This window comes from Chlamydotis macqueenii, chromosome 2 (assembly GCF_036417535.1).
Source record: "Chlamydotis macqueenii isolate bChlMac1 chromosome 2, bChlMac1.mat, whole genome shotgun sequence".
NCBI lineage: Eukaryota > Metazoa > Chordata > Aves > Otidiformes > Otididae > Chlamydotis > Chlamydotis macqueenii.
The window spans coordinates 151,700,476-151,758,770 of record NC_141557.1 but is presented as its reverse complement, the minus strand read 5'-3'; the positions used below and the strand labels follow the sequence as shown (position 1 = coordinate 151,758,770).

The 58,295-nt window shown below is 44.0% G+C and overlaps 2 protein-coding genes and 1 long non-coding RNA gene across 5 annotated transcripts; 2 read left to right on the top strand and 1 right to left on the bottom strand.

The window, feature by feature from the left end:
• The first annotated feature begins 4,591 nt into the window (after positions 1–4,591).
• ANXA13 (annexin A13) lies at positions 4,592–31,665 on the top strand. 2 transcript variants are annotated; one of them, XM_086741231.1, is made up of 12 exons: positions 4,622–4,658; positions 6,426–6,500; positions 19,904–19,982; positions 22,237–22,331; positions 24,024–24,194; positions 24,838–24,871; positions 24,954–25,033; positions 26,785–26,853; positions 27,070–27,171; positions 29,095–29,170; positions 30,004–30,116; positions 31,313–31,665. In XM_086741231.1, the coding sequence occupies exons 1-12, from the start codon at positions 4,644–4,646 to the stop codon at positions 31,430–31,432; spliced, it is 1,029 nt and encodes a 342-aa protein (XP_086597357.1). In that variant the 5' UTR covers positions 4,622–4,643; the 3' UTR covers positions 31,433–31,665. The 2 variants fall into 2 exon arrangements, with proteins under 2 accessions (XP_086597358.1, XP_086597357.1); XM_086741232.1 differs by lacking the exon at positions 6,426–6,500 and having other exon boundaries at positions 4,592–4,658.
• A 7,736-nt stretch (positions 31,666–39,401) lies between these two features.
• On the top strand, positions 39,402–46,426 carry KLHL38 (kelch like family member 38). Its single transcript, XM_010124710.2, has 3 exons — positions 39,402–41,283; positions 42,704–42,809; positions 44,624–46,426. Exons 1-3 carry the CDS (start codon positions 39,934–39,936, stop codon positions 44,908–44,910), a joined length of 1,743 nt encoding a protein of 580 aa, XP_010123012.2. The 5' UTR covers positions 39,402–39,933; the 3' UTR covers positions 44,911–46,426.
• On the bottom strand, positions 40,886–52,861 carry LOC147601857 (uncharacterized). Of its 2 annotated transcripts, none has more exons than XR_015257743.1 (3): positions 52,737–52,861; positions 47,055–47,161; positions 40,886–40,954 (listed from the first exon to the last, which is right to left on the bottom strand). It is a non-coding gene; the product is annotated as an uncharacterized LOC147601857 (long non-coding RNA). The 2 variants fall into 2 exon arrangements; XR_015257742.1 differs by lacking the exon at positions 40,886–40,954 and adding an exon at positions 42,853–43,183.
• Between the last annotated feature and the right edge of the window lie 5,434 nt (positions 52,862–58,295).

Sequence of the window (58,295 nt, the reverse complement as noted above, 5' to 3'; positions counted from 1 at the left end):
TTTCTATTAGTCACCTCAGACTTTTCAGTGATAGCACTGGCCAAAAGGAAGAAAAAAACAAGACAATTAGAAAGAAACTATTGATGTGTGGTAGGTCTTCAGAGAGGCAAAATAATTCTCCTGAGCCAATAGTGAAAGTACTTGATTTTTAACAGGATTTTAATTTATTACCCAAAAGAGTACGATACAACAAAATTGTTCTATGTTTATTAATGAGTTTGAGAATTTGCAGACAACTGATTCAAATTCACTTTCTAAATGAAGGTCATAGAGGAAACACTCTGAACTCCTGCACCTTCAATTGAGGTCATTGAACCCCGAAGTTATAATCACGTTGGTTTAAATCATATGTGTAAAATACAGAGAGTACTGAGGATCAGCCCGCTGATCCTTTTTTCCAAACCTCAGGGTATCGTTAAAACCACATCCACTCCTTCCCGGCTGTGGTCCTCAGGATTGATATTTATGTGTAGGATGTTACACAGTTCACAGTTTCTCCAGCTGACCTTTCATGCAGTTGTGGCAATGAACAGAGTTATCCTGAAACATAGACAAGACATGTAGCCTTCTCCAGTCCTTTATGGCTTTCCCTGACCTACATTAGTGCTCAGAGGTAATCAGCCCTGGTTCAGAGATTGCTGCCCCTAGTTTGGCACTCAGGATGCCTGTGCTGCTGACTATATATAATGAATATTCATGATATATTTTTTTAACTATTCTGGTTGATACTTATGACTACTTACTTAAATGCATTCGTTTCTGGCAGGAACAACCATCCTGTGTGAGGACAAGCGAAATAAAGATTGAACAGTTTAGCCTGCTGTGCATCATCCATTAGCTGCCCTCCTTCCACATTCTGTAGTAAATCTCCACTTACCTTTGTTATCCCTTAATTCTGAGATACTTTTAGACCATCTTCTTTTTGCCTTTGATGTCTCTTGCAGTTCTTAACTCATTCTGTCCATTTATTTTTCTAAAATTATTCCCATGTTCTTGTTCTCTGTATCTACTTACAGCCTCAGTTATGGTTTATTGTCCTTTGGAGTTTCATTTTCTCAAGAGTGTTTGTTGCAGACTTAATGCTGCACATTTTTCTTACTGTGCTTCCTATCTTTCTTTCCTATAGAGAAAATTTGCCCATTGGGTTTTAACACATTCTCTTCCAGCTGTTCTCAGGAGCCTTCATTCTTGAGATCACCTTCTCAAAAGACATTACCTTTCGCTTCACTAACTTTTCAAAAGTCTGGTTTTTTTTTCCTTATTCCAAGTCTTTTGTGCTTTTCCCTTGCAATAACTTAACTCCATGTGTCATTACCACTTTGAAATAAACAACCTTCCCCTCCTGGATTTTCAACCAGTTCCTCCTTGTTTAAAATCAGAAGTAGCAGCTTGCCTTCCTCTAGTGACTTTCTCTGTTTCCGGAGACAGAAGTTGATTCCATTGTGCTCAACAAGTTTGAACTGGTGGGGCCCTGCCAAGTTTGCTTTTCCCACCAACAGGTAGCAGAGGCATACCTGCAGAGTAAAATACAGTGCTCTGGAAGAGCGAGTCGAGCTGAATCACTGCAGTTCTCCTCTGAACTGAGCACCTGCACTGAGAAGTTGCAACGAGATCTCTTGTTCTCATTCCCTCTATTGCTGGCTGGCCCGATAGCTCTGTGCCACCTTCACCATCGCGTGAAGAGTATCTGCTCACCAGGATGGCTCTTACCTTTTTTTTCAGACATCGTTTGTACGGTACCTTCAAACTGCTTATTCAAATTGATAACTGTTGATCAGATCTCAAGACCAAATAGTTCCCAGGGAATTCTTTCCTCAGAAAGAATGGTTTTTGCATATCCAGGAATAGGACAGTGACTTCTTTCAAGGGCACTGGCTTCCAACTGGATACAAATTTATTGTAAATGCCTGAAATGCCTGGTTTTAGCTGAGTTTGTTGGCAGACTGAATTGTTTTATTAGGACTTCCACTCCAGTTTTCAACCCCTTAAATTCCTTTCCAAAGTGAACATTTGAAAGCTTAAGTCCTTCCTGCAGCTTATCCCTGTTAGTGAATGTCTTGGCAAACCTGTCTAAAAACCTTTTGGTCCCTGATGGTGCCTGGTCAGTCTCTGGTCAACCTGCTGCCCCTTTGTTCTCGTCTGGATAAATCTCCAAATACTGTTCTGAATTCTTGTAGTTGTCTTTACTTTCTACAAATTCTCTGTCTCACACAGGTTCACCAGGGCACCCTTTTGAGCAGCCCTTAGTGCCTTCTTGTCCTCTGCATCCAGCCAACTTGATCTTACCGTGGCATAATACTTATCCCTCACTTTTCCATCCTGCTGGCAAAAGAAGAGAGAAATAGGAGGAGGTGGAAGACATTCGCTAGATACCAAGAGACACCCCTATCTCATTTCTTGAAATATGTCATCCACAGGAGTATGGTCCTCAGGTCTTCTGCAGGGAGTCAGCGCTGTTATTTACAAGGCTGAAAAGTACCATACAATCCTTATTTTTTGTTAATTTTGCTAACTTTTAAACTCCCAGTACATAAACTAAGTCAACCAAATTGATCAGAAGGCGTAGCATATAGTTTTCCTACTGATACCCTATTTGCATGTTTATATAGATCATTTGCATGCACAGCACAATGTAGTATGACTCAGTCTACTGTTTGTTTTAAATCCTTAATGAGTTGTGCCTGCTGGGCTGCTGTATTTCGCTGACAACCAGTAAAAGCAGTAGGATTACCAGTCTGTATTGGAGCTTATGAGTGCCCTCCAACCTGACAGATTCCAGAGAAACCCTACAGTTGCTTTCTCTCCAACTTTATTATTTCCTTTAATGTCAGTTGGACTGTCTTTATTCCCAAAAATATTATGAAAGGACTGGGTAGTTCCCAATTCAATAAAGGCTTTGAAGATGACTTTGAGACAGTATGTTACCACAAAGTATTAAATTCTGGATAAAATTCTTCATAATCACATTTGATTTTTACATTGCGTGTGTTCAAGCACCATAGTCAAAGCTAATTATTTTTAAATATATTTGAACAGCAGCGAGGTCTTTGCAGGAAAATGCTGTCTCTCAAACCATTTAAAACCTAGAATTATTACAGCACTTGCGGTAACACAGTGATTTGCTTTTGCTTAATGTTTACATAGTCACATAGATTTATTTTTTTCCCTGAACTGCTATAAATTCAAGTGTAGTTGGTTTTTTCTCTTATTTTTCTCTAGGTGTCCTACCTAAGGTCTCAAGCAGGACCTTGGCTGGCTGCCAGGTGCCTGCCGTGCTGCTCTCTCACTCCTCCTCCTCAAAAGTACAGGAGGAGAAAACAAGATGAAAGAGCTCATGGGTTGAGATAAAGACAGAGAGATTGTTCACAGGCAAAACAGGCTTGACTTAGGGAAATTAATTTACGCTCTTGCCAATTGAAAATAGAGTAGGATAGTGAGAAACAAAGAGAAAACTAAAACCACCTCCTACCTGCCTTCTTCCCAGGCTCAGCTTTATTCCTTCATTCCCAACGTTTCTACCTCCTCCCCTGAGTGTTGCAGGGGAATGGGAATGGGGGCTGCAGTCAGTCCATAATACTTTGTCTCTGCTGCTCCTTCCTCCTCATGTTCTTCCCCTGCTCAACCATGGGTCCCCCACAAGTCCTGCCAGAAATCTGCTCCTCTATGGGCTTTTTTCATGGGTCACACCATTCCTGCCAGGAGCCTACTCCAGCATGGGCTGCAGCTTCCTCCACAGGCTGCAGGTGGATCTCTGCTCCCTTGTGGACCTCCATGGGCTGCATGTCCCCCTCCAAGGGGACAACCTGCATCACCATGGTCTTCACCACAGGCTGCAGGAGAATCTCTGCTGTAGTGTCTGGAGCACCTCCTACCTCTCCTTCCTCACTGGCCTTGGTGTATGCAGAAGTGTTTCTCTCACATTTTTCTTATTCCTTTCTCACAGCTGCTGTACAATATTTTTTACCCTTTCTTAAATATGTTATCACAGAGGCACCACCAGCATCACTGATGGGGCTCAGCTTTGTCCAGCTGTGGGTCCATTTTAGTCAGCTGGCACTGGCTCCGGCATGGGGGCAACCTCTGGTCTCTTCTCACAGGTGCCGCCCCTGTAACCCCCTGCACTACCAAAACCTTGCTAACGTAAACCTAATAAAAGCAGTGAGATTCTGTTCAAAATATTTTATAGGAGCTGAGGGTTCTCAATGACGTATTAAATACCACTAAATCCCATAAGTTCTGATACAAGCCCTTCAGAGGACACATCCTTCTTTCTAAAATGTTTGGAAAGCTTGTATTGGGCACTACCATAGCTATATGTTTTAAATTATTGTAATAACAATTAGATACATAAATATGTATAATCTTAAGGCTTATATTGTGAAGTCCTGATTTTCCTTGGAGAAACCAGTCAGCTCCATGACCCAACAGGATGTGATATTAGATAGTAGGGATAATAAAGCCACCATGTAACGATGAATATGCCCCACCTTGAAATGGCTAGAATTTAAACAATGTCAGAGTTATTGATTAACCCAGGGTTGGGTAGGATTTAGCTACTCTAGTGAAAGTTGACTATTCCAAGTGAATGCTTGTTTTATTGCAGAGCAGAAGAGTTGCATTTTCCACACTCAGGCTAAGCAGAAATGGGCAGTTCACATGTAAGTAGTTATTTAATTTGGATTGTCAAGAATGCAACAATTTCCTGTTTTTATTTTTGTCTGTTTTCACTTTAAATGACATTAGTACAGCTGCAAATGAAGATTTAACCTCAAAATCTACTTTAAGTGTGGATGGGAAACTTGTAGATAGCTGGTAACATCGCTTAATTGCAGTACATTAATAATGAAACTATTGCTATGACACAGAGGTTCTGAGTGTTTTCACACTCATTGTGGCTTAGTTTAAAAGGACAGCACTTTAATTTTGAGAAAAAGAAATGACACGTAGGTTGTCATGGGAAAGCTAATATTAGTTAGTTTAGCAAGTTTGTGTTGGAACATTCTGAACACTAAAATAATTCCCTAAAGATGAATGAAAACTTCCTGTCCCAAAGGCCAACGCTTTCAAAATTTGGCTAAGTTTATCACTGAATAATAGGAACAGGAGTAATCTCAAAGTGTGGTGCTCAACCGAAGGGCCTGATTAAAGTCCAGGTGTGAGGATTTACTACATCAAATTACCGTATGAGTTTTGACTGAGGCAATTTTGGCTGACATTTGGGTGTTTAACAGTAAGTATCTAAACCTGCATAAAGATATTTAACCTCAAAACAGCCCGATTGTCAAACGTTTGTGTGGTGGTTTTGAAGGATCAGTGCTTCTGAAGATTAAGTAGCCTGTGCTGAAGAAGTTGGGAGTTTTTAGCTGCAGTTTTAAAACTAATGGATAAAAGGCAATATTTGTTCAGCAGCTCGTTTTCTTCTTGAATGCTAAAAATCTGCAGTTTTACAGTATGTGTCAACAGAAGACAGCCTGTTTGCTGATACAGGCTAATGTTACATCAGTTTCTCTAAGATTTTTTATTTGTGCACTGCACAAATTAAAATATCTGTCCACAGATATTTTATTTTATTACCTGACTATTTTTTTTAATTCAAATTCAGCAAGGTCTTGAGAGATGCCAAGCATGTGCTGTGATTGGACCAGCTCTCCGGGACATTTTCTTTGCCAGACTGAGCAAGACAGCCTGTACCATTAGCACAAAGCTCCAGCTACTAAGCCCAGGAGCTTTTTGTCTCCCTGTGAAAGCGTGGATGGTCCCACCCCCTCATTATTTTGTGGCCTGGCTGCTTGCATAAAGAGAGGGAAGCGTGTAGTCCAGCAGCCTAGCTTTGCGTAGGAAACAAGACCAGGGAAGTTCCTGCCGCGCAGCCCCGTGTGTCCACATAAGCACACATCGTAGGGTTGTTGGCATGCGTCTCCTGAGGGTCCTGACCCTGGAGAGCCTTTCACTGGACATTGCACTGAATGCGGTGTAGAGCAAGCATATTCAATTTAGGTTTAAACTAGCCAGTTGAAGTCTATCTGCAGAAAGAGAGCACAGCACTGCATCTCAGGCAGGTTTAGCAGTTGTATGAGCTTCATGCTGGATGAGGTAGCCTGGATGTAGGTGCAGTATACTGGAGTTGTGCTGTGGGCTTCAGAGGGAAGAGGTGTAAGCTTGTCTTGGAAGAGAATCCCATTATTCAGCCCATGACTTAGCTGGGATTTGCATAATTCTGTGTTTGTCCCTAGGAAATTACAGGTAATCTTGGAGAAATACTGGCATCTGTATCAGAGAACAGCTTCTGGAACAACCTGAAAATACTAAGAAGATACTAAAATACTGAACAGAGCTTTTCAGCTGCAGTTTGTTGTTTCTCCTAATCTTGTGTTTTGCAACCATAGGTTCATGAGTGTCTTATGTATTGTTTTTTAAACCTCCAGAGCAAGTCTTACAAACTCACAGAGGATATACGGAAACCAACCGTAGGGACTACCAGTTTGCCAGCAGATGAGCCTGTAAGCACTTTTTAAATGAAGGATGAAAGGGGCACTGTGGTGTGGCAGCACATGTTGCTGTAGTTTATGGTGGCTTTGGCAGGCACTGCAGTGCACAAAGGCAACTCCTCTTTCATGATCAAGACTGGCACTGGAAAGCTGGGTAAAACTGAGTTGTTTCATTCTGTTGAGTACTGAATCGTTCCAAAATTTTGTCTAATTTGAAATTTCAGAAGTGAAATTTTTTTTTAATATCCCAAATTCTACTTGGAGAAATATAAAATTCGTCATCTGTGTCATATAAAGTATCTTATTTGGTTAAATTGATTTAGTTTTTAAAAGTTTTTTTAGAAAATCATTATTAAATGAAGCTTTCACTAAAAACTAAGCATTGTTCAAAGAAAAGGTTCCATTACGTGGATGTTAAAATAGAACTTTTCAGCTATATCAGAATGTCTCATTGTAAATTGATGCTTTAATCAAAATTAATATCTTCCTGAACATGTTAATTTGAACAAAAGTAACAAATATTACTAAAAAAAAAACTTTCAACAAAAAATTTTAAACCAGCTCTTAAGTGTACCTTTCTCTTAGAAACTGAGCTCTTGATTAAGATCTGCACCTGATGAAACATTACAGCTCCAAATCTGCATATTTCCATATGCTTTTTGCTCTCTGAACTTGATCCGATACCTACAATCGAACAAAGTTCTTGACTGCACATCTTTAGAGATTTGAAGTCTCTATTTATTTTCTCTGTTTGCAGTCTTGCATCAAGCTTATCTGTACTTCTGCTGTCTTCAAAATTACCACACGTAGAATCAATCCACCTGAATATCTGGGTAGCTGCTCTGCTGTAAGCAAGGTGCTTTGGGGACATTTTTGGAATAGCAGCAATGGTTTTGATGATATGATGGTTTGAAGAGTTCAATGGATTTTTACTTTTGTGAAAGTGTGTAATTGTTTTTTAACCTTCTGTCTCTCAAAAATCCAAGAAGACTCTTTAAGCGTTATTCTGTTGTTCTCGGTGATGTTTGTGACTTGAATTAATCTAGAGATGGGCGAGTTTTTTGTTTTTAATTTAAACCACTTTCTGAGATTCTCTGGGACACCCTTGAGTTTCATTTCTTTGTAAAGCAGCCCAAACCTTCTGCCAGGGAGGACTCTATAATGTAAGAAGGTGGTGGCAGGTTGTCGCAGGCCAGATGGTTTGAGAGCTTGAAGGTAAAAAAGTAAGTATAGCGTGGAGAACATATCTGGCTGAGGAGTCCTCTTTGGGATAAGCTCACAAACATCCCAAGAGCCTCTGTGTTGCCTGTAGATATTTATATCCTTGTAGAAATGTTTGCTTAGTAAAAGTATTTGTTACCACAGCATGATTTTATTATCTCCTCACAAAGCTCAACAACTGCTATTTGTTGCTTCCCCTGGCAGACAATTCAGTGACAGTCAATTCTTGTTCAGTCCCTGGCCGTAAGCCCACAGTCAGCAGAAGACAGAAATACCTTCTTGTTCGGCCACCCAACACTGGGGAAGTGCTGTGGCAGATTCTTTTTGTTTCCATGATCCTCTTTTATCCAGGATATTTGCTGTTCCTTTTAGGTCTGAGGCTGTGAGTGCGGCTGTGGTAGGTGTTAACAAGCATCTACCCATGAACAATTTATGATGCATTTGTGGCAAAAAAAAGAACCCATCTGAAGTATCAAAGGTCATTACATTTGCGTTTTACATAATGTAAATAGGTCAAACAATTACATTTTACAAAAGCATTAAAAATTCCAAAATATCTGGACTCTAACACTCTTATTTGTATACAAAAATTTTAGTATGTTCTGTCAAATTCTCTTGTTACTATCTGGAAGAATCATAGAATCACAGAATCATAGAATAGTTTGGGTTGGAAGGGACCTTTAAAGGTCACCTAGTCCAACCCCCCTGCCATGAGCAGGGACACCTTCAACTCGATCAGGTTGCTCAGAGACCCGTCCAACCTGGCCTTGAATGTTTCCAGGGATGGGGCATCCACCACCTCTCTGGGCAACCTGTTCCCATGTTCCACCACCCTCATTGTAAAAAAATTTTTCCTGATGTCTAGTTACTCTAATTACTCAGAATTACTCTGCCTTTGTTGTTAACTATGACTACTGACTGAAGCAATGGACTGACTACTGCTGCTGTAGATGACTAAGCTGGCTTTAGAGTATCTTGAAACTTCCTCCATCTTGTGAGGGGGAAAGGAGTTAGACACAGAAACCTCCAAGTTCAGGAGAGACAGTTGGTTTGTCAGACACTGAACATGCAATGTCTGTATGGTAACAGCCCTTCCACGTGTCTGTGAATGTATAGATGATGTTTAGATAATGCATCTTGCAGAGGAATGCTTTAAAAACAATGAAGGGACCAAGGGAAGAAGCATGTAAACTTGGAGCTTCCCTGATGGGGTGCAACATTCTTCAAGTTCTTTTCCTTTTAAGTAATTGAGCTTTAACATACATGAGTCATCACGATGTTCCCAAAGATTGTGTCTATGTATTTCAGCCCTGTGTAAGTATACTTAAGTCGTGCTGACATACATAAGAATTTACTTCAGTTCCATCAATGTTGACTTACCAGAACTCATTACAAGTCGTAGTTGAGGTAGTTAAATTTTTAATAAGACATAAGAACACTTAAGCTATCTCTGTATCAGCATGCAAGTCAAAGACTTGGTATGTCAGCAGAAAAAGAGGCAGAATATGCCAGTTTCCAATAATTTGAGTTACCATTATCCCTAATGGCCCAGCGTACAATGTGTTTTCCAACTAGACATTGTGGTCAATAAAATAAAAGCAGACAAGTCCACCCTCAGAGTAACAGGGAATTATTCCAAACTTGGAATTCTAAATTTGTCTTAAGTGAATAAAGCCATTTGTTTGCCACTTTTTTGTGGCTTCCATTTGCAAGATAAATATTAAAAGAAAGTGATATGAGGCATGACTCATGACAACAGCACTCGTGACAGGCGTGGTGTCTCTGGAGATTTCTAGCATCCTTTCTTGCCTTGGCTTCAGCTGTCACACCAGGGGAGTCAGGTCCTTGTCAGCCCCATGCAGGTGCCGGGTGGTCTGGCACATCTCAAAGATCTCTGTAATTAAGCAAATGAATTGAGCCCTCTAGAAGTAAAAGCTGCAGTTCTGCAACTTTGGCATTCCCACGAAATGGTACCCTGGTAGCTAACTCTGATTTTAAACATAATCTGTGTTAAGGAGTTCCACCAGCCACAAGAAGGTGTGGACATGTTAAAACTGAATAGTGTGAAATCCAGCCAGGAGAGAACCCCTCTAAACATATTTTTTTCTCTTTATTGCGCACTTCTCTATCATGGTGATGAGCGTGAAAAAAAATTGAGTGGATAAAAAATTAGCTATAAGCTATCATGAGATGATATATTAACAGCTATATAGAAACAGGAGGGATGCTGTAGGAGATAGATGGTTTTACTTTTGCAATTTAAATAATTCTGAGAGCAATTACCTTCACTGTTGGCACTTGTTTGTAGTAGGAAAAAGTAAATGTGACTGATTCTATTAGGATCTTGTTGACACTGTAGTTTAGTCTCGGATGTAGAAAATGAGGTTATTTGCACCTCTCAATTTGAAAGGAGTCACTGAATCATTGCAAAGGCTGTTGAGTAATGAAGTCTAGTCAACGTGATTTACATTTATTGTATTATCTGTTGCATTATACTTCATATACTAGCCTGATAGTGCATGTTGCTGTCATACAGCTGTTAGACATAAAACATCTGTAAGGATTTGGGAGAGTGACAGCCTGCCTGGCAGATGGAGGATGGCACTCAGAGACACCGGTACCGTTCTCTGAGCAGTCAAGGAGGCAGATGGCAATTTTTCAGTTACATATTGTGGTTGACTGAGAAGATTGCTCAAACGAACAAAAATGACAGGTACATTTTACGAAACAGCAGAGGAAGAAACCTTGCATTCAAAACGACACGGATAGTCCGTAAGGTAGCGCTTGCCAATTGACATACGTTAAGAATGTGTTTATCAACCCCACCTTTTTATTACCATAGCACAAACTTGGTGCTTGCTGATACTGCCCCACTGCCAACATGCCGCAGCTGTTAGCTTGTGGTTGTTTTTTAAATATTAGCACCCATCTACTCTGACCTGTGTGCTAAAAGCTTTTACATTTCTCATAAATTCCTACCTGAATAATTGAGCCCAATTATTTTAATTTCACTGAAGAAGAGTTTGCAGAAGAACATCTTTCTTTGATGCAAGGGTGATGGGGAAGGGAGATGGAGAACACACCATCTGCTGATGATCAATATCCTCATCCCTGAGCAGCCTTTCCCAGTTCGATGAGACCTGGCCTTGCCTACCAGTAATTGATCTTTATTTGCTTTGCTTCTCCACTATATTAAAGAGTTCAAATATGAACTCCATGAGAACTTTTTCTCATGGAAGTACCTGTGCACTGAAATGAAATGAGCTTTATCTGCTATTCCGCCCTTTCTAATTGATGGTCTGGAGCTTTCTGAGCAAGTCACCCTTTTATCCCCCAGGAATATTTGCAGCCCTGTGCCAGGCTGGCTGGCATGGCCAGGAGCAGGGCTGTGCTTGTGTCCTGGAGCCTCGCTGCCACAGAAAGCAGCCACAGGTTGCCGGGCACCGTCACCATCTTGCCCCAGAGCCCTCATACATCCCACAGCAAAGCCAGAAGCTCCCGGTGGAGGGGCGATCCTCTGCCACCCACAGCTCTGAGAGGTCTGATATGTGTCTCCAGGCTCTTTGCCACGTGTGAGGGAGCTATGTCACTTGTCAGGCAGATTGGATGCTACTGCTGAAATGCTTTTGCTCCTCTCTCTGTTGATGTTCATTCCAATCTCAGCTGCATTGTTAACCAACACAAGCAGGAAGATATATTTTCTATTAGGAATGCATAGGTTTAAAATCAGGTGACATTATTATAAAATAATAATGCACTTTATAGAGGGGTAGGAGGGTGTGACTGTTCCTGTTATGCTCGTACCTTCTGCTATGATCCAAATATTGACCCAGTTCAAAGGGGCCTAAGGTAGCATTACAGCAGGGTGACAAAAATATTTAAGAATGGAAATGTCTATTCTAGTAAATCAGACTGTTTGTGAAGTACAAAGTTAGCATCGTGTTTTTGGAAGTAGATCATAACAAAAATACAGCAGCCTACTCCCGTTTTTTTTTCCTTGTACTTTATTCTTAACACACGGAAATGCTTGGAAATGAGTGATGAGATTTGGGCTGCGTGTCACTAATACTATCTCTTTGAGTAAATGCTCAGAGTTTGTTCTGCTAACAGGATGTTATCCTTACAATGTGTGATGTAGAAGACTAAAACCACAAGATCAAGACAACATGCCTTTTTTTTTTTTCTTGTACTGTTAGTCTAGTTAACCTTGGATTCCAGTTGCATTATAGCTTATTATCATCCATGATAAATAATTAATCTTGAGTATACGTGTGTTGATAAAAAATTAATCATGTAGGTGCTGATTTGCCAAAAGCTATCTTCCACGTTCGTAGTATATTAGATACAATTTAACTAATGGGATGAACACCTCAGTCCTGTGGTTTATTGTGCTAACAAAGTGACTAGATGGTTTGCGAAATTTCTTGGTAGACAGAGAAAATAAATTTTCCTCTTCACACAAAAAAAGAAACCTGGAAAATCATAGAGTTGGGAGGCACCTTGAGATATCAGCTCACTTATCCATTACCTACAGCAAGATCAGCTCTGCCCAAACCAGTCCTGACAGTTCTAGCACTGCTGAACTGGAGGAGAACCAGTTCATTAACTGGAGACAAGGCTCCTGAAAGGTCTTTGAACTGGTGACTCAGTGACTGTGCATGGTGAGAACTGAGAAATCTCAACAGGTTCCACAATTTCTGATCTGTGCTGGGTTTTCAATTGTTTTGGCTTGTCTGTTGGTTTTTCTGGTACTCCTGTGCTCACCTTTGGGACGTTATGGATTGTTTGAGGCTTGGCTTCCTAAAGAAAGAGAATATGTGACACTGCAGTATATACATATCTGTTGCCCTAGCTAAAAATATCTGAACCCATGGGACAATTTTTAGATTAATTTACCAGCAGGGTGTTAGTCTCAAAATTATTAGGTGCCTGTTATGTTTCGTGAAGATCTTGAGAAGAGAGAGACTGTATTACAAATCCCCTGAACAAATGACTGAGGTATGAGCTCAACCCTTATAAGGCACCAGAGAATCCACACAGTGATGGGCCGTTATGCCTGTGCCCATCAGAGGAATTGCTTCAGCTGCAGTAGGCAGCAGAGGCACCAAAATCAGCCAGATAGGAGATGTAAATCTGTGGGAAACCAGGCAGAGGGATTTCTAGTGCTCACCTGCTTGGTGGAAAGGAAAGTTGGGATTGTTGCACATGGAACTGGTTTATGTAATTCTTTTTAAAACCTTTATTTTCTCCAAAGCATTTTGTGAGCATAATTGAATAGATGTGAAGAATAAGAAAACTGGTAAAATAACTGTGGCATAATTCTGTTGCCCACCTCCAGTAACCATTGATGATGCCTTCAGCTATGTGAGACATCCACACCTGGTTGACAGATGCAAGTCCCACAGGAGACCACTCATTTCTGACAGGCAGCAGGCAGCTTCCCCTGGGGCATCACTTATGGCACCAGATACCTACGTTTAGACAACTGAATACTGCCCTAAATTTTATTCCAGACCCCACTCATGCACGAGTCAGTGCTGTAAAGAGCATGGCTGGGTCAGTCTGCCCTTTCTATGTGCTGCCATTTTGAGATTTATTTTTTACTGCTGTTAAGCCAAAGTAAAAAGAAAACAGCAACCAAAGAGAAGCTTGAAAACAGACATCCACTAAATAAAGCACATAAAATGGACTTGGCAAAAATGAAGACTGGAGTAGGCACTCAACATCCCTGGGTCAATCCAACCCTTTTTAGAGCTCTGCCCATAGCTATTAGACCTGCATCTCGACTGGTCTGGTCAGCAGCCACATTCCTCATGGCTCTTCCTAGCAATTTGTTTGTAAGGGTATGTGTCTGCATTTTTCCATGCACATTATCAGCACTGATCTGTTTTAGAGCTGCCGCAGGTGAGCACTCTCAGCAGCATCCTGAGCAGCTACCCTTTCTGTCATTTTGACATGACTCCTCCAAAAACCTCAGTTCCCAAGCATGGTTGTGGCATCTGCTTGAGATTATGGAAATAAAAAAATAGCTGTGATTGCTGAACTGTATTATCAGCTATTTTCAGGTAGGGTGCATTGTCTCTCTTTTGCAATACAGAAAGCTACCTGGCATTTGAGAACATGGTTTAGTGGGGGACTCGGCCGTGTTAGGTCTACGGTTGGACCCAGTGATCTTAAAGGTCTTTTCCAACCTACATGGTTGTATGATTCTATGATTCTGTGCTCATGGTAGTGTTTCTTCTATTCTTGTCTACTGACAGATGAGCACTTTGTATCTACTACAAGCTTAATTGTGTTTAGCTCCAAGAAGATATTAGATTTTTTCTTCAGAAGTGTCTGCAATGTATTGCAACATCCCACCAATTCTAACTACTGATGCCTGGAATTCACCAGAGCTCTTCTTTCCTCCCACTATGTCTTTCTTGGTTCTGCTGTCCTTTTTATTAAACTTTATTTGTGCACCATAAGGGCTCTACATGCTGAAATATCAAAGAACAGTCTCCAAATTCTTCTCTAAGCATTGCAGACCATCTTCAACTGTAAACTTATCTTACATCTCCTTAAAATCAAATGTAATTTACAGTAGGAAAAACTACTTGATGTGCTTCACAAGGTAGAAGTGTTAGTTTTAGATCAGTTATAATCTGTCCAGTTTAACAGAAATAAATCTGTGACAATTTTAGCCAAAGTTGCAAGGGAAAATTATTGTTGTCTAAAGATTGCGTGAGTGAGGGAAAAAATGTTCGAGCTAAGGAACACTGTTGGCAGAAAAAACAAGTGGACACAGGCCACAAATACAGCTAGGCTGGAAGTGAAAAGAGGATTTTTTAGCACCAAAACTCTGGTTACACTAATTAATGTAGAACTATTGGAGAGAAATGTAGAAAAAATGAAGTAACTGAGTAGATGGAGCTGGATCAATTTATGAGAGCAAGTTCCCTTACATTCTGTGTCCAGCTGCAAAATTTTTATGCAATCTGTCCACGTGGTATTTCAGACTCCACATCATGCTATCACCAAAATTGCTGTTACACTTGTAAGTCGTTAACTACTCAAATCTAATCTAAGATCTTAACTCTAAAACAAAAACTATATTAAAGTGACTCTGCCCATATTTTTAAAAGCATACTTACAAGTTACAAATGGTATTAAACATCAGTTTATTTTGCCATTTATCCCTTGCAGGAAAAGCTAGCTGTCAAAATCTGCAGGGTAGGAAGCAGTACAGTTCTGAAACAACACTCCCTCTCCTGCCTGGGAAGGCTGTGTCAGTGAGCAAGATCCTGGCTGGGACCCAGCAGGTAGTGAATTTTAACCAAGGCTTTCCAGGTGACTCGGGAGTTGGCCTTGACAGTCACTTACCCAGAGTATCACATTTCCCATCTGTAAATCTGATGCTAGTATTACACACAGGACTATAAGAATTATATCTCCCAGGCGCATTATTTAATGTTTTACAGTGGTTTATTTGAAGACGGAGGCTTTAGCAGAGCTGACTCAACAGATTCCTCTGGTGCTTTAAAACAAACATGTACTTAACATCATTAAGAAACAGGCCTGCCTTCCCTTCCGCATGATTTCCCCTTGAAAAGAAATCTATTTTTTTATTTATGTGGTTATGAATCTTCATAAATCCACAATGTTATTTCTGTTGCTGGTGCTACCATCTTCCTACGTGTTGCAACTGTGCTACACGCAAACACAACATCTACAGTAACAGGTTGCACCTAGGAGTTAGAGACTCACTAAAACCTGAGCATAACTGACCAGCCATCAAGGCATAAGACAGCAAACCACTCTCCCAAAGTCCTGTAATGACATTACCAGGACCAGGTGCATCTGTGATACGGGTGAGGCAGTGGGAACTGCGGAGGTGGCAGCGTTGGCAAGACAAGGGTGATACCTGCAGCCCAGCACTGCTGGTCGCTAAGGTGGGTAAGGCAAGGCAAAGAACAAACCATCTCCTTGCCTTTGGGATTTGTGTAGGTGTTTGTGTCCAGGCTGAATGACTGAAAACTGGGAGGGAATGCCAGACAAAGCCTTTTTCCTCTCATTTCTCACGAGTGTATCTTCTGGCCCAGGTTAGGAGGAAGTGAATGTGGAGCAACAGTTCTCAACTCATATTGCTGGTGTGAATTTGGGGGTTTATGAATTAGAATAGCACTTGGAGACTACAAAGCAGTCAAATCTATGCGTTTGATATGTCAGCACATTTCTCTGTATCTTGTGTTCCACAATCATCCTCTTTTTGCTGATTTTTTAGCTGCTTCCCTGGTCCTTCCCCTCACAAAGAAATGCTTTGCAAACAACCCTAGAATAACTTCAGTACTGGCTGCCGAACACCGACAGTGGGATCAACTGTATGAGTGGCCTGAACATCATCTGAAAAGCATGCTAACGCTACAGACCCTGTCGTAGTTCAGCCCCGATCGGGACCAGACTACGCAGTCTCTCTCTCTCACTCCCCCGACCCTCAGAGAAAATAGGGAGAGATAATATAAGGGAAAACGGCTCAAGGTTTGAGATAAGGACAGGGAGAAATCCTTAAAGTTACCGTTACGGGCAAAACAGACTCGACTTGGGGAAAACTATTCATTTATTATTACAAACAGCAGGATAATGAGACAGAGAACAAGATAACCTCCCTCCACCCTTCCCTCTTCCCAAGCTTAACATTATCTCTACTACCTTCCCCCCCCAAGAGAGGCACAGGGCGGGAAGAGGGAATGGGGGTTGCGGTCAGTTCATCACACGTTGCTTTATGCCATTGCTTCATGGTCGGGGGAAGAACTCCTCACATTCCTCCTCTGCTCCATCGTGGGGTCCCTCCCACGGGCCACAGTCCTTCGTGAAACTGCTCTGGTGTGGGTCATCTCTTCCACGGAGTTCAGTCTCTCCAGAACGGCTGTCCCAGCAGGCCCTCCACGGGCCACAGCCTCCTTCAGGCATCCACCTCCCCCAATGCGGGGTCCTTCATGGGCTCCAAGTGGATCTCTGCTCTTCCGTGGACCTCCATGGGCTGCAGGGGGACAACCTGCTCCACCATGGTCATCACCACAGGCTGCAGGGGAATTTTGGCCAGGAGCCGCAGTACTCCCTCCCCTTCCTTCTTCACTGACCTTGGCATCTGCAGCCGTTCCTCTCACAAGAAAAATTCTTCACAACAGGCAGGCAGACGCCTCTCAGAATCTCTTCACATCATCCAGCTCATCTCTCCACTTCTTGCAGCCGGGCCGGGCCCAGTCGGGCCCAGTTGGCTGCCTGGCAAGAGGCCAGAGGATGAGGCCTGCGCCTCCCCCTCTGCGCCTCTGCCCCCGCTCAGCTTCTTCACATCTTCTCTTCTCTTTTTTTTCTGTTTTCCCCTTCTTAAATACACTATCACAGAGGCGTTATCACGGAACATTCTGCTACCATTCATCTCGGCCTTGGCCAGCAGTGCGCCCGGACGAGTCCACTGAACAAAGGGGAGCGACTTCTAGCAGTTTCCTACAGAAGCTACCACCTTAGGCCCCGCCTCACTAAACAAAACCACAACAGACCCAAAATAATGATAGCTTAATGTCTCCATCCTTTAGTCCATTCAGATATTGTACCCTGTTCCTACAAACAGCTGCTTTCCACGTGGTGCAGTGGAAAGGCAGGGATGCTGTCTGTCCAGCTTGCAGTGGCCTTTGGGTGCATGATACAGGTGCAAGAAGTAATTGTGAATGCATTACACAGCGACACTAACAGTCATATGCTAAAGTATGGACTGAAGTGTTGAAAACACTTTTCATGTTAAACTTGATATTATGGAGAGGGGAAAACCGTGTGGTCCCCGCACAGTGCGGGGTGTGGGGCACACTCAATCAAATGGGCAGCAGAACATCCTCCTGAGTGCTACACCATGATGCTCATTGAATCCACCACATGTTGAGGAGCATCTGGACCACACTCCTTGCATCAACATCATGCCTGTATGATTCTCCAGCAAAGAGGCCCATTGTGTATGCAATATTTGTATCCTGGGGCTGTATATTCAGAGTAGCCTTTTGTTGTATTGTAGAATCCCATTATTATGTTCCCTTAAATTCATCACCCACTGAGTCTGGTTAGCTGTCGTTGTTTGTTTTGGTATTGCAGAGAACAAAGGTGAATGTTATTCTTACAAGAATGGAAATGAGGGTGTAGCAATCAGAAGAGAAGAAAGAAATTAGAGCTGCTTAATTTTCAAGCATGTTGTGCAAACAGATATCCTTTGTACATGATTTCATCAAAGGAGAAGCACAAACACTTGTGCACGTGAATGCGAATGCAATTCAGTTTGGATAAAGACAGTGATCAGTGTATCTGTTTTCTGACTTTGTGCTTTTCCCTTTCCTTTTTTGACAAAATTCCGGAGATATTTGAAGACTATTAAATAAAACCTGCCACTAGAAGATGTTAATTACTTATATGCATCTATTTCCACCTTATTTGAAAGGTATAGAGAAGCATGTGTGTGTGTCAGAGCATATAGTAGGATACACATTTACAAGCAACATTTGTGATAATGATGTGGCAATGAAAGTGTTTCCTTGTGCTGTAGAGACTGAGAGAAATTATTGGGCTGTTATTGTACCTTACTAATTGCTGTTGTAAAAATAACTTTCCATTTCAGTGAGATGGCTGCACTACAGCAGCTACCACTAGCAGCAAATTGTATCCTAGCTGCTAACTGCAATAGAAAAGCCAGGTACCTAAATGGTCTTTAGTCTATCGCAAAGGTACATTGGTAAAGCAGGGTAAGGAGTGGATTTGGGGTTTCTCCTTGAGATAAAACCCTTTGTCTTTTGTTAGAGGACTCCTTCATCCAGAGCTGCAGCTCTTCTACCAGAGCTAGTAGATCACAGCATGAAATTTTTGAAGAACACCAACACTCTTCCAGGCTATATCTATACTTGTAAATAGAATAGGCCGTTCTCTGGCCAGGTGGGTACGTGCCAGAGCATGGCCCACAGCCATATGGCTAAATTCTCTGTATCACACAAGCAGAATGATCTTGTGCCTAATGTCTTTCAGGAATCATCTGTGCCCTGTACTATCCCCAAAGACAAGGGTGCTAATCAGCCATTTAGCCTGTTCTGCTCTTCAGCAGGATGGTGGCATTTTCAGAAGGGCTTACAAGCAGACTGCTGTACCCTGGGGTATCATAACCCTTAATTACCAGTGATGGTGCCAGTGCCTGGCAGCCCTGCAAAGCAAGTAGCCTGATCTACATGTTGCTACTTGAATGGAAATGCCAAAGCACTTGCAGGGCCCACTTAGACCCCTCAGGTCCATGGTGTGCATATAGTTCTACTTGATTTAGGAGCCTGGAACCCATTTTCCAGTATTATTTTAGAATTTAGGCGTTTAAAACATCTGATTCATCATATTACAGGGGTTGAAAACGTTGCTGCCCTCCTGATCTCAGATACTTCTACCCTTGTCTGAGAAATGGCAGAATAGTGGGTGAACCAGCATTTCAGCCCTTGTGATTCACAGGTTGTTGGATTAGTAGGAGCAGGCATGGGTTTCTGTTTACATTGATACATCAGGCTGTAAACTGCTGCTGCCACTGTGGACTTTGAGTTATTATCCCCAATAGATTTAGCTCAAGGTAACCAAATGCACTATTTTGCCAAAAAAAAAAAAAAAAAAAAAACACCAACAAAAACCAACCACCAGCTTTATCACATTATATATCTCACATTGTCTTGTTTGCATGAATGCATCAATGCAAGAAAGGTTTGCAGGACCAGTTTTTATTCAGCTGATTGGGACTGTAAGCTCCGAGGACTTACAGACGTACTGCCGAGTCGTGGCCTGGTTCTGTACACATGTGATAAGGCATTTATATTGGTCGATTGTTAAAGTGGTACAAACAAATAATATTTGATCTGGCAGGAAGATGCCTAGTGTGAAGTTATTACCTTTAAATTATTTGAGTAAGCCTGAACTGGCAAAACACAGTTGTATAGGATCAGCACCACGTGTCATGTGGTGACATCTATTTGTGGATCCATTCTAGGAGCCCTAGTGTTAGACACAGTATTTCAGCAAAGACCGGCATGAACTTCACAGTTTAGATGATGTTAACAAAGACCAAGCAAGAACCTGGCCCAAACTGCTGTCGTTCGGAGAGACTAATGCAAAATTTCTTCCATGTATCTGTTGTGCCTCTGTTTTCCTAGTCAACCAATAAGCGCCATCATCATGGTTTTGATGCAGACCGAGATGCCAAGAAAATACATAGCGCCTGCAAAGGAGCGGGTAAGAAAGCTCTTGGTTTTTATACGATGGGCAATTGAATATAATAAAGAGCATATACTTAGGGTAAAAGAACTGTCCCAACCAGTTTCAAGGAATCTTTATGCTTTCTTTCACTTACTGACTCAAAGAGCATGCAAAACCATGAAGTTTTATATGACTAAGATAAATGGGAGGGGAAGCCAGCTTGTTCCTCAAAGACTGGTAAGATATAGTTTGATAATTATTTGGCTCCAGAGAATTGGGATAAACATGATATTTGCTCCCTGTGATAGGAACATCAAGCTGTCAAGACTGATATGACAGTCATGGGGTCCAGCTAGTCAGGTTAGATAAGGTCATCTTTATACGTCCTTTCCCAGGCTTTCAAGGACCAGTAAAAGCATCACCACCTGCATATGTTCATCAGAGCCCACTGCAGCTCCATGAGCTGCAAGGAATATATGATGCTTTCAATTTGCATCAGTGATTTTTAACCAAAAATACTGGCACCCACCATCTTCTAAGGCAGTTTGAAGTAAGCTGGCTGACTGTGCACTGATGTGAATGAGGAACGCACAGTGTTCATGGGATCTTCAGATTCGTGGAGGTGAGAGTGTCCAGCAGAGGAAGAACAGCCAAGCAGCACATGAGAGCAATAAGTTATTAATTCACTCCAGGCATTTTCACAGTAAACATGTATTTAAGCCTTTCTTCCTGGTATACTGCTGACATTCAGAATCAGCTAGCTAAGTGCTGAATTTTAGGAACTGTTCCTGTTCTATCAACTGAGCCCCCTCAAGACAGTTCCCCAGAGGACCCTCCTACTGAGAGTTTAACCCCACATTGTCAGAGAGGGGTGCTTTTCCTTCTAAAATCAGACCATGCTTTCGGCCTCAATTCTAAGCAGGAAGAAATGGACAGGATGCCCTAAACTTGTCCTGTAGGTACCTGGTGGTGATCTGCAGATGGAAATGTATCAGCTGCTGCTGAGTGCCAATATAATTTCTATTTTTATCCTTTGTACTGGTAGCTCCTCAGAAACCCTTGTGGTTCCTGCTCCCAGGAGCCTGAGATGAGGCACGGCACAAAGCCCCATAGGTGGATGGAAGAGCATAAGGAGAGCATGGGGCAGTGTCCACCGGCATGATGTGCATGCATCAGCAGACCTGGCATGCAGCTTGATGCCTTTGATCTGCTATCTAAACCCTTCATATGCTGTGGGCAGTTTGGCAGGGCCCATCACATGCAGGGTCATAGGTCTCTTCTGATACACATTCTCCATTTCAATGCTTGTCTTGAAGAAATAATGCCTGAGGCAAGCTGCTGGCCCTTACGTGGAAGTGCACCAGGACACATGTTAATGCAATAGCTATTCTGTTGTGTCTTTTGGGCATCCAAGTAACATCACTGTGGTCCTGTCCCTTTAGCCGCGAACAGAACGAATGCTTTCCAGCAGCTTTGTTTAGTGCAAACATCTGTTTATATGGCTGAAGGCAAGACAAGTACAAGAATAAGGTCACTGCCTTTAGTAAGCTGCTTCCATCCATTGCATAAGTTACAGCTCACAGCTGCCCAAGGGCTTTCTTCTGGAGGGGTGCTGCATGTTCTGTTCCCTTGTGGGTTCCTGGGAGATGCAGCTGCTCTGGTGCCCATCACCAGAGCACCTCATGCTCCTTCTTCACTCTCACTTATTTTTGCCAAGCAAAACAACATCAGCAGAGACTCAGACCATGGAGGCTGGTTCCTGCTCCTCTTCCTGACTCTAGTGCAAAGCACAACCCATTTTGTACAGTCTGTGCATTCAGGCTGTGGGTTAATGAAGCTGATTTAAACATATCCTCACTTACCCCAGCCTCTCACCCCACGCCGTTTGTTCTGTTGTGCCAGCACAAACGTTCATGTGCTTCATGAATTGGATTTCTTGGCTGATCCCTCAGGACTACTCAAACAAGCATTACCACCAAAAACGTGTATGTCAGCCTATGGGCACTAGCATAGCCTGGATTTTAGAAGCAATGTCTGACCTTCTCAAACAGAAGACTCAATTTCCCTGATAAAATATGGGTGGCATGAGATGGTCAACTTTTATAGTCTGAACATTGTAGCTGACTACAGTTAAATATATCCTCAAAAGAATCTTAGATGCTACAAATCCTAAAGTTGGCATCAGTGGGGATATCAGTATAGCAATTATTTTCTCTTTAGAGATCATGTTTTCTTTCCTTTGCATTAGATTCCTGATAAAATAATTCCTATGCACAACTTCTTTTTTCAGGAACTGATGAAAAGAAAATTATTGAAGTCTTGTCAAGTCGAACATCAGCGCAGAGACAACAAATAAAACAGAAGTACAAGGCTCTGTATAGCAAGGTATTTCGAAATAAATTATCTCTCTGTTTCAAACTGCATGCCTGCTGGAAACATAGCCTACAGGCCTCTGCTTTTGCAAATATCAAGGGACAGTGGATTTAAGGAGGACACCACTTAGTTTCTGATTCAGAAATTTATTTTATCTCCTGAAATACTGATTATATTTCTAATCTTAGACCTCAGAGTCTTCTTGAAATCAGCCTTAACCAGATCAGAGCATTTTAATCAAAGCTGGGAGAGCTAGAAAATAACTCATAACAGAAAAAATATTTCAGCTTTTGTTCATCTTCAGCACATTCAGAAAAAGGAATTAATGTAAAAGGGAAATTTTCAGTCAGAATACCTCTCAGACCAGATGCAAATTCAGAGGAACTGTTTGATCTTACATCATTGTATTTTTGTTGAGTTTAATAGCTGTAGTATTGATGTCTTCCAGTGATGAAGTAAAATACACACTATAAGACTGAGAAATCTTATTGGACACTTGATTTCTGGAGAGAAAATGTAGACTGCCTTGATGATTTTGTGTGCAAGAAAATAAAGCTTCCAATATATTATTTAGGTAAACAGCTGAATCTGGCAGGGGTTATTATTAAATTGGTATTTTCTTAAGGTCTACTTGCTCATTAGTCATTAATATTAACAAGACAGGCAGCACTGAACCTGAAAGTCTTCTATATGTAAAACTTACAGCAAGCATGATAAAGATTTTGATTACATAAATGCCATAGATTTACTTCTATAATCAATAGGATCAATAAAAATAGGCATTAGAAATGATCAAATGCCAAGAGTCATCCTGGTTACATCAGCAGGTAGCAACCCTTCTCGCTTGCCTGGGCAGCCTGAATCTCTTGGGAAGGAGCCCCAGGTTGTACCGTTTCGCTCTCCTGCTGCTCCGGGAAGCGAGGTTCATGGCGTGCCCATTGAAACTGCCCCAACACCGATGTCAGCCTCTGACTTGCGTAGATTGAATTTTCACTTGTGATTCTGTAAGAGGGTATTTAAGAACAACAGATTTAGACCTGGGCTTTTTGTTCATTGTTCTGAACTTGTCAAGTCCTTCATGTACTGTAGGAAACGTTAACTACGGATAGGGCTTCAAATAAATCATCAGTAGGCATCCTTCTCGGTGTACATATGCTAGCTAGGTCTTCTGTGAGGTCATATTAAATTTTGAATTAAGTATATTGTATCACAGAAGGTTTATTCTTTTGTTTCTTTTGTAGTGGAAAAAATGCTGATTGCTTGGCAACAAAGCACTTTGTAGAAATTTGTTGCCTTTTCCCACAAGTCAATTTTAATAAAAACTGGAAGAGAGGTTTAGTAAGTTTGATCCCTTCTGTTGCAGCTCTTTTGAAGCAGAAAGTTTCTGCATTGTGTTCCACGATAAATTCTCCTGTTAAGGTTTTAAAAAAACTAATTTGCATTTATTTAAACAAGTAAGAGTCAAAACTGGACTGATATAGACTGGAATTTAAATATGAAACAATCATTTCATCCAATCTGAAACAAAAATGTTTAGGGAATTTATTTTGCAAAAAAAAAGTTCACATATTCAAAGGCTTTTTTATGGTTTTGTTCCTTTTAATATAGAAGAAGCTTTGAAATAAGGAAATTGCCTGAAACCAATTAAGAAATCCTCTAATCTTGTCTCAGCTTTTGCGGTAACCCTTCTGACTGTCCCCACAGGATTTGGAAGAGGTCCTGAAGGCAGACTTGAGTGGGAATTTTGAAAAGGCTGTGCTGGCTCTGCTGGACCTGCCCTGTGAGTACGAGGCCCGAGAGCTTCAGAAGGCGATGAAGGGCGCTGGGACGGATGAGTCGCTGCTGATCGAGATTCTCTGCACACGAAACAATAAGGTTGGGACATCATATGTGACCTTCCTTAGGTGGCAGGGCAAAGAGCTCACCAAGAGCATCCCCTTGGAAGGATGAGGAGGGATCAGAACAGCTTCTGAGGCTGAAATGCCTGTTGTCAGTGGTTGCAGCGGTACAGTTGCCATACCAGGGCTGAAACTCTTGCAGTAGTTAAGAGCAATATAATTCAAATGCCTTCCTTGGTCCTACTCACGTCGTCCATGGACGGCACAGAGGCAACATTGATGACAGAGAAATCTCCAAGTGCCTGTTAAAGGCAGTTTTGGCACTGCTCTGACTGTTCAGAGGTAGCTCCTGCCAGGTATAGGAACGTGATCCTCTTCAAAAAGCCCTTTAGCTTATGCCTAAATGCAAGTGAAACCAGAGGGATGTCTCCACGAGTTAGGCATTCCTCAAAATGCTGTCCTGAACCCTGCTGGGTTTGAGCTGTGCCTCTGCACTGCAGTGAGTCCCAGCACAAGTCGGGGATGAGAATTCGACTTCTCCTACCCCCATTGCCTGCTATGCCTCACACAACATGAGTATGGTACTGACTTGCTGTGGTTTTGTTTATTTTTTTATTACTTACTTTAATTAATTAATTAATAATTTTTTCCTTATTTATTTATTTGCTTTATTTGCCTAGGAAATTGTAAACATAAAGGAGGCATACAAACGGCGTAAGTAGTATTGTCTTTCAAACCACTTTATTTAAAACCTTTATCACTGGGTGAACCCTCACAGGTTTTTTTTTCTCCACAGTCTTTGATAAGGATCTAGAGTCTGATGTTAAAAGTGACACAAGTGGCTCCCTACGGAAGATATTAGTCACTGTGCTAGAGGTAAGGCTGGGGGCTTTCCTCTTACGCAGCTACCTGACAGAGATATTTCCTTTTCTCTATCCTATCTATGCTAGGTAATCATAATAAGCATTAGCTGTATTTGTAATAATGTAATTATGATATATAATATAATAATGCAGTAATTATAGTGAGCTAAAGGCATTCTTCGATATAAAAGCGTTCTATATCTATAGCTTTTTAATCTATAAAATTTTAATTTATAAAATTAGAAGCAATTTTAATAAATTCCGATACTTTGAAGACAACAGCATTGGTTTTTTATTATTTATACCATGGTAGTGGCTAGGATACCCATTCATGACCATGGCTACATTAGGTTGAATTCTGCCCAAAATCAGCAAAATCTGATTTCTATATCAGGTGAGGATTTTACAGTTCAGAGAGCAAGTAAGAAAGAGATTGTTGCTGTACTAGCTTTTCATTCACAAAAGCCCTTGTTTTCCATTAAAACACACTTTATTTTAAACCACCTACATGAAATAAAGAAAAAAATTACTATCTCCATAAAGACACAGTCTAACCAAGAAAAGTAGGATCACACCTTAAAATGCAACATGGTGGCCAGTCTGATGAAAAAGCACTGAAAAATTAAAAGATTCAATAAACAGAACAAGCTTTAAAGACCTAACAGTCACATCACTAAATACATCACAGTTAGACTCCCATTCTGGAAAGCATTGATACAGCTCTCTTCAGCCTCTTGGGGTATATTTTCAGGAGTGACAAATACCTATTATTCATAGATTTTTTTTTCATAGATTACTCCTTCATAATTTCTACCAGGAATTACAGTGTTAGTGAATGCTCAGAGTATATAAGTTAATCAGGAAAATATTTTGCAGTTGTCAGGTCACACCCACCACCATGAAAACCATCAACACTTCCCTGCGGGTACTGGGAAGTACTGTCTGCAGTAGCTGGATGACGGATATACCAGCTGCTTTCCAAAACACTTTGCAGTTTGAGCTCAGAGTTCTGTATGACCCAACAGCTCAGCCCTCCAGGGGTGAAAGCCAAAGGCCATATTGGGGCCATCCTGCCCCAGCTCTGTCTGCATATCTCAGCTCTGTTCCCACTCCAACATCTGGCCACGCATGATACCACTTCCCACCAGTGGAAAAATAGCCACAAAAAATGGCACAAAGCAGAATCAGAGAACAAGCCAGGTGGGAAGGGACCTCTGGAGCTACTCTAATCTGGCCCTCCTCAAATCAAGGCTAACTCCAAACTCAGATCAGGTTTTCCTCTGATTTTGTTTTCTGCTCCAGACCCATGCTGGCTGGGGGAGGAAGCAGGAACACCCATGGGATGGCAAAGAGTCTGGGGACAAGGGGGACCAGAGAGCCACCCTGCCGCAGGGGAGCACCTGCAGGGTATGGTCTACACTGTCCAGCTGCCCACCCCAATAGTCCTTCCTGCTCCAGAAGCATCAGAGTTGCAGTCTCATTAGGGTCACTGCAGATAGCAAATAAAACTGGGAGATAAACCCTACCACACAGGCTTCACCTCTAAAGTCAGCAAAACCAAGGGCTATGGCAAATGCGAACAGACCGTTCTAAGCTGTACCAGCAGTCCCACCATGCTCCGTTACTGGGCAGTTGTCAGCAGATGGCAGCAAAACCATAATCAAAATATTTGTGAGGCCCACAGGCTTGACAATCTTCCCTTCTCCTACAAAAAAATAACCAGCACTTGGCCTGGATTTTTTACAGTCATGTCCTTTTCTATAGGCAACCCGAGATGAGACCCAACAGGTCAATGCAGAGCTCGCCGAGCAAGATGCCACAGATCTGTATAAAGTAAGTGCGACTGTGGAAATATTTCCATTTGCCCCGTGCTGCGCAGCCTGGGCTGCTTTGGGGGTGACTAAACACACCGAGCACGGGAGTGATGGCAGTGTAAGGAGATGGGCAAGGGGGCACAGGCTGGAGCTTGATGCATCAAGGGTTCTGGCTGACTTTTTGTCTTTACTGTGAATAAACAAGTGCTTCAAAAAATGACATATAATCTTCAAGGCAGGAGAAGGCCGCTGGGGAACAGAGGAACTGGCTTTCAATGTGGTCTTAGCAAAGAGAAGCTATAGTCAGCTGAGAGCTACTTTTCAAGCCTACGAGAAGGTGAGTTATTCTCTTCTGTGATGTGGGTTGCACAGGGCCTGACATGTACTTTGCAGACCCTATAATGACATGTAGTACAGATGATCCTTTCTTTGCCATTTTAAAACTTCTTGAGTGCTTTAAGAATCTTGGAAAATGTTTTTATACAACTGGAGTCTGATCTTATGGAAATAGGGCATAAAAGCTGTATCTTCTGTTGATGAAAAACCTGTTTCCTTTCATAACCTACAAAACATCCAGCCAAATAAATATCATGAAGTGATTTCCTTCCCATAGCTGCATGACAATGTGTGTCCTCACTCCTGCATGAGGACTAGAAAAGGGACAGGTTCACAAACTCCTGCCCTGCAGAAGGCTTATGCTTTTCCAAATTTTCCCCCTCCTTCTCCAAAGCAGATCCTGGCAAAGTCTCTCCCCCTGATCCCCCTGCTTCACACTATCATATTGGCTGGGGAGAGGCACATCTCCAGCCTCTTCCTCTCTGCCCACACTGGGCAGAGACAGCCTGTGCAGGTACTGTGCTCTCCTCTGTCTCCAAACATAAGACAAAGTAGGCAGCAGGATCCCAGCTGTCTGGTCCTTCTCCCTGTGTCACCCACTAGGGACATTTGACTCGTGCCTGGGCCTGGAGCTGGCTTCCACTGAGACCTCTCGCCTGGAAATGACCTGAGAGTCAAAGCAATGGGAGATCCATGGTCCCTCTTCCGGCAGCGAGGTGGAAGCTCAGCAAGTGACATTTATTCTCGGGAGGGGTCTCCCTTCCAGCCTCTGGCTTACAATCCTGAACTTCCCTAGGATGACTCTGAATTCACCAGAAAACTGTAACCGTAGGCAGTGAAAATTAAAAAAACTCCAGTCAAGGCCGTATTTCAGTGTCAGCATAATAAAAAGCCCATAGTTGAAAAAATGTTTGCAGCTTAATCCAAGTTTTGGTTTGTTGCTGGCAGGAGAACAAACCCAGTCACTAACTGATACTCTTTCCCTTGGAGTGGCCCAAACCCTGGAGGTTCAGTTAAATGCTCCAATAGCCAAGCTACCTTGGCTTTTTCATTCCTAAACCCAAGCAGATCAGGTTGCCCAGGCCGATCCACCACACCCTGCCTGGCTTTACTTGAAGTAGAAGTGGGCCAAGGTTAGAGCCATGCAAACATCAGTCCTCCTCTCAGTCCTCAGTTGGAAAGATAAATAGGACAAGATCTAAACCAAGTTGGGGCTTTGCAGAACTTAAGCCTAAATCCTCAGAAGGTTCCCCTTGCTGCCTTGTTCGCATGGTCTCCCAGCTCTAACCTTAAAGTCTACTAGAACTGTGCAGGCCCATAGGCAAAACAGAGCAAAGTAAAAACCTTTGAGGTTCATGAAATTCACAAAAGTTGGGATAAACTCTGTTTTGAAGTGCCAGTCTGGTTTTTCCCTTTCCTACAGAATAATACAAAAACTTGGGAACAACTGCAGTGCTTGTAAACTTTCCCTGGGAAGCCAAAGACAATATGTAACAAAACTTCACAGAGCTGGTAAAGCTCCAAAAATTATCTTATTTGTGTGGGAGCCATCTAGAGCCTTTGATAGAGGGGTTATAGGAAGCTTGAATAGTTTCTCCTCACTAGGGGTGACTCAAGAAGAAGCTGCAGCTTCTTTGTCCTAGAAGCCCTCAGATACGTGTGACTGCTTGATGTAGGTTATCTGTCTCTTAACCATTGTGCCTTACGTGGCTGCATAGACCTTCTTCTCTTGGTGCCAGTGGATCTGTGAGCACTTACACCAGAGAGAGAACTTAATTTGCCCTTGAATTATTCCCTTGGAAAGGCTCTAAAGGATCCGAATTGGCCTTTTGCCGTTGGATCCTAAGTCTGATGCTGGTTTTATGGCAGTGGGATGACGTGTACAGACAGCAGTTCTTATGGCTTCTTTTTATTGTCCTCCTAGGTGTGTGGGAAGGACATAGAAGAATCCATTAAAAGTGAAACATCTGGAGATCTGGAGAAGGCTTATCTCACTCTAGGTAAAAAAAAAAAAGAAAATGTCGAGAGCTTTCTATTCTCATTCTTGCCATCTTCTGACATTGGTTGTTGGGGGTCTGTGTATATCCTGATGACAGCCATTGAGATAGCCCTAAACTGAGCTGACGTATCTGCCAGGAAGAGAAAATAAAATCTTCAGTAGTCATTTGTACCCCTTGACTTTAGAAATAAAACTTACTAGACACAGCTCCTCTCCACACAGCTAAATTATTTGCCCTCTAACACAGGGCAGCCACCTCCAAGCTGCACCTAAGGCCGTTGCTGTTGATAACTTCCAGCGGATGCCTGGGCATTGTAGGAAGTGTGCTAGCCAGTGACCACAAAAATGTACAGGGTCCTCGACAGCAATTTAGCACTGAGGATGACTGTGACTGCTATTTAAGGCTGTCTCCTGGCTCTTGTTAGCTTACTGGTATTGCTGTTATCCATCTGGATCTAGGCCCTCCCAAATCTTGCTCCTGTGAGCTTCAGAGTGAGCTGCTACCCCAAGAATAGATGGGCGAGAGGAACTCCAGAAGGGCAAATGCTCATTCTCATTCATTTCATTTTCACTGTGGAATGGCAGAGTACTCAGTGCTGATCATCTCAGTGTGTAACACCTGCAAACGTGTATGTCCTTGTTCAGACTCCAAGACTTCTCCTTGCATACTGATAGGAGACCAGTCACAGAATGAAAGCCCTACCAGCTCATACCTCTGAGCATAAACCCTAAAGAGTTTCCTTTATTTCCTCCTTATCTATTTCCTTCTCCTTGAAGATGTATCACAAAGGGTAAACATACAAGTGTAATGAAGCCTCTTACTGTTTTCTCTAGTTAGCTGTGCCAAAGACTGCCCAGGTTACTTCGCTACACTTCTGCACAATTCGATGAAAGGAGCTGGGACTGATGAAAAGACCTTGATTCGCATCCTTGTGACCAGGGCTGAGGTAGGGTACCCTGCAACCTGTAACACCTCACATCAGCTCTGGGAGAAATAGAAATATAGAGGGTGTGGAGTGAGTCCTGGTAGGTCATGTGCTCAGTCAACCCATTTCAGCCCAGTTACATCAGTGGTCATACTCTGTTTTTGTACCCAGGCAAATCTAATTTTGATATTGCATCTATTTCTTTTTTCAAAGGGACTTAACCAGAAAGCATGCAGGCAATTTCAAGTGGAGTCAACGGTACCTGGTTAAAACTAACCCATGGAGAGCTCTGGCCCCAGTAGGATGTGTAAAAGTAAATTCCTAGTTAAGTAATGATAAAGCAGCAGTTCCCAAATTGAGAATTGCTTATAAACATATGTTGGTAATTTTCTCTGATTCCAGCTGGGAAAAACAGATGAGGAGGAGGGAAGAAAAATAAAAAGCCAAAGGGGATAATTGTCATTTTAAAAGGCACAAAACTGCACAAGACATTTGAGATCTTAAACACAGTCTTTAAATCTTCCTTCCTTGTAAGCTGTGTAGGTTGTAACCCCAGGGCTCTGTCAGTCTTGACACGGAGGAGGAGTCGTTCACAGGGACAAGGAGAGCATATTTCTCAATGATCAGCAGTGTGAGAAAGTAGACTCCAGGGTAGTCTCTCTGCTAAGACACAGTCCAATCATGATAACATTTAAAACTCGCAGGGATAAAGATCAGACCCCTGCTGTGGGTGACTTTTCACAGGAAAGCTCAAGACAAGACATTTCATTCTCTGCGCATATTAACTAGAAAATTACTTCTGTGGGTGGAACAAAACTCTCTTTTAGCCATACTCCTGGAAGTGCCTGCCGCCACGGAGTGGCCTCAGTAGCTCGCAGCAACCTATGCAAGTCTGTCTGATACCAGGGCTGTGCCTGCACAGCACCACTTAGCGCTGGGCAGAGGTGTCCCCGGCCACCCCAGCACAGCTCTCCACACAGGCCCATACCCTTCTTTGCAGCTAGCGTCCCCTCACCACACCATCTGACATGGGCTTACCTGAAATCTGAATGTTAAGCTGAAAGTCCTCCAAGATTTTTAGACCTCCTGCTTTCTCCTCTCCTCCTCCCACCGGGTGCAGTGGGCCTTGGATCAGACCCCAGAGGTCGTGGTAGGAGCAGAGCATGTTCCTTAAAGCACGTCCCACTCTCCTAAAGAGGCTCTTGGTGTCTCCTCAGAGCGACCTGCCAGCAATAAAGGAGAAGTTCCAGCAAATGTACAAGAAGTCGTTAGCTGAAGCTGTCCGATCTGATACCTCTGGGGACTTCAGAAAGTTGCTGCTGGCTCTTTTGCACTAAAAAGCCATCACGAATGAAGAGGCGTACTGAGCAGCCACCTCTTGATTAGTTTCCAAAATAGCATCCAAAAAATGTGGCATTAGCACAAAGAAAGAAATCCAATTTATTTTCTTTCCAGCTGGGAAATGTGTTGCCAAGTAATGCTGGACGTGAAGTTTATGTTATGACTATCTTGCCAAATGTCCTTAAGCAATAAAGACATGTTAAAAAAACTAAATCTAAATTGACCTCTTTGTGTTTGCATATGCGGAGGAATATTCTGTCGTTGTTTCTTCTGGGTAGATTTTCTGTCTTTCTGTCGTTCTGAAGATTATCCCTGTTCTTCCCCCTATTCGATGGGTACCATGTCATGCCATTATAGTCCTGCCAAGAGAAAATGGATAGTAATTTCTTCTCAGCCCGTTATCACAGCTCCTTAAACAACCTGAAGGCTGTGAATTAATGATTTAAGTCAGGCCCTGATTAAAATCCTGCTTTCAACAGGGAAGGTTGTAGTCATTTCCCTGTCTGTGAGTTGCCCTCTCAGCATAGTTACTTCCTAAGTTATCCCATGAAGGACGTAAGTCCCCATCAGCACCGCCTACGGGGTTATGGTGCAGGAGGATGACTGCAGGCTTTGTGAGGAGAGGAGATGGGGCTTTGTGAGGTGGATCTGTCAGGCAGGGAAATGCTGTTCCTTCAGAGGCAGACATGGGCCTCAGGACAGCTGCATGGTCTCCATCCTTGGAGGTTTCCAAGATCTGACTGGATAAAACCCCGAGCAACCTGGTCTGTTCTCATGGATCACCCTGATTTGAGCAGGAAGTTGAACTAGAGACAACTGGAGGTTCCTTCCTCCCTGAACTACCCTAAAATCCTATAATTGTATGAAAGAAGATGTAGATGAAATATAATATGACAAGGCCTGACAAATAAGAAGAGAGAGAAGAGTCTGGGTCAAGGAAATGGGCTTGTGAGCATTTCTCTGTGTTTGGCCCTTTCTCCCTTTTCAGCGTACAACTCTGCAAGGGGAAAGGTCTTTCAGACCTAGATCCTCTGAGGTATGATGGCTGATGGCATCTAGTTCCCATTGAAAATAGTGTTTCTGAAGTACTGGACCTCTTTCTTCCTGCTTCATCCATGTGACAGTAGTAGTACGGGGACAACTAGTTATAGGCTGTAAAGATGGGGCAAAATAAATTTGAGATGGGAAAGATGGAGGGCTTTTAAGAAAGATGATCTGTGTGTCACACAGGTGTAACAGGATGTTCTGACATTTTAGACACTTGATCCTCCTTTAGCAAAATTTCTAGCAACCTAAAAATATCAGAGGCAGGTCCTGAACCTGCAATGAACCATCTGATTCCAGATTTCCAGGCGATTTAATGTTCAGACCCAGAAAGAGCAGAGCAGTGCAGCATCTGCATATCTTCCTGTTGCTGTTGCCATGGGGCTCTTGTAACTGGAGACTATAGAAAGGATAGATGAATAATCTATTTAGGTGCCCAGTGTTCCTGGTGATATTTTATCCTCCAGAGGTCACGCTGTATGTTCAGTCCAATTAAGCTGGCAGGTACCCATTCTCAAATGAGGTAATTTGAAGAAAAAGCCAGAGGGTGTCTGAAATGCACATGAAGGAGCTGGTTTAGGCAAAGGATGTGTTTTAAAATATTCCAACAAGAGTGCCCAAAGCTATATGAGTGGTTTCTGTGGAACCTCTAGAAGCTCAGCACACTTTAAACCCGGCTGTGTCCTTATTTAATGTGAAGCGCATAACTTTGGCAGCCAAATTTATTTTTGCCTGAAGACTGTTTTAATTAACACTAGTAGGTCATTCTAACTAAAGAAGGAAGAGTACAATTGCTTTCATCTTAATCTTTCACTCTTTAATTAGAGATTGGCCTGAAACCAAGCCAGAAGCCTACACATCTTCATACCCACACATACTGGGCCAAAGTCATTATTGAATTACATGCTGGATCTCTTTATCTGTACACAACACATACAGTGATGGCATTGACACTTGTGAAGTTGCTCTGTGTCTCCAGTGCTCTGAGAGTAAAACTTGTCCCTATGCCTCTGTAACAAAAGTTTAGGTCAGGGGTTCAAAATTCAAGTTCAAATTTCAAGACCAGTGTCTACAGATGTAGTCTGTTACCTCGCCTACAAAACCAGAACCAGACCCAGATTCGATGAAGACTTAAATTAAGCCTTTGTTTAAAATGAAGCATAGTAGCAATGTGAATGACAGCTGTGGTGATAGAGCACTCAGGGAAATCGTGTTTGCTGAGCAGCTAAATAGAAAATGAGTAATGCAATAGTTAGAGAGGAATGAGAGAGAAGCATCATAAGGGTATCTGGACTTAAAGAATAGGAAGAAGACCACATAGTTGGCAACTAGTAGCAGCAGAAGGAAGTTAGCAGACTTCTCTGTGGGCAAGAGACAGCATTCACAAGTTGCAACAAACTGAATTCCTATCAGAAAAACATCTTCACCAGGAGAGTGGTTCAGGACTGGAGCAGGTTGTGAAACCTCCAGAGAGGTTGTGAAATCTCTATCTTTCAAGATTTCAAAAATTCAACTGGACAAGTCCCTGAGCAACCTGATCTGCCTCTGAGGCTAGCCCTGCTGTGAGCAGGAGGTTGCACTAGGTGAGCTCCCAGGGGTTCCCCAACCCAGTTTTCCCATATCTCAAGGAGAATTAGGTATTTTGTGAGCAGGAGACCACACCTGGCAGTGCCGTGTGGAATAGTCACTGTATTTCTGTTGCCTGAAGTAACATGAAGGACTTCATCTTTTTATCACATACGACTGTCCATCAGTTCCCCACATTCACACTGGATTCTATTTACTAAAGAGTTTCTCCCCATCTTTCCTATAAGCCCCCTTTAGGTATTGGAAGGCTGCTATAAGGTCTCCCCAGAGCCTTCTCTTCTCCAGGCTGAACAGCCCCAACTCTCTCAGCCTGTCCTCATAGGAGAGGTGCTCCAGCCCTCTGATCATCTTCGTGGCCCTCCTCTGGACTTGCTTCAACAGATCCACATCTTTCTCATGTTGGGGGATCCAGAGCTGGACGCAGTACTCCAGATGGGGTCTCATGAGAGTGGAGCAGAGGGACAGAATCACCTCCCTCGGCCTCCTGGCCACGCTTCTTTTGATGCAGCCCAGGATGCGGTTGGCCTTCTGGGCTGCAAGTGCACACTGCTGGCTCATGTTGAGCTTCTCATCCACCAGTACTCCCAAGTCCTCCTCCTCAGAGCTGCTCTCAATCCATTCTCCACCCAGCCTGTAGTTGTGCTTGGGATTGCCCTGACCCATGTGCAGGACCTTGCACCTGACCGTGTAGAACTTCATGAGGTTCTCACGGGCCCACCTGTCCAGCCTGTCAAGGTCCCTCTGGATGGCATCTCTTCCCTCCAGTGTGTCAACCACACCACACAGCTTGGTGTCGTCAGCAAGCTTGCTGAGGGTGCACTCTAGCCCACTGTCCATGTTGCTGACAAAGCTGTTAAACAGGGCTGGGACCAATATTCACCCCTGAGGAACACCACTCATCACCGGTCTCCACTTGGATATTGAGTCATCCACAACTCTCTGAGTGCGGCCATCCAGCCAATTCCTTATCCGCCGAGTGGTCCGTCCATCAAATCCATGTCTCTCCAGTTTAGAGACAAGGATGTTGTGTGGGATGGTGTCAAATGCGTTGCACAAGTCCAGGTAGATGACATCACTTGGTCATCCCTTGTCCACCGATGCTGTAACCCTGTCATAGAAGGCCACGAAATTGGTCAGGCATGATTTGCCCTTAGTGAAGCCGTATTGGCTGTCACCAATCACCTCCTTATTTTCCATGTGCCTTAGCATGGTTTCCAGGAGAATCTGCTCCATGACCTTGCCAGGCACTGGCCTGTAGTTACCCGGATCTTCCTTGTTTCTCTTTTTAAAAATGGGGGTTATGTTACCCCTTTTCCAGTTGGCGAAAATCTCACCAGACTGCCACAACTTCTGTCCCCCCAGCCAGCCACCACTGCTGCTTGGGACGTCTTCCCATCCTCTCCAACTCATGGCATCTGATTAATTATGATCCTTGTAATTGTCTCTTTTTACAATGAGGAATGTTAATCCTGGGTTTTGTTCCTTCTCCTAGTTTTATAAAGACTATAATAAGGAATATTTTTTCTTGTCCCTCTGTATATTTAGACAGCACATTTGGGGAAAGATGATCTCCTCTTGATAACTGTGGGGGCTAGTAGTTATCAAGGCAGCGCACGTAACACTGGATGAGCTCAGTGAAGCTTCTGCCTTGAACAGTCCTTTTTCCTTATCCATATTTGTTCATTTTCACCTGAATTGTAATAGGATCAGTATGTGAGTTTTAAAGTTGTCTGACATCACCAATCTTTGCTGTGCATCTGTCTGCTGCCTGATTAGATTACAGCTTTTTTCCGCTCCGTTGCTTAGAGCACGATAATAGAGATTTCATCATCCCATTACATTAAAACATAAAAAGGGCTGCTCTGGGTCAGATCAAAGGTTCAGCCGTCGTAATTCCAAAACTGGGAAATCCCAAACACTAAAGGAGAGAGAGCAGAAGGAGCAAGGTGAGTATGTACAGCATTGCAGCAAAGTCATCGTTCTTTGGTGGACATTTCAATTTTCTAGAAATTGGCCATTGATGGTGTCCATACAGCAGCGGTTGCAGAGGGTCGCTGTTTTTAACAGCCCCCAATGGCTCCAGCCTCCCTCAAGGGCTATGGGGGACTTGCAGCACCACGTCCCACAGTGCTGCTGAGTCACATAACTGACGAATGAGCCCACTTCCCCACCTGCACATGGTATTCAGACCAGCCCGTTATCCGTGCAACATCCCACTCCCGTGGTTAATGCGGTATCCTGTCCTCCCAGAAAAGACCACTCAGGTCTGGTTTGGTCAATAGCATGCCAACCTAGGAAACCTGCCTCCAGAACTCATTCAGAAACAGACTTTCTCAGACAAGTTACGCCATCCCACAGAAAAAGCAGCTCTTCCCTCTCACCGGGGGTCATGCAGCAGCAGTAGGGGCCATATAGGACATACCGTTCTAGGACATGCCACGAAAAATGATGTCTAGTTTATTTATAAAGGAAATCCTAACTAAGCAGTGCTGATGTGCCCACTTGGTTGGAGCTGTGTCTGAAACCATAATCTCTGGGAAAGAAAGAAGAGAGAGTTGTAAAGCAGGCAGCAGGAGCTTCATTGCTCAGGAGCCTTGGCCCCAAATTGGCAGGGACCTGTGCGGGGACTCAGCAGGGAGCAGCAACCCCCCCGAGAGCCATAAGCTATTTAAACAGCACACGCTGTACTCTGGGTTAGCAGAAGTTTGCATAACCATGCAAAGCCCTCGAGCCTGGGATCTTCGAAGGAAATGCCACATTTCTCAGTATCTAAAGCAGAAGAACTTCCCACCTGCCCTTCCCCAACCCCGTAAAACAGTGTCATTAAATGCTAAATCCCTGTAACACAGGGAAGTCAGATAGCATCATTTGTTTGTTTAAGGGTTAAAAAAAATAATCCACAGCCACTGCCAGGAAGAGGCAAAACTAAACAGGCAGCATAGAGTTAGAGCCAGAACGGAGATATAAAGCTAAATCAATCATCAAAACGGACCACAATGAGAGCATATACATACAGAGCAAGAAAGCAAGCGAGAGGGCGTTTTGTTTGGGTAGCTAATGTTCTCTGGACGAGGAGAGAGAAATTCTCCTTTGGGTTTTTAATGCCACTCTAAATATTTATAGCAAGATCATGGCCAACTGGTGAGGCAGCGGCGGCGGGGAGTAGAGAGGGGAGGGCGCATTTTCCCCAGCACCCCAATATCATCCTCCACATCCTCTCTTTACTCAAGGAGAGGGAAAAGGCTGCACATCGCCATGTTTACCCTCCAAGTGACTCATCTGTAGGAGTCAAGTCCAGTGGCTCCTGCCCTTCCCCTCCCTCACCTCGCCTGGCCCTTCACACACACGTGTGCACACACACGCGCAGATTGTGCAGGAAGGCAAGATGCCACAGCCTCTAAAAAGCTATGCCAGCCCAACTCCACCCTGTCTTTAACATGGGCCTGGGCCTTCAGGGTTTTGTCTAGCCTTTCAGGCATTTCACCGTGTTGTAACGCTGCGTTGAAAAGTCTCTGGGAAAGGCCATGTACAGCACAACCCGTGATGCAAAGCTGCTGTTTTTAGAGGAACAGGCTGCCTCCTGGGCCGCAGACACGGGGGCAGGAGCATACGGAGGACTGCAAACACCAGCACGGCACGGGAGTTGACATAAGGGCACTGTGGCTCCCAAAGATTTTTGCTCATCTGCCTCGCTGTGACTAGTTGCAGACACGACTCACCTGGGAGCTTTGGCTTTGAAAATACGAGGAGTTTTGCTTTAACCTTGTGTTTCCCTGTGGTAGCGATGCTTAGAAACAACATTTTGGATTCAGTCCCATCCCAGAGCAAAGGGAAGAATTTCAGCACAGATGAGGGGCCCGATCCAGTTACCCAGGCATGGGCAGCCAATGCCATTTTTCTTGAAACACCCAGGAAATTGGCACAGAGCTGGGTCACATCACAATAGGCCTGCTGGAGACCCCGGCCGGTGGCCAGTTGGGGTTGTGGAGCATCCTCCGCTGCTACATGGAGCTGGACTGATCCCAGCACCTGTGCAGACCTACCAGTGCCTGAAGGACTGTTCACCTGCCCAACTATAGGTAGTGTTTACTGGTGACTTGAATAACTCGGCAGACTCGGTTGTATTGACTAGACCTCACCAGCTGCAAAAGGAGGTCAGACTCCTTGTTCCTGTGCAGACACCCGCAGGTAGGGACCCCATTGAGGTGTCTGTCCTCGGGAGCTAAGTGCCGTCCTGGGGAGCTAAGGGCCACCCTGGGATCTGCCACCCTGGGGGACCCTGGTTTCCAGCTTGCTGCAGTCACTTCAGCAACCCGCTCCAGTCCTCTCACCCATAATGCTGAGCTTCCTCAATGCCTGTTTGAGAAGTTCTTTGCTAAGGGTTTCAGAGAGCTGAGGTCCTTCAAGAAAAGGCCACAGCCTGATATTTTCTGTATGAAATATCAAGCAGCATCATAAAGATAAGCTGCTCCAAGAGTGACCTTCACTCTCTGCTTGGCAGAGGTAGCTGGGCTCTCCCTGCCCGCCTTGGGGCAGCCCTGGGCACAGGGGTCCTGGTGCATCAGTATCTCCCACCAGACTGACATGGGATGACGGTCCCCAGATCTCTCCATCAGGTGGAGACACGGTCCATCCCAGCGGGGTCCCTGGAAGCCCTTCTCTGTCCCTCTTTCTCCATGAAACACCAGTGACAGTGCATTACCTAGCACAAGGCGTTACAGACTGTTTACAGGCTTCTAGAGTTCCCAGGCACTTTAGGACAGGGTCCTGCCACTGTTTCCAAATGGACGGCCAGGACTTTTATAAGTGAACTTTCCTCTCCGTGTCTATTTATTATATGTAAACATTTGCCAGAAAAACACCCCTTGGGCATGCTCAGTACCGGCCAGGTCATTGCAGAAGGCAACGGCGGCGTCACATGTGATAACAGCGAGCAGCCCGCGTGCGCCTATTCTTAGCGCTGGAATGTATACAATGCCCCACCGCCTCGCCGCTCCTGCGCACAGCTCCCGAAAGCGGCAAAAGTGACTTCAGAATAAACACGGCCAGAAATCACCCTCTATGAATCACTTACCTACTGAAAGAAACCTCCCGTGCGTTTATAGGTTTTTATCCAGGCTCTAGCTGTGGAAAATCTCAGCAGAGAATAAACGGCAGAGTAAGTGCATGCAGGGAAGGACAACAGAAGGTAAATGTTTCTACCCTACGGTTTCACTGCAGGTTGAGCAGTTAGCCATGACAATAGATACTCATCCTATTGTTCTGCCTGGCACTTAATTTAGTCATTGTGTGTCTGATTAACATAAAAAATACCACAGCTAAGCAGAGTTAATAAATAACCGTTTTAATGCAGATTCCCAGTCTCTAGGGTTTCGTTTGCCCTGCTGCAGAGTTCAGCTCTGCCAGATTTACATTCTTTGGGAGTGACTAACTCTAGGGGAAAGAGGCGCAAGCTACTAAACTGCTAATACTTTAAAACAGTGAATAAATGTCTAAGCACATTTATTCAGCATGATTAAAATGAACAAACCAATTGCTTTAGCCGTCCAGCTTTCATCTCAAATCAGTGAGATAACTTCAGTGCTTTTGCTTCTTGCCAGGGACACAGGCAGTGCTGACCTCAGAGCTGCAACCTATCTGATAACTTTATGAAAATTTTAAAGGGTCTTAGCGACCTTTTAGCTTCTTTATTATTTTCCCACTGTGCTTAACCCATGTTCCATTTTTATTCGTAACAGCAAACGGATATTTAGAGCAACATCAAAGTCCCGATTTGTTCCCTTGGAGCTGGATATTTCAATAAAAGCTGCTAAGAATTTGGGTTTTTTACTGCCAAGTCCAGAATTCATCTCTCTCCCATTTTGCTATGGAAAAGGGATCCACTGAGGAGTTTCTCTTCAAAGACCAGGACTTCTCCTCCGAACTGCTGAGGCAGCTGAATGCTCTGCGGCAAAGCGGGATGCTGACTGATGTTACTCTCTGCTCTGGGGGCTTTGAGATCCCCTGCCACCGAAACGTGCTGGCTTCCAGCAGTCCATACTTCAAGGCGATGTTCTGTAATGACTTCAGAGAGAGTCGCCAGCCTAAAGTCGTACTGGAGGGGATCGATGCTGAGATTTTGGATCAGATTATCCTTTATGTTTACACAGGGGAGATTCTTATATCCGCTGAGAATGTCCTATGCCTGTTGGAGACGGCCTCCATGCTGCAGTACGCTAAGCTGTTTGAGGCCTGCTCTGCCTACCTCCAAGACAAGCTGACTCCTGACAACTGTCTGAGCATGATCAGATTGGCAAAAGTCTTGAACTGCCAAAGCCTGAATAAGAAAGCCAAGGCTATGGCTTTGAAATGCTTTCCTGAGGTGGCCTCTTCTGAGGACCTGAAGGACCTTTGTCCCTTGGAGCTCATTGATTACCTTGGGGACGATGAGCTCTGTGGGGAGGAGGAGCAGGTCTTTGAGACACTGATGGTCTGGATCCGGCATGACCTCCAGGCAAGACAAGGCTACATCCAAGAGTTGTTCAAGAAGGTCAGGCTTCAGTATGTGCATCCAACTTTCCTCTTCCACTTCATTGCCAATGACTCCCTTGTTCAGTCCTCACCCACTTGCAGGAGCATCCTTGAGTCAACCCGGAGACATATGTTTTCCTTGTATAGCACCAACACGCCTGACATCAAGCCCATGCTGCATGTTCCTCGCAGGTACTCCAACCAAGAGTTCCTCATCATCATTGGTGGCAGAAAGGACAACCAGCAGACGACGAGGGATGTCCTGCTCTATGATGACAAGACGAACCAATGGCTAAGCCTGGCCAAACTTCCCTTGCGCCTGTATAAAGCCTCTGCAGTGAGCTCACACAGCAATATTTATGTGCTCGGAGGGATGCCTGTTAGCAATAAGAAAAGCCCGGTCAGTGATAATATTTACATTTACTCCCTCAAGCTCAATCAGTGGAGGTTGGTTGAGCACATGGTAGTTCCACGTTACTCTCACAGAAGCTTGGCATATAAAAACTATATTTTATCATTCGGTGGAATTGGTGAAAACCAGGAAATTCTGAATTCTGTGGAAAGATACGACAGCATCTACAACATCTGTGAGAGCATGGCAAACATGCCTGTTGCCGTCCTTCACCCTGCTGTTGCTGCCAAAGATCAGAGGGTCTACCTCTTTGGGGGAGAAGACATTATGCAAAACCCTGTCCGGCTGATCCAGGTAATGGTCAGTCCTGCTTGTCTTAGCCAGTTTCGTCGAAGTTATTCAGCAGTTCATTATCTTCCTGAGGAAAGCAAATCCCCAAAAACACTTTATTTTGAGTTGCAGCAAGAGGCAGGATGAGTTAACACATGGCTTTAAGAAATTCTTGTCTGCAAGGATCATTGCAGCTCTTGAGTGTTTTTCAGGCACAATCCCTGAGGTACTTCTTTGAGTGTTGGTCAGCCCTGCTGCTGGTGGGCACTGGGGCCAGGGCTGCTGCAGGTGATGCTATGGCAGGCAGCGGCCGACCCCCCCTGCCTGGCTTCATGCCTGTCAGCCATCTCATTGAAATCACTGCTTTCCACTTGGCAGCCGAGCTGGGGTCTCAGCCACGCACCTGCTCACCCCAGCAAAAGCAAAGATTCGCAGTCATTAGAGCGATTAGATTCTTACTCATCAAAGGGCCAGGACTAAAACTGACAGTTATTTTGTATAAACAGTTGTGTTAAAAATGTGGCTTCTGCCACATGTTGCTGGCTCTCTGCCTCCTTTCAGCAGTTAAACTCTATTAGGAGAAAAAAATACATGAAATCCTTTCTTATCTGATTTGATGCTTCAGCGGTGTTGTAGTGTTACTTTCCCCAGGAGTGTTTTTCACTGGTTTGGATGTTTTAACTAAGAAAGATCATTAAAGGCCAAGATGGCAGCCAGGACATGAGCAATGCTTCTTTATGGTGATAACGTTCTCGATTATCAGGGGAAGGAAATGCATTTATCAGTTAGTGGGGAGATGTTCTGGAGATATCTGATATATTAAGAAGTGGATGATGTGACATAAAAGTTTGCATCGCTCAGATATAGACGACTGAATGATCATCATCTGGCACAGCTCTTTTTCTCACATAAATTGATGACTTAAATAACACTCTAAGTCCCATCAGAAAAATCTCCTTGCCAATCTGAGTGCATACCAGCCACCAGCACATATATAGCAGCTGGGCAAATGCAGTGGCTGCCAGCAGAGCTGGGTGAAGTTGAGGTTTGTTTGCCCAGGAAATTGCTAAGACTGAGGCAGGAAAACACAGAATAACTGGAAAATGAAATGAAATGGCTTGCACTTTGGGAGAGCATTATCCAGCAGTTGCAGTGATTTAATGGCCATACAAAGATTTACAGCCAAGCAGCTCGCATATGGCAGATACACTCTGCCTTAGTGCGTGTGCTAGCATCTCCTGAGCAGGCAAGCCTGGAGAACTAGAACACTTTCCAAACGGACATATTAGGGAAAAAAGTGGGTAAATTGTCGGGTTTCCAGCAGTTCAAGCCAGTGGATTGTGTTCATTTGGAGAAAATAAGAACCATAAGTTCCTCTGTAATCACAATTGCCAGATAAAATGAAACATAAACAGCTGTGTGTATATCTTTATTTATTTGTCAGGTTTACCATGTCTCCAGGAATACATGGTTTCGGATGGAGACCAGAGTGGTGAAGAATGTCTGTGCACCAGCTGTTGTGGTTGGAGACCAGATTATCATCGTAGGAGGTAAGGGCTCTCTTTTGCCCTCCCTCCCACATGCCCCTGCCCACCTCCTGTGGGATTCTGCACTCTTCCTTCAAGGTGCTCCCCTGCCAGCCAGGGATGGTCAGAGCCACAGCCAGCACGCCCAGCAGTGAGAAGCACCAATGCCCAGCATGGCTATCACACTGCAGGGGCAAATGGCACATGCAGGATATGTTCATCCAAAATCATGTGGAGCTTGAGAAGGACAGGAGAAGTGTGTCTACCCTCTATATACATCTCCCATGAGGTCTCATGGCCGTGGAAGTAGGGACAAGTTCTCCACAGGGCACCATCTTACCCTGGGTAGCAGGACATGGAGGGGGAAGACTGGGGAAAAGCCAATGCAAGTTACTTCTCTGCAAAAGAGAGGAGAAAGACAAGGGCATGGGAGTCCTGCTCCTCCCCTGCTGACTCACAGCCTGGCCCTTCCTGACTGCTCTTCTTGGAAGGGTGGAGAACCACAAGGCCATGGATGGCTTGTAGGGATGGGTGGGCTACAGAGCTATGTTGATTCTGTAGCTACCGCCTGGGGGTAATTGTGAAATGTCTTGAGAGCGATGTGAAACACTCAGAGAGGGGAAACTTCTCAGTGTCTTTTCCAACCCGAGGATTAGCCTCTGCCCATGGCACGATGGATGACATCTTGTTGGTAACTTGGCACTCTACAGTCTTTAATGCAGCCCCCCTGACCACAAGCCGGCAGGAGGAAGCATGTGCTAGATTATTTAAGGGAAAATGAGACATAGGGAAGCTTTAGCAGAGCAGAGGACTGAATCCAAATTATGCAAGGCTCAAATGTGGTGTCATCTCTCAGCAAGAGGGCACTCTTTGCAGTGAGAGGAGAGGAGAGCTGAATCAAAAGGTCCAACTCTATCAGGCTTCTGTGTGGCAGATTACTTTGACCTCAGACCACAGTGTCCAAAATACAGTATTTTCAACTCTGTTATCTTCAAATTCATTAATCTGAAGGGCCTGTATTGACCCAAGTTTTCTGCTGATGCGCTTAAGTTCTTGCTTTATTTTTTATCTAACAAGAGTCACAGAAATCCATGTTATCTTTAAACATCTTTCATTTTGCTTGAAAGTAGAGAGATTCACCATAGTCAGGTGAATCTCTTTACTAGCTTCCATGCCAAAACATTGGCCAGACACTCTTGGTTTATCAACAACAGTAAAACCCAGAAAAAAAAATATCTTAAAATAAGATAAAATTTATCTTAAAAATAGTTTTCATCACATTTCAGATCCTCTTTCCATGACTGGTCACATCATAACAAAGGGGAGTGTGTTGGCCTAAACAAGATAGGCCTTGATTTTTGCTAAGAAAAGTGGCTTCAAGGCATGTAAAATATGACCCAAAGCAGTTTGCTTGCCATGGGTGCTCTTGATTATCTACAGGGATCCAAGTGCCATTGGTTTCTGTGCTTCTGAGTGAAGCTCTAGGAGTCTGTCAGGTGAAAATAAATACTTAAGAGCTTTTGAAGGCGCAGATGGAAAACTGCAAGCTCAAACTGTATCTGACAGGTTGTTTGCCTGATATGATGGGGTTTATGGTGCTTGTCAAGCCTTGGCTGCCAAGGTGCTATGAGACAGAGTGAAGACAAATAGGAACGGAAGATAGACAGATAGGCATTCTTGTGACACCTCATCACTTCCCAGCTTAGATATCCTAATTCTGCCAAATTATGTACTTTATAACAGGTTTTATTGAAGACTAGCAGGAAATACATTATTCCTTCTGCTGGCCATAAACTCTAATTCTCATCTGTCTCTTCCATCTCTGGCTTTACGTTTAGGGTACACTCGGAGAATAATCGCTTATGATACAAAAGGCAACAAGTTTGTTAAATGTGCAGACATGAAAGACAGACGAATGCATCATGGGGCCACTGTCATCAAGAACAAGCTGTATGTCACAGGGGGACGATGTCTCACCGTGGACAACGTCATTGAGGACTTGGATTCCTTGGACTGCTATGACCCAGAGACTGACACATGGACACCAAAGGGAAAACTGCCACACAAACTCTTTGACCATGGGTGCCTTACACTCCAGTGTGTCCCCTGTTCTAATCTTCTCTAAATGAAATTTTGTGCTTTCCTTCCCAGAAAGGACCCACTTTTCTCTGCAAAGAGCAGACAAGTGTTCCTCATGGGGTCTCACATACCCCTGACCTTGAAGGCACCAGCAGCATTAGTTGTTCCCCAAGTGCTGTGCCAGAGAGGTCATGAGCTTTGTGCTGACGCCGTTTTCATCTGACCAATATCGCACGTGGTGCTGAAGGCCCAGAGGTCTTACCCAGAGTCTCTGGAGAAACCAGGAAAAAAATACTGGGTAAGAACTCAGTGCAGGATTTGGCCTTGTACAAACTTTAAAGTGAAAGGTGAATAGGAATGCTGGCGTCTCCAGGGAAAGTAAGATCTGGGTAAATTGCATTTGTGTTAGCATGAGTGCCATGGCCCTTTGCTGCTCAGTGCTGAACAAAGACCATTTCCATTTCGAGTGGTGGGAGCATTTGGAAGAGGAAGGCCCAAGCTCTAGCCTTGTAACCAGCCCAGCAGCGACTGCCTGCATTAGCTATGGTAGTCATCTCATATTTATATATGAAATATTTATATATGAAATATTAATGTTCCTAAAATCAAATTGGAAACTAGCAAAAGGCTGATGCGTCGACCTGAACTCTCACATTGCAACGAGGTGCAGATTTGACTTTTCTGAGCTACACCGCTTTCGTGGTGCAGGGAAGATTTTTGTTCCATCTGTCTGCTCTCCAAAGGAGCAGGAGAAGGAGGAATGGAAATGAAGACTGTTTGTGTCTTCTTTTTCAAAAGACCTTGTTTTGTGAGGAGTTTGCTTCTCCTTTTGCATTGGGGATAGCAGTGGGGTTGGTTAGGAAGCCCTTTGGCTGATGGAATTCCTGAAATCTAGAATAGGAGAGAGGACACATGGAGGAAAGAGGATGTAAAAGAGAAGAGGTATTCGGGAGGAACGCTTTCTTTTTTTTCCCTTTCTCCTTTCTCCAAGCCACTGGAAAACAGCGATGAGAGAAAGCCAGTGACAGGAAACCAGCTTTCCAGGAAGAGCAAGTCTAAGTCTGCCACTTGGCAAAGCAGCTCTGGCTCCACCAGTATTTTTGTGGGGTTCTGCCACTAAGTGCATATTTTTAAAGGGAGGAGATTAAACATTAGATACTGAACAGGCTGTGAACTGCTGTCAGGTCACCAGGCTTGGTAAGATTGCTGAGGTTGCAAGAAGCTTTTAAGATAGCACTGGTGGCCACCATTCAGAGAAAGGATGTCAGAAACAACACTCTCTTTTCCTCATACCTGAAAGAAAATGGGACTTCTCCAAAGGTACAGGGTGGCATGAGGAAACCATCCTCAACCCTCCTCTTCATAGAAGGATGCATGGCCATGTGGTCACCACCATGTTGCAGGAGACCAACTCTAACCGCTAAGATCCCCTCCCATAAATATGTATCTGGGAGCAGAAGGGCGACAGAAATACTTAACGAAGTGGGGGGCTGGAAGGACGAATTGCATATCAACTGCTGTTTTAACAATGTGAAATAAAATTGTTATTATTGTTTGTATGAGCTTTGTGTTCGGGAGTCCCCATTGTTCCCTCTGCATTGTTGATAAAGGGAATTGTTTTTGTACGAGCATTTTTTGCCAGGGTTTCCTTCTAAGGATCTGAGTAAACCTGCAAAAAATGAGTGGGAACCCAAACTCATCTCCCAGCTTGGAAGCCTTTGGCTACATTTCTCTTCTGTCTTTCAGTCTATATCATCATCTCCTCCCTATGCAAAGCGGGGCTAAATCACGGCACTTGCCAAATTGGACTGGAGCAGTGATTCATTCTGCTTCCACACAGGCCAGCTCCAGCTCTCTGGAGAAAGAAGCCTTGTCATGGCCAATTATGGAAAGATTGCCCCAGGGAGATGTTTATTCCTAACCCTGCAGTGCCGCCTTCCCAAACTCCTTCCTGTTGTGACCCCACTCAGCTCCAAAACTCCAGGAGACACCAGTTGCTGCCATGGATTCTTGCCAGGCTTGTGACTGTACCCAGAACCGAGGAAAAAAGCTGACTTGGGGCCATAACCCTATGTTTGCAAACCATTGCCATAGTCATTGGTTTACACTTGGAAGCAAACAGATTTTTTTTAATTCCCGTATCATATAACTAGCGATTTTCTCAGCATTCATAAGGGGACCAAATAGTACCTTGCACGGCTGTAGCTGAGTGCAAAGAAGAGGCATGGTCGCAGCAGCGTTGAGCACAGCATCCTTATCGCGGCCCTCGGGGAGTCCTCACGTCACCTCCAAGTCCACTGTAATAAATAATTCAAGAAATTTGGTTTTACTGGGCAGTAAACACAAAGCCTGGTGTCTGGTAGAATTCTGTCTTGTCAATTGGCTTTGATGCAAGCTCTGACCACAGCTTTTGCAGCCCTTCGTAAAAAGGGCTGAAAGCAGAGAACAGTGTTGCGCATCACTGAGGCAGACGAAGGCTGGGAATGTTGCTCGGTCACAGAGAGGCTGCACAGGCAGCTTCAGGGGAGAAGCTACATGGAGAAGGGATGCTGCCTTTCTAATCAGGTGCTGGCCACCACCTGTCCTACCTAGAGCAACACCTGGAACCTTCCTAAGTGCTTTGCAGTTGTCATACCCAGTAGTGCTCTGGGTGAAAGCACTTTTAGCAAGGGTCTACCAAGGCACTCCTTTCTCCAGTGTCAGGAGGGGACTTTTCCATGTAGGATCTGCAAGGCCACCACTACCCAGAGCACTTTCTGAGTCACCACATGCCTTTCCAGAGGTCTCATCGTCCTAGTATTCGAGCATTTGAGTGCTCACTTAGATGCAATACCCCATTGGACAGCAGCAATGTACTTCACAAATACAATCATGGCTCCATGCAGACGTGGGAATTCGTTGCTCTTTATTTAATAAGCATGGAAGCCAAGGAAAAGAGGGGGTTTAGAAATGGTTGTTGGTTTGGGGGTCAACTTTTGGGAGAGCTGAGCACCTACTGCTTTTTTTTCAAATCAGAGAGAGCTGTGAAGACTCGTCACCTCCAACGTCTCATTTCTGGGTGTTCCGAGACAGCCATGGATCATGGAAACCATAGGACCACATGGCTGAAAGCAGCCTGCTCTGTGGGACAGTGAGATACCCACTCCCTCAGGGCAGATCCTTGTCCAATGCATTGAAAATCTCCCATGAGCGACACTTTGCTTCCTCCCTAAGTAACATACTTGAGTGCGTTATTAACCTCACAGCTTTTAATACTATCTATCCTAAATCTTCTTTGCTGTATCTTCTGCTGTCCCCACAGAGATAAAGGACAATTGATTACCTTTTTTGATATCATTTTGTTTTTTACATCTTTAAACTTTATTAGGATCCTTCAAATTCTGTAGACTAAACAAACCCAGCCCTTTCAATCTGTCCTCATAAGTCATGTTTTCTAGACCTCTGATCATTTTTGTTGCTCTCCTCTGGACAATTTCCAGTTTGTCTGTATATTTTTTTTTATTTAAGTGCAGGGCCGTGGCTCAGCCTCGCAGTGCCGAAAAGGGCAATAAACCCCTTCTGTGTCTTACCTACAGCACTCCTGGTCTTGCAGCCAAGGAGGACATTTGCTTTTCCCAGCAGCAGCAGGTTACTGACTCAGGTTCAGCTGTGCTCAGGATTAAGGAATGCTTGCAAGTTTGGGCAAGGTCACATAGAAAGACTGTGGGAGATCCAGGGTCTCCCAGGGTTATGCCATAACTCCATCTTTGCTTTGGCTCCAGGGTCCTGAGCCAGATCCTGTTGAGAACAATAAGTCTCTCCATGGGCTTCAGCAAGGGGCTTTGGACTGGGCCCTAGTTATTGTGTTCTCAGCTGGGTTCATCGTTAATTCTATTAATTTTAACAGCAAATATTTAATGTTTGAATCATTTTTAAAAATGACTAGGGGCAAAGTTTCAGGCAAAAAAAAAAAAAAAAAAGGAAAGAAAGAGATTGCATTTTCTTTTTAATTTTCTTCCACTTCCCTGGATGCACACTCAGCGCTGAATCCTGCCACACAGGCAGCCTGTGGTGGCAGGCAGCTTTGCTTTGATCTTAGCAGAGCTTCACAGGTTAAGCCTGTGTTTTTCCTCTGTAACCGTTTATCAAACAATGCAATCCTTTCCAGGGGTAGCCTTTTTCTTGCACAGTAATATGTTTATAATTATAATGCATTTCCTGCTTCTTTTGGATTAAACACACCTGACAAAGTAGGAAAGATGTCAATGCATAAATAAACGGGCACTCTGAGTTCATTGCTCTTTTTCCAAACGCCAAGGAGTTCACTGTGAGGTGAATCCTCTAGTTGAGAAGGAAACAATTGGGGAGGGCATATATGAATAGCCTTCAGGGTAATTTATCCCTGGCATTGTTCCTTAGCCTGACCTGAGAGCCATTAATAATTGACAGCGGCAAAAACAATCCCTTCTTAAAAATATAAACATCCATACTTTTTTTCCAGCTGCTTGAAAGCTCCTACACAGAAGTTAAACAGTCCTGTTCTCCATGGCAGAAATGAGCACGAATTCCTAGGTGCAAGCTTGCACCAGATAAGAAGCTGAGACCTGCTAATTAGTGGGCTGCTAATAATGTTTTCAGTGGCTATTTCTGATTAGTTTACTCAGGGTACAAACAAAGCACAGTGCATATGGAGAAACTGGTGTCTCAGGCTGCCGTTACCACCAGAGTCAAGGGGGCTCCTCAGGGTTTGGGCTGGAGCTCTGAGAGATTGATCTGGCCTCTTCTGTTTATTGAAGTTTCCAAAATAGCAGCAGAGTCGCGAGGAGCCCAACTGCTCTGTCACTCGGCGAGTCACCCACTGGCTCCAGCTGCCACTTGTCACTTCTCTCGCTGGGGCTCTTTGTTTTCCTGCTTTTCTTTCATGTTGCAAGAACCCTTTCTGAGAAGAGCAAGGCGCAGCACGTCTCAAGCAGCCGCAGGTTGTTAGGTGGATACCTCGTGGTTGTTTTAAACGCAAGGCATCCTCACAGCTGTTGGAGACATTTGGCTTTAGGCTGGGGTAAAATACTGCAGGAGATGGGAAAAGGTGGCAAATTCTGGTCCACTTCTTCATCTTGTTGGGAAGATATCTCTAAACCATTCTCCTATATCTCATGGTCCCATGCCTAGTGCTCCTAAGTTTGTTTCTCAGTCAGGCAGTGGCTTTTGACGAATAAGCCATGTCCCACCACCCCTCCCTGAGGCATGCATGGTGAGGGCAGAAGCACGTCCCCTTCCTCAGGTTCACCAGTGCCACAGCTGTAGCAACAACCCCTGAGTTTTGCCCTGGTCTTGGTACATAGCTGAGATTTCCCCCTGCTCTTAGACACCTTATTGGGCCAAACAACTGGGCAGATGAGCTCTGCAGGTGCCCTGCACCCACGTTTGGAGGTGGCAGTGACTGCCCAGAGCACCGGGAAGTGACACCAAGGACTCTCAAGTCCAAATTTTCAAGCTGATCAGATACTCCTGATCTGGTAAATCATCCATAATCAATCTAAGAGCCCTGACACCTCTTGGTGGGAGCTGGGGCACTGCACAGGAACGTGTCCAGCCCCAAGGAGCCAAGAGTAAACTGCATGGAGGCTGCTGCAATGTGAAACTTGGCTACAAAGCTTCAATGCTGGGAAAGTGCAGTGTTTTATCCAGATCAGCAGCAAGCCCTGGAATTAATAGGGCTGATTAAACTATTTTGATGTGCATGGTATGTGGAGATAAGGGCCCAATTCCCCAGGGCTTCCAGTGAAAATTAGATGTTAACCATAACAGTACGTGACATCCCCTGACAGGGGTGAGGAAGGCTGCTGGAAGACAAGAGGCAAGTACAAACCAAAGGGACAAAGGAGGGCTCTTGGGAGAGCAAAGTTACCACGAACTTGCTGGATCTGTTTTGATGCTGAAATGATGTGGACCCTGGCACGAGGCAGATCGAAAGCAAAGGAATTATGCCTGCTTTATGTTGTTATGACACATATATTTCCCTGAAAATGACATTAAAGAGTACCAGAGGCTCAAACATTGTTCTGTTTATCTGTTCCCTGGGTAGGGCTCTTACTCTTAGAGACAGCCTGAGCACTGCAGAACATGGCCCCTGTCAAGAAAACTTTTGCTCTGGCATGAGGACTGTTAGCAAGCGTGACATGGGAAGCCAGCCCAGGGGGTCAGAGTGTGTACCGCTGTTGCCCGCTGCCACCTGGCAGGACGGCGTCCCTTTGAGACACGCAAAGGGATGAGCTGCCAGAGAAGATTCCCCTGCCATGCACTGAGGGTCACAGATAGGAAGCCGATGGCAGAGGACGATTCCTCCCCCACGGTGTTGACCCAGGGTTCATCCTGTGCAAAAGCATGGAAAGGCTCCTTGTCACCCAGGCTGTGTTGATGGTGCCTTCGTATGCTTCAGGCCATGCTCCAGCCCCAGGTCTCCCTTGCAGTGGAGGTTACACCTTAATTAGCCATTAATGGGATCCCAAATTCCCCCTACCCACAGCATGAACTAACCTATGCTTGTGCAAGCAATGCACACATAGCTGTGGCAGCCTAAGGAGCAGACTCCCAGCAGCCTAATTTGGCATCAGCTCAAGCCTTGAACAGAGAGGAAAACAGAGAGGTCCTATGGACGTTCTTCAAGATGCTGTGATATTTAATAACTCAGTCCTTTTTAAAATAAGGCAGTCTTTGGGCTTAGGAGGTGCTGGCTGAAGCCCTGAAGGCTTCTAGCTGAGAGATCCTATGAGAGTTGTCTTTCTGCTCATTGTAACTTGGAACAAATGTCAGTAAATAGAGTCTGTTTCTTCTCCAGGCATAGGGGCCTCTGGACATTTTCTCAAGAGAAAAACAGCAACACCCAGAGAAAGAAGTGGTGCCTGCAGGCTGAAATACAAATGGCAGAGAAGCCAAAAGCATGTTTGCCCTTCCAAGCTGGAGCTTATGTTTTTAATGGCATGTAATATGACATGCACAGTCAATCACGGATTTCAAGCCAAGAGTCTGTTACTTGTGATGGCAGTGTAAAATACATGGGTCCTTACTTGAAAGACCTTACATGAGATTCAGAGCAGAGGACACAGATGACTCTCAGCGCATCATCACCTGGAGTTTCAAAGCATGAAGCTCATTCATTAGGCAAGAGTAATACCTTATGACACAACCTGATAACTGAAGTACACCTTAAAAAAAAAGGAAAATCACCTCTTCCCTGTGGCTCCCTTGTCCACCACCAGTCCCACAGATCAGCACACAAAGGCGATCAAACAAGTGCCAAGGCCAGGGCTGCCTGGAAACTCAGGCAACATGTGGTGGATGGGCATTAGCTGTCCAACACCAACCTCTTCTGTCCCCAGGTGTCCCATAGCTAGAAGAGCATCATTACCCTAAAACATAACCTCAGAAAAGAGTTTTTTACCTGGTTTTCAACATCTAGATTTTCCGCTTCCCCAGGAAAGGTAGCAGAAGGCCTGGGACATCTCTAGGAATGAGCACACAACTGGGAAAGTGAATCCCTTCTGCTTTTAAAAACAAACACTTTATAGAGTGAGGAGAGAACATTCAGACAGCTCAAGGCTCTCTGATTTCCAGGAACAAACTATAAAAGCCATTTAGATTGACTGAAAATACGTTGGCATTTCCCTTTCATATTTCCAAAACAATTTCAAAGATAAAGTGATAGGTAGTGCAGACCGACCTTCCTCAGACTGTCACCAGGGAAGAGAAACACAGCTGGGGAAATGATTACATGGATCATTTGGGTTTTTTTTGCCTTTATCATATTTCTTTGATTCTAGAACACATTTATGCTCTGCTGATCTGTGGCTGGACTAACGCAAATACATAGATTTTCCTGTAAATACAACATACCACTTTGTGGCTGCAGGATGTTGGTGAGCTCAGCTCAATCAGGAGAAAATACCTCACCCAAGTTTTAGAAGAAATCTGCAGACACACTGCTAGCAGAATGGAGGTACTGCTAGGCTCAGTGGGATATGGCACTCGCTAACAGTGTGAGTCATTTGCCCTGGAGCTGTAGGAGCAGAGAACATCTGAAGACCTAGATCAGATTGGTGAATCAGCATCATCTGACATGGTTTAAGAGGTTAAGCCTATTTATAGACAAATGAGGGTAATTTTCATAGCTGAAGGGATTGGATTTTTTTTTAATAAATTCATAATAAACTCTAGGGAGGAGAATACTGAGATTTGTACTTAGCTAAATCCTCGGAGATGAGAGGAAGTTTGTCCAAGACAGGGATGGAGTCAAAGCAGCCAGAAACTGTGCATTATCCTCACTGCTTTGCTTTTTATCCACTCGCATGATATACTTTCAGGACAGTAAAAAGCATCCCTGCGGAGCCAGACCTTAATCTCCCTGTCCGGCTCGCGAGTGGGACTCCCCTGGGAGCCGCGCGAGTGCATTTGATGGGGAGAGCTGGGAGGGACAAATCTGATGCACACCTGTGGGGAAACAAGTCCCTTCACTCCAGGGGACTTTCTGTCCATCCGTTTGGATAGCTGGCAGTGAGAATATTTTTCCACAGAATCATAGAATATCTCAACCATATATATATGACCCATAAGGTCATGAGTCCATTTCTTGCCTTACTTCATACTTTACTTTTAGTTATCAGTAGTGGTGGGCATGAGGGATAGTTTGCCAGTGTATATCAGCAGAGGATTTAGGTCACATCATCGGTCATGTGAGAAAGGATGCGACTTGCTGAGTGATTGTGGACAAAATACGTTATTTCTTTTGTGTATCCATTGCCACATCATTAAAATAAGGATGATACCAACCCCACAAGGGCATTGCAAACAAATCCACTAAAGCCTGAAAAATACTGGTTTTTCATGAATTGCCAAAGGCTGCTGCTGTACAATCCCACCGTTGCTATTTGCTACTTAGGAAGTAACCACACCTACAGAAAGAGTGTTGCATTCTTAAATTAATATAACAGTGATCTTAAATCAACTGATAATCAGTGGATAAGTGCTCAGAAAATGAATATAGGTCTGATTTTGACTAAGGCTACCCTTCAAAGAAAAAGAAAAACAACTAAATGCTCCTTAAAAGACTACAAGTGTTAAGAAAAGCCTTTTATAAATAAAAGGGCTGAAGTTAGCCCCCACCTCCTTTTCCGACAACATGTTTTTGTACACTGTTTTCCATAGAAATCAAGGATGGATTGAATATGGAGCTATAGACTCTCTGGGAGAAGAACGGGCCTAATGAAGAGGACACAAACACATGCGTGGTTTGCAGGTGGATCGTGCCCATGGAGTAGTAATGCTTTTACTTAAACAAGGGCTCTTCTGCTTGGAGGCAATCCCTCATGTAAACTTGAAGTCTCCTACTGGGTACCTGGATATGAAAATCATCCCTTCGAGGTCATTCGATTTTTTTTTTTTTTTTTAATTCAGAGTAATGGTGTATGGAGCACTCCATGCACTCATTTCATTCCCAAGGCTGCAATTTCAGGTCATACTGAAACATGACATTTCCATAACATGCGTTTCTACATCCAAGGCCTGTAGGATCAGGTCCTTGCTTGTTCTCTTGGAAAAAGCAAGTTTTTCAGTTCTTTTAATGTTTCACATCAGCCTTTCTGAGAAGCCTTCTTATAACCTCCCCTCAGCATCTGTTTTATTTTAAAAGGATAAGAATGCATCAAAGTCTCACACATTCCTGCTACTTTAAAGGTTCTCCAATTACATTATTTATATTAATCCATTCCCTTTTTTTCTTAGGTGGTTTTTTTTGGTAGTTTAAACTTCATATAGCCAGTGGCAAGGACAGAGACCTGCAGGACACGTTTTTTTAAAAAAAAAAAAAAAAATTATTTTGTCTATTCTGTGATGAAAACTGCTTGCAAATGTAAGATTGCAAGGGTATTTGGGCACCTGCCATCTTTCTGTTAACTTTAAGCTGATGCTAGGAACTGGCAGTACTTGACTATCCAGTTCCCAAGTAGCATTTGTGAACTGCAGGAGTCCTTCAACCTTGTTTGCCAAGCATAGTTCCTTAGGTCCCTGCACTCACCATCTGCTTTGATAAACTCAAGTCCTCCTGAAATCTTAAAGCCAACATAAGGCATCTCAATTTTTTGGCCTCTGCATGTCTGTCTCAGCACTAAAGGGGACACAGTGTGGAGATGCCCAAGCTGGCAATCCAGGTGACTCAACAACGTACCCTTCATCTGTGCTTGTCCAAGTCAAAAGTCCCTAATTTATCCCCTGGAATTTTGTCTGACAGTAGATGGGACAAATGTTTCCAAGCAGCCTCGGGGCATTGGTTAAGTCTCCCAGGAGTAGCATGGGGCTCCTTGGTGCTCCACCATTTCTCACACCTTGCCAAAAGCAGCTCCACTCAGCCTGCTTCAAGCAAGGCAAGCAAACCCATTAACTGCTTTTGAAAATCCTGGCCTCGATCTGTTATGACGAGATCCTCTTGATAACATCACTGCCTGGAGTGAGCAAAAAGCTTCCCTTGTTTTCCTCAATCCAAATTCAAGCAAACTTCTGCTGACCTCTTCATTTTGGCCATTTGATTTCAATGGGAAATGGACTGTACAGGGACCTTCCACCTCAAGCCTTGTATATTTTCTCTAATATTCTTTCATCCTCACTAAAAAACATTTACTAATATTTTAAGCTAATGTTTCTCTTCATAGGGTCACATAGAGTTCAGCGTGCATCTTGCATTTAAAGACTTCTCCAGGTCTCCAGTGTTACAGTTTTCTAAACTGGTCGGGTATTTACTTGCTGTTGCTGAAGGGAGCAAGCAGAGCTCTTCTAGCTGACATCTAAAATAACGAAAGGAAAACCATATGTAAACCATACTTTCTGGAAATAAACTGACCCTTCTACATTTACAGGGTCAGAGGAGTACAAGTGACCCCGCATGCCCCCATGTGACTGCCCAAGTTTCTACATAGCAAGGGAGAACAGGTCACACGGACGTAGTTACAGAAGTTGAAATGGGGATGCAGGGGAGACGAGGAAACGCCGCCAGATTTAGAGCAACAGGTGGCTCCTCCGCAGCACCCGTGAGGGACGCGTGAAGCTGGGTGCTGAGAGCAACCTCTGCCGAGGTGCCTGCACAGCATGGGGTGGAAAAGTGTCTGCAGGGACGGGGCACGGTGGAAATAAACAGAAGAACTGGCACCCGCAGCATCAGCCCTTTCCTAAGATTGGTCCTGTAAGGAGCTTTGGAGAAACCTAACCTTGCGATAAGGGCTGTACATTAGGATTTTGGGAACACGGGGTTTAGTCACCTGCTGTCCCAGACTGCATGTGACTATCAACAAGCCTCTTGGCCACGATGTGCAGATCCTAGCAAGTGCCTAAATACCTTCATAAATGTGGGTGTCGGTGTCTCAGTTCTCCTGTTTCCCTTCCATGCCGAGGAGAAAATAGCTCTTCCCTACCTCACACATTGGAGAAGATAAATGTGTTCTGCTGTGCCAAATGCAGTTTGAAATGAGGTCCTTATTTTAGGGGCCCACTCAACTCAGAAGAAATAACCCATTCCCATGTTTCCAGCTCCACATGGACACCTCCTGTGACCCTTGCAGGTTTCTGCCTGGCAGAGGACAGGTCACACAGAGGCCATGACAGAAATCCAAGCAGAGTGCTGCGATCTGGAGAAGATTATCAAGCCCTGGGCATCCATGCGAGAAAACTCATAGCGGGTCAAGAAGAAAACAAATAGCACAAGGTTGGAAGTGCAGTCTCCGGGAGCACTCAGAAAGGCTTCCCATAGACATTTCAGTGTCTCACGCAGACACTGCACTTGGTTCTCCACCATCCTACCCCTCATGTGGGCACTGGCACATAAAGCACACGTGAAATACCATCCAGCTTTAAGTCATAGTTTACCTCCAATTCATGCCCTTGAGCTTGTCCAAGAGAAGGAAGAGCTGGATTTTTACATACCAAGCTTACAAGATTACACTGCTGCTACATGGCTTTCAGAAGTTAAAGCCAGATGCAGCCAGACCCTTCCTAGTCCCACTGACCTTTTCCCATCGATGGCTAACATCAGGCCTGCCCGTACGAGCAGACAGCAAACAAGTCCAGAGTGGCAGTTCCTTGGCAGGGATTTAGTTTACCTTTCAGTGCCACATTTAATAACACCGGATGGCACTTAATGAAATACATTTTCCAGCAAGTGGCATGCCGAAGCCTTGATGAAATCAGGCCTTCTGTCTGATGTCAATCACCCACCTTTGCCAGTTTAAAAGTGCTATCCATGTTGGAAAAGCAAGACCCAAGGAGCACTTCAGCCCAGAAGCGCACAGCTAAACCTGGCCTAGTAATATGCTGTAGTAAAAAGAGGTCACCAGTGCATAGCCTTCAACCTGATCTTCTACACTTTCTGTTAAACAACAGACTCACCAAACTACTGGATGTGCTTCCATGTGTCTTCCTATTTGTTTTATCGGGAATCTTTAATGGGTTCTGAAGCTGGAATATGTGCATAGGCATGGGTATGTGCTGAGGTGCAATAAAGTGGAAGTGCATCCGCCACCTTGTTTTGCAGACATTCCACAGTCTTTACAATAGATTGACCCAAACAGCTGATTACAAACTTTTGAAGATTTTAGGGTGTGGGCAAAGCTAATTCTCAGCTCACGGCCCAAACCTGTCCTTTCTAAATACATAAAAATGGACATTGTTCTCACCCTAGATTAGGTTATCGTTTCAGTTCTTCTTCCCTGGTGTCAATAGGAAGTATGTTCTCTGGCATCTGCATTAGGCCCATTTGCACCAGTCCCCGACGGCTGCGGAGCTACAAGTTCTGCTTGTGGGTGGTGACTTTGCCTCCTGGTCTTTTGTTTTCAAAATGCAGCTGCAGAGGAGAGGAACATGGCATCATTACTGCTATGAAAGGTCTTTTCATCCTCTGTGGTTTCCGGGTTAGAGTTGTGTTGGCTGAGGATTCCTCCCCCAGGGTGGAGGAGTAAATGGAAATGCAGCCTAAAACAGGATCAGGAGGAAGATGTGAAAATGAGTGCAGACATACAGTGTATGAGTCAGTGCCACAAGGAATCTCTATCCCATATAGTCAAGATCACACCTTCTCTTGGTACAGAGCAGAGCTTTTCCCACACAAGGAGAAGGAATCATGTCATGTTCAGCATCTTAAAAAGGAATTATGTCCTGACTGAAAGTTTAATAGTGGGAAAATGTTTTCAGGTCAGTAACAATACAGCTTCAGAGAAGGGTAGAAAAAGCAAGCATGACATGCTGCATTCATTATCTGCTGTAAAATAATATGGACCGGGTACTGAAGCCAAATCCTCTGCGTGTGCAAATCAACAAAGCCTCACTGATGCTAAACTGATGCTGAACTGATTAACTCCGACCGATGAGCTGGCCTTTATCAACAAAACCAGTTCTTGTACTGTGAGGGGTCTCTCA

Excerpts from the sequence above, each read along its gene's own strand:
- ANXA13 (XM_086741231.1), top strand. Across the intron at positions 22,332-24,023 it reads ACAAGGCTCTGTATAGCAAG|GATTTGGAAGAGGTCCTGAA; the intron begins GTATTTCGAAAT and ends CTGTCCCCACAG. Across the intron at positions 24,195-24,837 it reads TCTGCACACGAAACAATAAG|GAAATTGTAAACATAAAGGA; the intron begins GTTGGGACATCA and ends TTATTTGCCTAG.
- KLHL38 (XM_010124710.2), top strand. The coding sequence starts at position 39,934 with ATGGAAAAGGGATCCACTGAGGAGTTTCTCTTCAAAGACCAGGACTTC. Across the intron at positions 41,284-42,703 it reads ACCCTGTCCGGCTGATCCAG|GTTTACCATGTCTCCAGGAA; the intron begins GTAATGGTCAGT and ends TTTATTTGTCAG. Across the intron at positions 42,810-44,623 it reads CCAGATTATCATCGTAGGAG|GGTACACTCGGAGAATAATC; the intron begins GTAAGGGCTCTC and ends CTTTACGTTTAG.